General features: G+C 42.0%; 1 protein-coding gene across 1 annotated transcript; it reads right to left on the bottom strand.

The window, feature by feature from the left end:
• Positions 1-5247: 5247 nt before the first annotated feature.
• LOC118965275 (protein phosphatase 1 regulatory subunit 1C-like) lies at positions 5248-42065 on the bottom strand. The gene is made up of 6 exons (XM_036983104.1): positions 41881-42065; positions 41042-41102; positions 15160-15200; positions 12839-12905; positions 6181-6408; positions 5248-5824 (listed from the first exon to the last, which is right to left on the bottom strand). The coding sequence occupies exons 1-6, from the start codon at positions 41959-41961 to the stop codon at positions 5769-5771; spliced, it is 534 nt and encodes a 177-aa protein (XP_036838999.1). The 5' UTR covers positions 41962-42065; the 3' UTR covers positions 5248-5768.
• Between the last annotated feature and the right edge of the window lie 18883 nt (positions 42066-60948).

Below are 60948 nucleotides of genomic sequence, written 5' to 3'. Positions count from 1 at the left end.
GCAAAGAGAGGTTGTGTCAAAGAAAGGAGCATGGACGAGACCAGTCGAGCACAGTCACAGAGGGGTCAAAGGTTTCACTGACACAGACAGCTATGGAGAGGAGTGATGATATAGACCAAACAGAAGATACAGAGGGTCTAAATGAACTGGATGATACCCATAATGCCCTACCACAGGACTGCTGGCCCTCCTCTGTAGACAAAGGGGTGGACGCACCCCAGAAACACCCATCTCGAGTTTGACCACAAGGACACAGACAGACAAATGCCATGTGCACTTGCGAACACACACACACGCACGCACACACACACAGACACACAGACACAGACACACACACACACACACACACACACACACACACACACACACACACACACACACACACACACACACACACTGTGTGCACAGGTGTGTTGAGTGTATATCTTTTTAACAAGAAGATCACAGTACATTAGGATTCCAACCTTTTGCTTCATTTGGATTCAGCTGGATTTTTACATCCATAGTATTCTAATGCAGACAAATGTTGAAATGATATTGTACATCCTTCCCCTAAGACAAATGGCATGTTACCTTGGTGACAGGCGTGTGTAAAGGACGTTATTGTGACTGGTGTGTGATATGTCTTCACAGGAGAGAGTACAGTAATAAATGAAGAGGAAGAGGAGCCCCAGAGCCCTTGATCTAAGTTTGCAAATGTGTCTCTCATGTTCAGTATCAGTACTATTATTTTTTGTAAATGCATTATTTTCAGCTATTTATTAAAGGTAGGGTACTTACTGCAGCACAATGTTTTATTTTCAACAATCAGTTCTGCATAGGCCACATTGTTATGCTGTATTGGCACCATATGGATTATGGAATTTAATAATGAATCATCTAGCACTGTGCTCTGTAACATGCAAGGATAAACATGTACAAGGACAAATGTGTTTATTTTCTCCAAAAATATCCAAACAAGAAATAGTGCCAAAGCATATGGTTAACATAAAGGTTTGTGCCTTGAACATAATGTTAGGCCTGTAGTACATGTTGGCTACAAAATAATAGACAAGAAGAGTCAGACAGATGGAGAATTGGCAGGTTTCCCTCTGGAAATATGGACCCATCATGGATGTGTCAGCTGAAACCTAACGCTCTAGTCTTGTCTAATGAAGAGGAGCACAGCACTCAGTTTGATTCAATTTCCTTTTGATGGCCATTAGGGGCCATGCTAAAAGCATTCGCTTAAAGGTATGGGGGGTTCTGGCTTGGGTAGTTATGGCTTGGACAGATGCATTATTTGATATAGCCTTTGCAGCAAACAAATTCCACCATATATACTGAACAAAAATATAAACGCAACATATTCATTTTTGGTCCCATGTTTCATGAGCTGAACTAAAAGATCCCAGAAACGTTCCATATGCCCCAAAAATGCTTATTTCTCTCACATGTTGTGCACAAATTTGTTAATTTAAGATAAAATAATCCATCCACCTGAAAAGGTGTGGCATATCAAGAAGCTCATTAACCTTCCTGTTGTGTTGGTTTCATGTTAATTTATCACAGACTACTTTGTGTCAAAGTTTAACAAGGATTCTCTCCTCCTCACCAGTGTCATGATCAAAGATATGATCAAGAGCCTCGCATAAAGTATATCGTTTGGCCATTGTGCTGCCACAGAATCAATTGTGAGTAAGGCCTCAAAAAAGCTTTATATACCAGAGCCACAAGAAAATATCTATATATTGTTGAAACAATGTTGCAATTGTTTGTGAGAATGCTAATAGTTGTGGTTCCCATGGGGGAAAGATTCTATTGGGGAAAGGTTCCCGTGGGGGTTGACATAGAAGCCAAGAAGGGGAGTGAGGTGTGTGTGTGTGTGTGCTCAAACACACATGCATGTGGGGGTCTGGGAGAGGAAGTGTGTCCATCTTATGAATGGGCATGTGCTCAATTTTATACACTAATTGTAGTCTCACTCATTCATTTCTAATGACCGGTCATTTTTGACCAGTGTCATGCCCTGATCTGTTTCACCTGTCCTTTGTGCTTGTCTCCACCCCCTCCAGGTGTCGCCCATCTTCCACATTATCCCCTGTGTATTTATACCTGTGTTTTCTGTCTGTCTGTTGCTAGTTCGTCTTGTTTGTTTAAGCCTACCAGCGTTTTGTCGCAGCTCCTGTTTGTCCCTAGTCTCTCTTTTTCTCTTCCTCCTGTTTTAAAATTATTATTTTTTATCTTTGCCTGTCCTGACCCTGTACACACCTGCCTGACCACTGCCTGTCTCTGACCCTGAGTCTGCCTGCCGTCCTGTACCTTTACTCCATCTTTGGATTACCGACCTCTGCCTGACCTGACCCTGAGCCTGCCTGCCATCCTGTACCTTGGCCTCTGCTCTGGATTATCAACCCCTGCCTGCCTTGACCTGTCAATTACCTGCCTCTGTGGTTACAATAAACATTGTTACTCCACACAGTCTGCACTTGGGTCTTACCTTGATTCCTGATAACCGGGAACACCACAAGTGTACAAAAGTTTAACAAAACACCCCATATTTTATGAAAATCATCAAAATGTATTTTGTTTATTCAGATGCCCTGTGTGGACAATGTCATGGAACCTTATGACAATCAGATTAAATTAACTACAAAACCACAGATCACAGTTTTTCTTACGCTTTTTTGGGTAGTCAGTGGGAAAAGTTGTAAAATCCTGAACTTCCCCTTTAACGTGCATACACTGTTTATAAACCAACATACAGTACCAATCAAAGGATTGGACACACCTACTCATTCAACGGTTTTTCTTATTTTTACTATTGTCTACATTGTAGAATAGTAGTGAAGACAAAACTATAGATAAACACATATGTTGTAACCCAAAAAGTGTTAAATAAATCAAAATCTATTTTATATTTGAGATTCTTCAAAGTAGCCACCCTTTGCCTTGATGACAGCTTTGCACACTCTTGGCGTTCTCCCAACCAGCTTAATGAGTGAGTCCCCTGGAATGCATTTCAATTAACAGATGTGCCTTGTTAAAAGTTAATTTGTGGAATTTCTTTCCATCTTATCCATTTGAACCAATCAGTTGTTTTGTGACAAGGTAGGGGTGGTATACAGAAGATATAACTATTTTTCTTAAAGTTCATATTATGGCAAGAACAGCTCAAATATGCAAAGAGAAACGACAGTCCATCATTACATGAAGACATGAAGGTCAGTCAATACGGAACATTTTAAGGACTTGCTCTCATGAGGACCGCCACAGAAATGAAAGACCCAGAGTTACCCCTGCTGCAGATGTAAGTTCATTAGAGTTACCAGCCTCCGAAATTGTAGCCAAAATAAATGCTTCACAGAGTTCAAGTAACAGACACATCTCAAGAACAACTGTTCAGGGTCGACTGCGTGAATCAGGCCTTCATTGTCGATTTACTGCAAAGAAACCAATACTAACGGACACCAATAATAAGAAGAGACTTGCTTGGGCCAAGAAACACGAGCAGTGGACATTAGACTGGTGGAAATCTGTCCTTTGGTCTGGAGTCCAATTTGGAGATTTTTGGTTCCAACCGCCGTGTCTTTGTGAGACGCGGTGTGAGTGAACGGATGATCTCCGCATGTGTGGTTTCCACCGTGAAGCATGGAGGAGGAGGTGTGATGGTGTGGGGGTGCTTTGCTGGTAACACTGTTGGTGATTTATTTAGAATTCAAGGCACACTTAACCAACATGGATACGACAACATCCTGCAGCGATACGCATTCCAATCTGGTTTGCGCTTAGCGGGACTATAATTTGTTTTTCAACAGGACAATGACTCAAAACACACCTCCAGGCTGTGTAAGGGCTATTTTACCAATGAGAGTGAATATGCTGCATCAAATGACCTGGCCTCCATAATCACCTGTCCTCAACCCAGTTGAGATGGTTTGGGATGAATTGGACTGCAGAGTGAAGGAAAAACAGCCAACAAGTGCTTAGCATATGTGGGAACTCCTTCAAGACAGTTGGAAATGCATTCCTCATGAAGCTGGTTGAGAGAATGCAGAGAGTGTGCAAAGCTGTCATCAGGATTTTGGTTAATACATGATTCCATATGTGTTATTTCATAGTTTTGATGTCTTCACTATTATTCTACAACGTAGGAAATAGTAAAAATAAATAAAAACCCTTGAAAAAGTAGGTGTCCAAAGTTTTGACTGGCACTGTATATACGACAGATACCGCATACTATTCAGTCAGATCCAATGTTATGGCAGTGTCGGAGGTGGAACTGCATTAGTTCTGTCAAATACTGAAGCAGCTCCTGGCATTATACTTAAAGTGGACATTGCTATTAACTGCACAGAGTCACATTAAGAGAAATACCACACAACCATGTTTACAAGGGAAAACACTGGAATTTCAGATGTAATCTAGACCTCAAATAGGCTAATAGAAATTCTCATTATTTCTATATATTCTACACTTTCTTGTTCTGAACTTCTAACACAAGTGGGATGGGTGTGGCTTTGTGACAACGACCATGAGCAGCTGCTCTCATATTTGACAGCTCCAACGCAGTTACACCTCCGACAGCAAAACATCAGCTATGCGGGTGTCGGCTATCGCTGGTTAATGCTTGATCTGATTGAATCAAGGCCTAAGACGGACAGAAGCATACTTATAATAACCCTCCTGTTGGGAATCATCTAATTGTTCCATGAGGTCACCCACCACCCTTCTGGAGTACTTATGGTTTACACTGCCCTCTTTAGAGAAACCTAAACCCCTGTTCTCTACTTAGTGTCAGAGCTGACGTAGTGCTCTCAAAGAACTGAGCCATTATTGGCCCAATAAGGAGAAGAATGTGTCTATCCCTACTGCTCTGAGATCAGAGGTCAGGATTTTTGCCTTCCCACAGTGTCCCAACTGGTAAGGGTCAGAGGTGCGTAAAAGTATGTCCTTAACATGGTCCCATCAGTAAGTAAGTCGGTCAGTCGGTCGGTTGGTCAGTCAGTCAGTCAGTCAGTCAGTCTCTGTCTCTGTCTCTCTGTCTCTGTCTCGCTCCTCTAATTGGAATCTATATGACATGTTTTATGCTTGTGTCAGGTGCTAGAAGTTTTGTTTGTGCTTTTACAGCTATGGGAATGCTGACTCATGCGCACCAAAGCCAGACATCGGTATTTTCATGGTGTTGCTGTGCTAGTCGGGCCCCTATCCGTTTACTGTACTGTGAATCCTTGTGTTATTTCAATGTACCAGAGAATTATGTGGCATTTCATAAAATACATTTTATTTGAACAAGTTCCATTCATTTTTGCAAGATAAATCTTAAGAACAGTACATACCAACATATTAATACCAAGAGACCAACTACAGTATAAATTGACTAAAAACTAACAAACAAACCAGAAAGAGTTCTGAACAAAAATGTCATTTGAATGATGTCTTAGACCTCACTAATTACATAAATGATGTAACATCCAGTTGGATAAGCAATGAAAATAATCAAATCATACACTTCTGAGACACTTCGTACATCAGGAGAGCTGGAGCTGTATAGTTTATGGAAACATAACTTCCAGGGATAACAACCATTGTATAATTAGAAGAGGAAACAGAGGACCAGGGTTTTGTTCAGTAGGCACAAAACAGAGTAAAACTTTTGAAGCTTAAAGAGATGTAGAGGTACTATGTCAACTTGTCGTTTGCCATTGCAAAACGTTTCACTATGTTTTATGCCCTAATGAACACAACCCAGGAACAAGCAATAGACAGAAAGACAAAACAGAGTGACGTTATCGAGAGATAGACGTGGGACTGGAGAGATTGCCCTGCTGACTTGTAGAAGTCTCTAATAATAACACAAAAATGATAATGACAATAATAATGGTATAAAATGAAAACAAAAGAGGGGGAGAAAGAGAAAAGAGATATATTAGTAACATGTTGTAGAATTCACCCCCCCCCCCCAAATCTGAAGAGGAATAGAGAGTACAGCACAAACTTTACATCTTCCATCTTGATCCTTATTATATTTTCATTATGTGTTTATGATATTTTGTATAAAGAAGATTAAAACTGCTGTTTTGTGGATGATGGTGCAGGTGATAAGCAACTTAGTGTCCTTTGTGAAAACATGGAGATTTCAAATAGTTTCCTCGTTTTTAAGGTGAGGTGGGACAGCGGCAAACACTGAGCCACACTTACCCCCAGTACAGTTGCTGTCTGCGACTGGGAGGCCCCCATTGGCTAGCAGGCGGTGATTGGCATACAGCTCATTGCCATTTGGCTCATCAGACCCGTTATGATTAGCCTGTTGGGCAGTATTGCCATAGTGCTGGGCTGTGATTGGGCTGAGCTGGTCAGTGTTTTCACAGAGGCCCTCTTCTAGATGTTCCGGTTTCTGAAAGTTTTGGTCCATCACCATCTGTAGCTCTGAACTCGACAGGGGAACACAGAAGCATCGCCTATGGTGGGAAGCTGACAGCTGAGCTAATACATTTTAAACATTCATTAATAATAATGTGCTAATGTGGATGTTTGAGGGGTCTTTGAAACTGAACCAAGGAGATAAACTATAGTTTGGTTGAAAATAAGAGGGGAAATAATGTCGTAAATAAAAGCATAATTAATAGTGTGATGGCAACAGAGAAGTATCAGAGGAATGAGCCATATGAGAAACGCACACACCATTACATGTTACTTTCCAGATCTATGCCCAACCGTTCAAACTTCTAATTGAAATAATGAATCTCTCCAGAAATAAGTCGCTCACTGTTGCAGCCTGTTATAAACGCCACTCTGCTCCCAGCTCTTCCCTGGACACCATATGTGAATTGATTTCCCCCCATCTATATTCAGAGTTCGTTCTGCTAGGTGACCTAAACTGGGATATGCTTAACACCCCGGCAGTCCAACAATCTAAACTAGATGCCCTCAATCTCACACAAAATGTCAAGGAACCCACCAGGTACAACCCTAAATCCGTAAACACGGGCACCCTCATAGATATTATCCTGACCAACTTGCCCTCCAAACACACCTCTGCTGTTTTCAATCAGGATCTCAGCGATCACTTCCTCATTGCCCGCATCCTTTATGGGTCCGCGGTCAAACGACACCCCTCATCACTGTCAAACGCTCCCTAAAACACTTCTGCGAACAGTCCTTTCTAATCAACTTGACCCGGGTATCCTGGAAGGATATTGACCTTATTCCGTCAGTAGAGGATGCCCGGTTGTTCTTTAAAGTAATTTCCTCACCATCTTAAATAAGCATGCCCCTTTCAAAAAATGTAGAACTAAAAACAGATATAGCCCTTGGTTCACTCCAAACCTGACTTCCCTCGACCAGCACAAAAACATTCTGTGTAGAACTGCACTAGCATCGAATAGTCCCCGAGATATACAACTTTTCAGGGAAGTCAGGAACCAATACACACAGTCAGTTAGGAAAGCAAAGGCTTTTTCAAACAGTAATTTGCATCCTGTAGCTCTAACTCCAAAACGTTTTTGGACACTGTAAAGTCCATGGACAGTAAGAGCACCTCCTCAGCTGCCCACTTCACTGAGGCTAGAAAACACTGTCACCACCGATAAATCCACGATAATCGAGAATTTCAATAAGCATTTCTCTACAGCTGGCCATGCTTTCCTCCTGGCTACCCCAACCCCGGCCAACAGCTCCGCACCCCCCGCAGCTTCTTGCCCAAGCCTCCACAGCTTCTCCTTCACCCAAATCCAGATAGCAGATGTTCTGAAAGAGCTACAAAACCTGGACCCATACAAATCAGCTGGGCTAGACATTCTGGACCCTCTCTTTCTAAAATTATTGGCAGCCATTGTTGCAACCCCTATTACTAGTCTGTTCAAACTCGCTTTCGTATCGTCCAAGATTCCTAAAGATTGGAAAGCTGCCGCGGTCATCCCCCTCTTCAAAGGGGGAGACACTGTAGACCCAAACTGTTACAGACCTATATCCATCCTGCCCTGCCTTTCGAAAGCCAAGTTAACAAACAGATCACTGGCCATTTCGAATCCCACCGTACCTTCTCCGTTCTGCAATCCGGATTCCGAGCTGGTCACGGGTGCACACCAGCCACGCTCAAGGTACTAAACGATATCATAACTGCCATCAATAAAAGACAGTACTGTGCAGCCCTCTTCATCGACTGGGCCTAGGCTTTTGACTCTGTCAACCACCGTATTCTTATCGGCTGACTCAACAGCCTTGGTTTCTCAAATGACTGCCTCACTTGGTTCACCAACTACTTCTCAGTATGTCAAATTGGAGGGTCTGTTTTCCGGATCTCTGGCAGTCTCTATAGGGGTTCCACAGGGTTCAATTCTCAGGCTGACTCTTTTCTCTGTACACATCAATGACGTCGCTCTTGCTGCGGGTGCGGGCGGGCGGGTGATTCCTTGATCCACCTCTACACAGACGACACCATTCTGTATACATCTGGCCCTTCTTTGTACACTGTGTTAACAAACTTCTAAATGAGCTTCATTCCCATACAACACTCCTTCCGTGGCCTCCAACTGCTCTTAAATGCTAGTAAAACTAAATGCATGCTCTTCAAACGATCGCTTCCCGCACCCGCCCACCCGACTAGCATCACTACTCTGGACAGTTCTGACTATGTGGACAACTACAAATACCTAGGTGTCTGGCTAGACTGTAAACTCTCCTTCCAGACTCATATTAAGTATCTCCAATCCAAAATTAAATATAGAATCGGCTTCCTATTTCGCAACAAAGCCTCCTTCACTCATGATGCCAAACATACCCTTGTAAAACTGACTATCCTACCGATCCTCGGCTTCGGCAATGTCATTTACAAAATAGCCTTCAACACTCTACTTAGAATACTGGATGCAGTCCATCACAGTGCCATACGTTTTGTCACCAAAGCCCCATATACCACCCAGCACTGCGACCTGTATGCTCTCGTCAGCTGGCCCTCGCTACATATTCGTTGCCAGACCCACTCGCTCCAGGTCATCTATAAGTCTTTGCTAGGTAAAGCTCTACCTTATTTCAGCTTACTGGTCACCATAACAACACCCACCCATAGCACGTGCTCTAGCAGGTACAGTGCCTTGCGAAAGTATTCGGCCCCCTTGAACTTTGCAACCTTTTGCCACATTTCAGGCTTCAAACATAAAGATATAAAACTGTATTTTTTTGTGAAGAATCAACAACAAGTGGGACACAATCATGAAGTGGAAGGACATTTATTGGATATTTCAAACTTTTTTAACAAATCAAAAACTGAAAAATTGGGCGTGCAAAATTATTCAGCCCCTTTACTTTCAGTGCAGCAAACTCTCTCCAGAAGTTCAGTGAGGATCTCTGAATGATCCAATGTTGACCTAAATGACTAATGATGATAAATACAATCCACCTGTGTGTAATCAAGTCTCCGTATAAATGCACCTACACTGTGATAGTCTCAGAGGTCCGTTAAAAGCGCAGAGAGCATCATGAAGAACAAGGAACACACCAGGCAGGTCCGAGATGCTGTTGTGAAGAAGTTTAAAGCCGGATTTGGATACAAAAAGATTTCCCAAGCTTTGAACATCCCAAGGTGCACTGTGCAAGCGATAATATTGAAATGGAAGGAGTATCAGACCACTGCAAATCTACCAAGACCTGGCAGTCCCTCTAAACTTTCAGCTCATACAAGGAGAAGACTGATCAGAGATGCAGCAAAGAGGCCCATGGTCACTCTGGATGAACTGCAGAGATCTACAGCTGAGGTGGGAGACTCTGTCCATAGGACAACAATCAGTCGTATATTGCACAAATCTGGCCTTTATGGAAGTGGCAAGAAGAAAGCCATTTCTTAAAGATATCCATAAAAAGTGTCGGTTAAAGTTTGCCACAAGCCACCTGGGAGACACACCAAACATGTGGAAGAAGGTGCTCTGGTCAGATGAAACCAAAATTGAACTTTTTGGCAACAATGCAAAACGTTATGTTTGGCGTAAAAGCAACACACCATCCCCACTGTCAAACATGGTGGTGGCAGCATCATGGTTTGGGCCTGCTTTTCTTCAGCAGGGACAGGGAAGATGGTTAAAATTGATGGGAAGATGGATGGAGCCAAATACAGGACCATTCTGGAAGAAAACCTGATGGAGTCTGCAAAAGACCTGAGACTGGGACGGAGATTTGTCTTCCAACAAGACAATGATCCAAAACATAAAGCAAAATCTACAATGGAATGGTTCAAAAATAAACATATCCAGGTGTTAGAATGGCCAAGTCAAAGTCCAGACCTGAATCCAATCGAGAATCTGTGGAAAGAACTGAAAACTGCTGTTCACAAATGCTCTCCATCCAACCTCACTGAGCTCGAGCTGTTTTGCAAGGAGGAATGGGAAAAAATGTCAGTCTCTCGATGTGCAAAACTGATAGAGACATACCCCAAGCGACTTACAGCTGTAATCACAGCAAAAGGTGGCGCTACAAAGTATTAACTTAAGGGGGCTGAATAATTTTGCATGCCCAATTTTTCAGTTTTTGATTTGTTAAAAAAGTTTGAAATATCCAATAAATGTCATTCCACTTCATGATTGTGTCCCACTTGTTGTTGATTCTTCACAAAAAAATACAGTTTTATATCTTTATGTTTGAAGCCTGAAATGTGGCAAAAGGTCGCAAAGTTCAAGGGGGCCGAATACTTTCGCAAGGCACTGTATATCTCACTGGTCATCCCCAAAGCCAACACCTCTTTGGCCGCCTTTTCTTCCAGTTCTCTGCTGCCAATGACCTGAACTAATTGCAAAAATTGCTGAAGTTGGAGACTTATATCTCCCTCACTAACTTTAAGCATCAGATATCTGAGCAGCTCACCGATCACTGCATCTGTACATAGCTCATCTGTAAACATCCCATCCAACGACCTACCTCAATCCACATATTGTTTTTATTTACTTTATTTTGCTCTTTTGCACACCATCATCTGCACATCTATCACTCCAGTAGTAATTTGCTAAATAGTAATTACTTCGCTACTATGGCCTATTTATTGCCTTACCTCCTTACTCCATTTGCACACACTATATATAGCTTTTTCGATTGTTATTGACTGTACTATTGTTTATCTCATGTGAAACTCTGTGTTGTTGTTTTTTGTCGCACTGCTTTGCTTCATCCTGGCCAGGTCGCAGTTGTAAATGAGAACTTGTTCTCAACTGGCCTACCTGCTTAAATAAAGGTGAAATAATAAAAATACAACATATTAACCTATTCCACTATTTGGTTCAACTAACTAATCACCCAAGACACCACATTCCCTGACACATTGCTACAATACTCATCATGAACCATTTAAAACTGTGTGCATTGCATTGCACAGAAAAGTATTTGTAATTAACTGATGCTCAAACACTTGATATGCCCGCAGTAGCAGAGCAACTGGAAGTCCATTACAGCTCTGTTACAGAGTGGCTCAAGGTAGCTAGCTAAGTGCCTGCACACAACTCAGCCTTGGGCGTGCACCACCAGTCCATTTGCAGCCATTTACTGCATGCCCACTCTGGCTGGATCAATAACAGAGATAAAGACGCATTTAGCGTTAAGCAGCAGAACTATTCCAGGAATGAGCTGCTCTGTTAAAGTGAGTCAGCATGGAGATCCTAGCGCTCACCCCCTACCTCTTCGGAAAAAACACCCACATTTCTCTTTGCTTCCCAGCTGAGGTAATGGCTCTGCAGAAGATGGTTCATTTGAGTCCAATGGTATTTCTGTCCAGTTTATATGAATTGTGTTATTTCACACACTGCCTCCGCATTTGTGGGACTTGCAAGAGACTATGGTCCAATCCATGTAGTTTAAGTTCATCAGTTCTAGAGTATAGAGCATGGTTTATTATAAAGATGATTCATTGTATTCTATTACAGTTATGTAAAATGTAAAGGGTAATCAGCCTGACCTCCAACATCAAGTAAATTTTAGGTATTGCATGTGTGTGTGTAACATACTAGTAATAGTAATAATATATTCAGTACCAGTCAAAAGTTTGGACACACCTACTCATTCAAGTATTTTTCTTTATTTTTTACTATTTTTATTTCCAACATCAGACTAATAGTGAAGACATCAAAACTATGAAATAACACTTATGGAATCATGTAGTAACCAAAAAAGTGTTAAAAAATCTAAACATATTTTATATTTGAGATTCTTCAAAGTAGCCACCCTTTGCCACGATGACAGCTTTGTACACTCTTTGCATTCTCTCAATGCATTTCAATTAACAGGTGGGCCTTGTTAAAAGTTCATTTGTTTTAATTTCTTTCCTTCTTAATACATTTGAGCCAATCAGTTGTGTTGTGACAAGGTAGGGGTGGTATACAGATGATTGCCCTATTTGGTAAAATACTAAGTCCATATTATGGCAAGAACAGCTCAAATAAGCAAAGAGAAATTACAGTCTATCATTACTTAAAGACATGAAGGTCAGTCAATACGACTGAAAGCAGTCGCAAAACCCATCAAGCGCTATGATGAAACTGGCTCTCATGAGGACCGCCACTTGAAGGGAAGACCCAGAGTTACCTCTGCTGCAGAGGATGAGTTCATTAGTGTTAACTGCACCTCAGATTGCAGCACAAATCAATGCATCACAGAGTTCAAGTAAAATACACATCTCAACATTAATTGAACAGAGGAGACTGCGTGAATAAGGCCTTCATGGTCGAATTGCTGCAATTGCCCTCCCCCTAAAAAAAAGGCAAATCATATGAAAATATATTGCATTGTTAGAATGAATACCCTCTATGCCTGTTATGGTGTGTATCTAGTAGAAACTATTAGAGTACTCATGAAATGGCTGAGGTGGGCATTATGGTGGTACCTTTCACAGTTGGCGGAATGAAGGCGCTCTGCTTCCTCTGTGCTGGGGACAAATCTGCACCCTGGAGCTGATGGGAAGAGAGGAGTAAACCAAATAAAAAACATCTAGTTTCACTCCAGCTATTTCAAGATGACAAGAATCAAAGGTACCGGGTGAGACGTGCTTCCAAAAAATAACCTCTCAAGAAACCATGTGCCTCCATAAAAGAACCTCCCAGAGGACTACTGAAATGATGTCTAGGAGAAGGAAGTCTATCAGACTCTAGTATTTCACAACATAAACAACAACACAATGGTCAACAATGATTGTTCATGAATCAGAAGGTTTCTCATGGCAATATTCCACAGCATGTCACATTGGTAAAAACCTGCAAAAAGGGAGCCCTGGCGCCTGACGATAGCCTCTAATCCCAATCTAACCCATAGGCCTTACCCCTCTGCGTTGCATGTAGATCTAGAAGGATTGAATCGGTCTAAGCAATATGGTAATTGTTAAACTTTGCTGTCATGATAGTCTTGAAATTTTGGCCATGTTTATGTTTACACCTCTCCAATCCTGAAAGATATAAACAAGTACCTAGGGGGTTAGGGGCTAGTTGTTAGAAATCAGTTTGGGATTGGGTGTGAATGTCATAGATGATGGTAAAAGTCAGAGTCCTCCCACTACATTCAGACAATAGTCCAGGGTGAAGTTTCCCAAGGTACATAAACTCAGTAAAAAAATAAACTTCCATTTTTCAGGACCCTGTCTTTCAAAGATAATTAGTAAAATCCATATAACTTCGCAGATCTTCATTGTAAAGGGTTTAAACACTGTTTCCCATGCTTGTTCAATAAACCATAAACAGTTAATGAACATGCACCTGTGGAACGGTTGATAAGACACCAACAGCTTACAGAAGGTAGGCAATTAAGGTCACAGTTATGAAAAATTAGGACACTAAAGAGGCCTTTCTACTGACTCTGAAAAACACCAAAAGAAAGATGCCCAGAGTCCCTGCTCATCTGCATGAATGTGCCTTAGGCATGCTGCAAGGAGGCATGAGGACTGCAGATGTGTCCAGGGGAATAAACTGCAACGTCTGTACTGTGAGATGCCTAAGACAGCACTACAGGGAGACAGGACGGACAGCTGATCATCCTCGCAGTGGCAGACCACATGTAACAACACCTGCACAGGATCGGTACATCCGAACATCACACCTGTGGGACAGGTACAGGATGGCAACAACAACTGCCCAAGGTACACCAGGAAACCACAATCCCTCCATCAGTGCTCAGACTCTCCGCAATAGGCTGAGAGAGGCTGGACTGAGGGCTGGTAGGCCTGTTGTAAGGCAGGTCCTCACCAGACATCACCGGCAACAACGTCGCCTATGGGCACAAACCCACTGTAGCTGGACCAGACAGGACTGGCAAAATGTGCTCTTCACTGACGAGTCGCTCACCAGGGGTGATGGTCAGATTCGTGTTCATGGTCGAAGGAATGATGTGTTACACCGAGGCCTGTACTCTGGAGCAGGAACGATTTGGAGGTGGAGGGTCCGTCACGGTGTGTCACAGCATCATCGGACTGAGCTTGTTGTCATTGCAGGAAATCTCAACGTTGTGCGTTATAGGGAAAACATCCTCCTCCCTCATGTGGTACCTTTCCTGCATGCTCATCCTGACACGACCCTCCAGCATGACAATGCCACCAGCCATTCTGCTCGTTCTGTGCATGATTTCCTGCAAGACAGGGATGTCAGTGTTCTGCCATGGCCAGCGAAGAGCCCGGATCTCAATCCCATTGAGCATGTCTGGGACCTGTTGGATTGGAGGGTGAGGGCTAGTAGAGCCATTCCCCCCAGAAATGTCCGGGAACTTGCAGGTGCCTTGGTGGAAGAGTGGAGTAACATCTCACAGCAAGAACTGGCAAATCTGGTGCAGTCCGTGAGGAGGAGATGCACTGCAGTACTTAATGCAGCAAGTGGCCACACCAGATACTGACTGTTACTTTTGATTTTGACCCCCCCTTTGTTCAGGGACCCATTATTCCATTTCTGTTAGTCACATGTCTGTGGAACTTGTTCAGTTTATGTCTCAGTTGTTGAATCTTGTTATGTTCATACAAATATTTACACATGTTAAGTTTGCTGAAAATAAACGCAGTTGACAGTAAGAGGACATTTCTTTTTTTGCTGAGTTTATCTAGGATCAGCTTCCCCTCTCCGAATCCTAACCTTAACCACCAGTGGCAAAAACGAAGAACTGACCAAAGATCAGTGTCTAGGGGCAACTTCATCCTACACCAAATAGAGTTGTACACATATCTTTACTTACATCTTCCATACTGCTGCTTGTTGTCCGCTTCTCTTCTGCTTCTAGAAGAAAAAGGGAAACAAGCACACTGATTTGGAAAAGGAGGTGGGCATACAGTTTTCAATTACATATATGTGAAAAGGGAATCTTCCAGCCCAGAGGTCACAAATAGATTCCATTTCATTCTAAACATGCATGAAGCATAACTGACTTCTAGAAATGTCTACAGCATTGAGAATAACATTTTTGCACATCCAGTCACCTACAAAATTATTTAAACCCTTGATCAAGAAGTATACAATATAACATCATATAATATACACAGTGCATTCGGAAAGTATTCAGATCTCTTGACTTGTTCCACATTTTGTTAAGTTACAGCCTCATTCAAAAAAAAAATGCTCATCTATCTACACACAATACCCCATAATGACAAAGCGAAAACAGGATTTCAGAATGTTTGCAAATGTATTAAAAATAAAAAACAGAAATATCTTATTTACATAAGTATTTAAACCCTTTGCTATGAGACTCGAAATTGAGCTCAGGTGCATCCTGTTTCCATTGATCCTGCTTGAGATAATCCTACAACTTGAGTGGAGTCCACCTGTGTTAAATTAAATTGACCGGACAGGGAAGGCACACACCTGTCTATACAAGGTCCCAAAGCTGAAAGTGCATGTCAGAGCAAAAACCAAACCATGAGGTCGAAGGATTTGTCCATGGAGCTCAGAGACAGGATTGTGTCGAGGCACAGATCTGAGGAAGGATACCAATTTTTTTTTGCAGCATTGAAGGTCCCAAACATCACAGTTCTTCATTCTGAAATGGAAGAAGTGTAGAACCACCAAGACTCTTTCTAGAGCTGGCTGCCCGGCCAAAATTAGCATTAAGGGGAGATGTGCCTTGGTCAGGGAGCTGACCAAGAACCCGATGGTCACTCTAACAGAGCTCAAGAATTCCTCTGTGAAGATGGGAGAACCTTTCAGAAGATCAACCATCACTGCAGCACTCCACCAATCAGGCCTTTATGGTAGAGTGGCCAGACAGAAGCCACTCCTCAGTAAAAGGCACATAAAAGGCACACATACAGGCACCTAAAGGACAAGATTCCCTGGTCTGATGAAACCAAGACTGAACTCTTTGACTGGAATGCTAAGCGTCACGTCTGGAGAAAACCTGGCACCATCCCTACGGTGAAGCATGGTGGTGGCAGCATCATGCTGAGGGGAAGTTTTTCAGCGGCAGGAACTGAGAGAGTAGTCAGGATCGAGGGAGAAATGAAAACCTGCACCGGAGCGCTCAGGACCTCAGACTGGGGCGAAGGTTCATCTTCCAACAGGACAACAACCCTAAGCACACAGCCAAGACAACGCAGGAGTGGCTTCTGGACAAGTCCCTGAATATCCTTAAGTGGCCCAGCCAGAGCCCAGACTTGAACCCGATATAACATGTCTGGAGAAACCTGAAAATAGCTGTGCAGCAACGTGCCCTATCCAACCTGACAGAGCTTGAGAGGATCAGCAGAGATACTCCCCAAACACAGGTGTGCCAAGCTTGTAGCGTCATAACCAAGAAGAACCGAGGCTGTTATCGCTGCCAAGGTGCTTCAACAAAGTACTGAGTAAAGGCATATATATTGGCATATACAGTGGGGAGAACAAGTATTTGATACACTGCCGATTTTGCAGGTTTTCCTACTTAGAGGTCTGCATGCAAATGAATTACTTAAAAATCATACAATGTGATTTTCTGGATTTTTGTTTTAGATTCCGTCTCTCACAGTTAAAGTGTACCTATGATAGAAATTACAGACCTCTACATGCTTTGTAAGTAGGAAAACTGCAAAATCGGCAGTGTATCAAATACTTGTTCTCCCCGCTGTATGTTACTCTTACTGAATTTTCACTTGGGCGAGGATATTGGAAATGTAATCAAAGCCTACTAGATGATAAATTGTTTAGATCTAGGACAGAACAATTTATAACAGACTTTTTCAGACATACCATAGGTACAGCAGATCCCCTTATTGTATGGGACACTTTTAAGTATGTCTTTAGAGGTCATGCAATTCAGTACTCATCAATAAAACAAAAGCAATTTAGATCAAAAGAGTCCATATCAACAAAGGAAATTGAAGGACTGACAGTATAGTTAGATAGCAATAAAAACGGTACTATAGAGGCACGGAATAAGTTAGAGGAAAAACAAAAAGAAATGGAGGAACTTTTTCAAGAAAGATCCAGTGTAATAGATTATTAAAAAAAAGCGAACTGGATGGAATATGGGGAAAAATGCACCAAGTTCTTTTTCAATCTTCAATATAGAAATGCTACCAAAAAAAATGTATTAAAACTTGTTACAAATGATGGAGTCACGCATGATTCACCAAATTATATTTTGAAAGAAGAAGTAAAGTACTTTAAGAATATGTTTTCATTTCAGGCTCCTCTCCACTAACTGAAACTAATTGTATGGATTTATTTTCCTAATAATATTGTAAAATTAACATCTGTACAGAAAGACTCATGTGAAGGCCAAATTACAGAGGAGGAACTGCTTGATGCAATTGGGGCCTTAAGGATGGGTAAACTCCAGGGCTGGATGGCATACCAGTGGAAGTATACAAAACTTTTGTTGATATACTCAAAGGACCATTGTTAGCATGTTTTAACCACTCCTATATAAATGGTAGATTAACAGACACGCAACAATAAGGTCTGATATCATTATTACTGAAACAGGAACCAAGTGTCACAAATCACGCCGAAGATGGTGCCTCTTCCTGTTCGGGCGGCGCTCGGCGTCGCCGGCCTATTAGCTGCCATCGATTCCCTTTCCGTTTGTTTCTGTTTATTGGGTTTAATTGGGTACACCTGTTTTGAGTTAGTGTTTGTTTGTAGGCTATTTAAGGGCACTAGGCCCGCTGGGTATTTGTGCGGGCTTGTTTTCTGTATTCTAGTGTATGAGTGTTATCAGTATTTTTCCTGACAGTTTTAGTCCGTTGTATTTTGGGACGGGTTGTTTCATGCACCCTGGTGTTTTGCATGTCGTGGTTCCACAGTCTATGGAATAAAATATCCACGTACTGAATTACCTGCTCTCTGCGCTTGACTCCTCCACTCACCATTGTTAGAAGTTGTAACAGAAGCCCGCACCACCGAAATGGAGTCAGCAGGAGCAGCGACCACCCCTCTCCCAACTATTGAGGAGCGCGTCCATCACCATACAGCTGTCCTCCATCGGATCGGTACAGCGATGGACCAGATGTTGGAGAGGATGGAGCGATGGGAGAGGAGTGGTCTACCGACGTCTACCCCAGCTCCCCCACCTACTCCACCTACATCGTCCTCTGGGTCCAGCACATTGCGTCTATCCCCCCCGAGGGAGTACGATGGAGCGGTGGCTGGGTGCCAGGGATTTTTGCTCCAGCTCGAGCTCTACCTGGCTACCGTGCGTCCGGCTCCCTCCCTCCTCGTCTCCAGTTTAACGGGTAGGGCCCTGGACTGGGCCAACGCTGTCTGGAACAGCCAGACTCGGCTCGGGACAACTACCTGGAGTTCACCCGCTGTTTTCGAGCTGTGTTCGACCACCCACCAGAGGGCAAAGCGGCGGGTGAGCGACTGTTCCACCTCAGACAGGAGACGAGGAGTGCGCAGGACTTCGCGTTGGAGTTCAGGACCCTAGCTGCTGGTGCTGGGTGGAATGACAGGGCCCTGATGGACCATTACCGGTGCAGTCTCCGGGAGGACGTTAGGGTCAGGGCTGGTCAGGGAGGCCACGATCCCGCTGGACATGGTAAGAAGATCAGTTTCTACCTTATTGATTCACCTGGGTTCCCAGTGGTGTTGGGGGTTCCCTGGCTGGCTATTCACAATCCCCTCATTTCCTAGAAACACGGGGTTCTTCAGGGGTGGTCAGACGAGTGTTCGGGTAGGTGTATAGGAGTTTCCATCGGTGCCACGACGGTGGAGAGTCCAGACCAGGTTTCCACCGTGCGCATTCCCCCAGAATATGACAATTTGGCTATCGCTTTTAGTAAGAAAAAAGCGACCAAATTACCACCCCATCGACGGTGGGATTGCGTGATAAACCTCCAGGAGAACGCTGCACTTCCCCGGAGTCACGTGTACCCACTGTCACAGGAGGAGACATTGGCTATGGAGACATATGTCACGGAAGCTCTGAGACAGGGGAACATTCGGCCCTCCATGTCACCTGTCTCCTCGAGTTTATTTTTTGTGAGGAAAAGGTCTGTGTCCGTGCATTGATTATCGAGGTCTCAATTCGATCACAGTGGGTTTTAGTTATCCGCTACCTCTCATCGCTACGGCAGTGGAATCATTCCACGGAGCGCGTTTCTTCACAAAACTGGACCTCAGGAGCGCGTATAATCTGGTGCGTATTCGTGGAGGAGACGAGTGGAAAACAGCGTTTAGTACCACATTAGGGCACTATGAGTACCTCGTCATGCCGTATCGGTTGAAAAATGCTCCAGCCGTCTTCCAATCCTTTGTAGATGAGATTTTCAGGGACTTGCACGGGCAGGGTGTGGTAGTCTATATTGATGACATCTTGATTTATCCTGCCACACGCGCCGTGCATGTCTCCCTGGTGCGCAAGGTTCTTGGGCGACTGCTGGAGCATGACCTATACGTCAAGGCTGAGAAATGTGTGTTATTGCATTTCCAGCTCGGGGGTGGTGATGGAGTGTGACCGCGTTAACGCCGTGCGTAATTGGCCGACTCCGACCACGGTAAAGGAGGTGCAGCGGTTTTTAGGGTTTGCCAATTACTACCGTAGGTTTATCCGGGGTTTTGGCCAAGTGGCGGCGCCCATTACCTCACTGCTGAAGGGGGGGCCGGTGCGTCTGCGGTGGTCGGCAGAGGCTGATGGAGCCTTCAACCAGTTGAAGGCGCTGTTCACTGAAGCTCCCGTGTTGGCGCATCCGGACCCTTCGTTAGCCTTCATAGTGGAGGTGGATGCGTCCGAGGCTGGGGTTGGAGCCGTGCTGTCTCAGCGCTCGGGCACGCCACCGAAGCTCTGTCACGTGGAGCGGAACTATGATGTGGGGGACCGGGAGTTACTAGCTATGGATAAGGCCCTGAAGGTGTGGAGACACTGGCTAGAGGGGGCTAAACACCCTTTCCTCATCTGGACTGACCACCGCAATCTGGAGTATATTCGAGCAGCGAGGAGACTGAATCCGCGTCAGGCTAGGTGGGCCATGTTCTTTGCACGCTTTTGATTTACGATCTCTTATAGACCAGGTTCCCTTAACACTAAGGCCGACGCGCTGTCCCGTCTCTATGACACCGAGGACCGGTCCATCGAACCCACTCCCATCCTTCCAGCCTCTCGGCAGGTGGCCCCGGTGGTATGGGAGGTGGACGCGGACATCGAGCGGGCGTTGAGGGTTGAACCTGCGCCTACACAGTGTCCGACCGGTCGTAGGTACGTTCCGCTTGGTGTCCGTGATAAATTGATTCGGTGGGCTCACACACTACCGTCTTCGGGTCAGCCGGGGATTGATAGGACAGTGCGGGGTCTTAGGGGGAAATGCTGGTGGCCCACCTTAGCTAAGGATGTGAAGCTCTATGTGTCTTCCTGTTCGGTATGCGCTCAGAGTAATGCTCCTAGGCATCTGCCTAGAGGGGAGTTACAACCCCTCCCGGTTCCACAACGGCCATGGTCCCATCTCTCGGTAGATTTCCTTACTGATCTTCCCCCATCTCAGGGGAACACTACCGTTCTGGTCATTGTGGATCGGTTCTCTAAGTCCTGCCGTCTCCTCCCATTGTCTGGTCTCCCTACGGCCCTACAGGCTGCAGAGGCTCTATTTACCCACGTCTTCCGGCACTATGGGGTTCCAGAGAACATCGTATCTGATCGGGGTCCCCAGTTCACGTCCCGGGTTTGGAAGGCGTTTATGGAGCATCTGGGGATCTCGGTCTGCCTTACCTCTGGTTATCACCCCGAAAGTAATGGGCAGGTGGAGAGAGTAAACCAGGAAGTGGGTAGGTTTCTGAGGTCATATTGCCTGGACCGGCCAGGAGAATGGGTGAGGTACGTCCCGTGGGCAGAGTTGGCCCAGAACTCACTTCGCCATTCATCCACGAATATGTCGCCATTCGAATGCGTACTGGGCTACCAGCCGGTCCTGGCTCCGTGGCATCAGAGTCAGACCGAAGCTCCTGCGGTGGAGGAGTGGGTACAGCGCTCTAGAGAGACCTGGCGGGCAGTCCAGGATTCTCTCAGGCAGGCCAGTGAACGGCAGAAGAGAGACGCTGACCGCCACCGCAGTGAGGCCCCGGTGTTCGCACCAGGGGACAGGGTCTGGCTCTCGACCCGAAACCTGCCCCTCCGCCTGCCCTGCCGGAAGCTGGGGCCGCAGTGTGTGGGGCCATTTAAAGTCCCGAGGAGGATAAACGAGGTGTGTTATAGATTGCAACTTCCCTCTTACTATCGCATTAACCCCTCGTTTCATGTGTCTCTCCTCAGGCCGATGGTAGCTGGTCCCCTACAAGACGGTGAGGTACCGGAGGTCCCTACACCCCCTCTGGACATCGAGGGGTCGCCGGCGTACACAGTACGAGCGATTCTCGACTCGAGACGCCGGGTGAGGGGCCTGCAGTACCTCGTGGACTGGGAGGGGTACGGTCCGGAGGAGAGGTGCTGGGTACCGGGGAGGGACATTTTAGATCCTTCCCTATTGAGGGATTTCCACCGCCTCCACCCGGATCGCCCCGCGCCTCGTCCTCCGGGTCGTCCTCGAGGCCGGGGTCGGCGCACTGCGGGAGCAGCAGTATTTTGGGACGGGTTGTTTTATGCGCCCTGTTTTTTTCATGTCGTGGTTCCACAGTCTATGGAATAAAATATCCACGTACTGAATTACCTGCTCTCTGCGCTTGACTCCTCCACTCACCATTGTTAGAAGTTGTAACACCAAGTGGTATTTTTAAAGATCCAGTCCATTTAAAAAATTGGAGACCTCTTACACTTCAATGTTGTGATGCAAAAATCCTAGCAAAATGCTTGGCGCATAGAATTAAAAAAGTATTGTCAGATATTATTCATCCTAATCAGACAGGTTTTTTTACATGGACGATAAATTGGAGATAATATAAGACAAGTACTGGAAACAATAGAATACTATGAAATATCGGGGACACCAGGCCTGGTTTTCATTGCTGATTTTGAAAAGGCTTTTGATAAAGTACGACTGGAGTTTATATATAAATGCCTAGAATATTTCAATTTTGGGGAATCTCTTATAACATGGGTTAAAGTTATGTACAGTAACCCTAGGTGTAAAATAGTAAATAATGGCTGCATCTCAGAAAGTTTAAAACTCTCTAGAGGAGTAAAACAAGGTTGTCCACTAAAGGCATATCTATTTATTATTGCCATCGAAATGTTAGCTGTTAAGATTAGATCAAACAATAATATTAAGGGATTAGAAATCCGTTGTTTAAAAACTAAGGTGTCATTGTACGCAGATGATTCATGTTTTCTTTTAAAACCACAATTAGAGTCTCTCCACGGCCTCATAGGTGATCTAGATACTTTTGCTATTCTCTCTGGATTAAAACCAAATTATGATAATGTATTGGATCACAAAAAAATGCAAATTTTACATTAACATGTAGTTTACCAATAAAATGGTCTGATGGAGATGTGGACATACTCGGTATACAAATTCCAAAAGAAAGAAATGATCTCACTCCAATAAATATTTATGTGAAGTTATCAAAAATAGATAAGATCTTGCTACCATGGAAAGGAAAATACCGGTCTATTTGTGGAAAAATCACCCTGATTAACTCTTTAGTCATATCACAGTTTACCTATTTGCTTATGGTTTTGCCTACACCTAGTGACCTGCTTTTTAAATTATATGAACATAAAATATTCAATTTGATTTGGAATGGCAAGCCAGATAAAATTAAAAGGGCCTATTTATATAACGAATATGAATTCGGAGGGCAGAAATGATTAAATATTAAAGCAGGAGACCTCTCACTAAAGGCATCAGTTATACAAAAGTTCAACTTAAATCCAAACTGGTTCTCTAGTAAATTGGTATGAATGTCTCATCCTATGTTCAAGAAGGGCCCTTTTCCCTTTATTCAGATTACACCGGCCGACTTTCGATTGTTTGAAAAGGAAATAATCTCCAAAATATCTTTATTTTTTAAATAAGCCTTAGAAAGTTGGTTGCAATTTCAGTTTAATCCACCTGAAAAGACAGAAGGAATAATACAACAAATATTGTGATTAAATTCAAATATACTAATTGAAAAGAAAAAACTGTTTTTTTTTCAAATACATTTTTAAAAAACTGTATAATTTTTGTGAATTATATCATACATAGGACTGGTGGAGTTATGTCACACATGCAGCTAACACAGACATATGGAAATGTCTGCTCTACCCAAAATTACAACCAATTAATTGCAGCATTACCACAAAAATGGAAGAGGCAAGTAGAAAGGGAAAAAGTAAGGAACTTGTATGTCGGCCCTGTATTAAAGAACATAAATGGTTAAAGAAAAGTATGATAAATAAAAACATATACCAATTTCATTTAAGGACCAAAAAACTGACAGCTGTGCCATATAAATTGCAAAATAGTTGGGAAGAGATTTTCGATGTACCCATTCCATGGCACATGGTTTATTAATTGATACGCAAAACAACGCTGGATGCAAAACTTCTAATTTTTTAATTTAAATTACTATACAAAATTCTTGCAACTAATAGAATGTTATATATATGGGGGATACAATCTTCCCAGCTCTGTAGATAATGTACGATCTGAAGAAGCTATGAGAATAGAAAGGTTCAATTCGTTTGTGAAGCATCACAGCACAGTTGAAAAATATATGGCAAATAGAAATCCAAAATGGATGATAGATGGGAGAGGTTGAATGGAGCTGAAGGGTGGAAAACATACGGGGTCTGTAAAATGTATGTATGTTCAGAACTTTTGTGAAATAGCACAGTTCCAAATAGAAATCAAACTAGATGGACATCAGAAATAGATGGAGGACTAAAAAACAAAAAATAACTATTGTAAAATAGACTGTGTATGTAAAATGTGTATAAGATGTATAAAAAGGTAAAAGCCGAAGTGTTTATTAGTTTTGTCCATTTGGGGGATCGGTGGTAGGGTTTGAGGGGGAATAATAATAAAGGTATATTCTTTAAAAAAGTATGTATGTCTATATAGGTATGTGTATGTATATATGTGTATATGTATGCATGTGTGTATGGATATATATATTTACCCCCAAAATATATGGGGGATTGAAAATGATGCAGACAATTACATTGATGGAACCAATATTCTTTTCGCAATATTAAGCTGATCCACCCCTTAATTTCTTTTTTTTTTTAAGTACTGAGTAAAGGGACTGAATACTTACTTAAGTGTGATATTTCTGTTTTTTTTGTTTTAATACATTTGCAAACATTTCTAAAAACCTGTTTTTGCTTTGTCATTATGGGGTATTGTGAGGGGGAAAAACGATTTAATCCATGTTAGAATAAGGCTGTAATGTAACTAAATGTGGAAATGTCAAGGGGTCTGAATACCTTCCGGATGTGATGTATATACAGTACCAGTCAAAAGTTTGGACACACCTACTCATTCAAGGGTTTTTCTTGATTTGTATTACACTGTATAATAATAGTGAAGACATCAAAACTATAAAATAACACATGGAATCATGTAGCAACCAAAAAACTTAAATACATCAAAATACAAAGGAGATTCTTCAAAGTAGCCACCCTTTGCCTTGATGACAGCTTTGCACACTCTTGGCATTCTCTCAACCAGCTTCATGAGGAATGCTTTTCGGCGTCCTCCACTGGGAACACACTGGTTGAATAAACGTTGTTTCCACTTCATTTCAACTAAATTATGTTGAACCAACTTGGAATAGACATTGAATTGACGTCTGTTTGCAGTGGGCTGGAATCCATGGCTTCTGTTTGGAGTATGTACGTACAGTCACTGTAGGGATGACGTTGTCAATGCACATATTAATGAAGCCGGTGACTCTACAGCAGCACCAAAATGAAATGGAAAAAATTCATGCAAGATTGAAATGGCTATGAAATCATATAAACAAATTCATGTTTGTTTGCTAGTTGCGGCACAATGATCTTTACCATCTCGAAAGGGATACAGGTCTACTACTGTAAGTCCAGGAAACACATGACGGTTAAGAATCGACCCTGGTATTTCTGGAATTAACAGTGACATGTCATCTGGCAGGAGAGAATCAGCAACCTGACAAAGAGCTACTCTATTTGAAAACAGCTTTGGATAAGATGGGCGGCAGGGTAGCCTAGTGGTTACAGCGTTGGGCTAGTAACCGGAAAGTTGCAAATTCAAACCCCCGAGCTGATAAGGTCGTTCTGTCGTTCTGCCCCTGAACAGGCAGTTAACCCACTGTTCCTAGGCCGTCATTGAAAATAAGAATTTGTTCTTAACTGACTTGCCTAGTTAAATGGTAAAATAAAAAAGACCAGAGGTTGGAACCAGTTCAGGGAACAGAACTAAAAAAGAAACTAGAGTAACAGAACTGGGAAAATGTGGCAGAAATTAATTCTGGCACATGTGAATTTTCATGTGCCTTTTAATAACTTGCATGCCATCTGTAACATTTCTAAATTACGTGCCTAGTTGGTTTAGCCAAGTGAAAAGACAGGAACCTTCCCGCTAGCCATGATTGACTGAGATAATGAAAGCTGATACCTTTTTCACAGTAAGGTGTTGTATTCGGCGCACGTGACAAATAAACATTTGATTTGATTTAATGGATCAATGCCGAGAGGTGAGTTCTGCCGTAGCACGCTTCTGTCAATAACATGAGGTGTTCAGTATGTGTAGGTCCTTTCTAACATCCTTTCTAACATGTCTTTTTTTTTAAATAAATCATGTATTAGAACTGCAAAAGTGTTGTTCTTCACTTTCTGGCGTACTGAGTTTTGAAATCAGTGGAATGCCGGAATTAGAGTAGGATAGCTAAGGAGATGGAGATAATTCTGGCGTTTGATTGCAAATATGCAGACGGAGTCGAAAAGAGAACATGCAAAAGGCTATTGCCTAAAACACCTGCCTCCGGATTACATCTTCAAACTAAGGGCAACCAGGCATCTGTGACAGAGAGAAAGAAGCGTTCATCCATGTATACGGCTACATTTTCAAATATTATACATTTCTAATTTTGTCAGAAAGTCATTTTCATTTCAAGTTAAAGCGTACTGTTAGCTAACTAGCTAACTTTACTTGTATGATCTGTATAGTAATATTATTTGTATCTCAGAGCCATTTGCATTGCTAGTTATAACCTAATCTTAGCTAACTAACTAACATTGAACCTGGTTGGTTAGCTACCTGCAGATTCATGCAAAGTAGTAACGTTATGAGTTGGGATTATGGTTAATTGTTTAGCTACCTAGCTAGCTACATGCCTAAACAAAATACTTGTCTTTGCAAATATAGATTTCACTACACCTTCTGTATCTTGTGCATGTGACAAATACACTTTGATATTATTTGTTATAATATGTGTTTACCAGAGACGGTAATGTGAAGAACATTATCTGCACCAAAGTGAAATTAGGATATAACATTGGGCCAATGAGAAAGTGTCCACGTTCTAAAATTCTCCGGTAGAATGCCATGTTTTTATTTTGTCAGACTCACAACCATAAGATAATTTCTGTAATTGGCTCGCCATTAACTTTCAAATAATGATCTTGATGTGAGTTCATTTTCCTTTAATAATGAAGACAAATGAGCTAAAGTGAAGATAATATGATATGGTCATTATTTGAACTGACTAGCCAGCTAAATGCAAGAGAAAGCCCAAAATGTATTATTCTAGCCCAGGTGCAATTTAGATGTTGGCCACTAGATGGCACCATAACCATTGCATTTCTGGTCAAATTTTTTAATCAAGACTGCCATGTGCATAATTTCTTTGTTAATAACTTTTCATGTTAAAAATTGTGCACTCTCCTCAAACAATAGCCAAAATCAAACAATAGTCAAAATCAGATATGTCTATGTACTGGGAAATTGTCTTGTTACTTACAGCCTCATGCTAATCGCATTAGCCTACGTTAGCTCAACCATCCCGTAGAAAGGACATCAATCCCGAATAAGTTTTAAGGCTTTTGGCATAGTTATTATTTATTTGGACATCACACATTATAGTCTTACTCTTATACAGACATCGTACACACACTTACACATCCAATATCATACACATCAACCTACTCAGATTTACTAAACACATAATATCTTGTCTCAATTTGCTAACATCTGTGGCATTGGCTCACAGGCAAACAGGCAAGGGAATAAAACAATTATTGCTAGAACCTATTTCTTGAATTCTAAATATCAGACATTTGAAAGCTCTAGTTTTGACCGTCATAATACCTCTGATGGAAGTAACTTTACAAACACTAAATATGGACAATTTAGACTGAGTATAGTATCTAGTTATGTTAAGGGATTAAATAAGTATAGCCAGTTATAATCGTAACTGTTTAGCAGATTACAAAACATAATATCAGTCTTTACATGGCTAAAAGAAAAGGAATATAACATATACAGTTTACAGGAAACTCACTCCACATCCTTAGATGAAGTTGCATGGAAAAAGAAAGGGGGTAGTGAAATAATTTTCTGTCACGGACAAAGGAACTCAAAAGGTGTGATGATATTAATTAACAAAAATTTTGATCTGAATGTGCAAATAGTCGGGAATAATTCGCAAGGAAGATGGATCCTTTTGAATATTAAAATGGACGAAAAAGAGATTTGGCTCATTAATCTATATGGTCAAAATCAGGATGATCCATGCTTCTTCGAAAACATTTATTCCAATTTATTGAACTTACAGGCAACAAATGATCATTACTATACTATAACACAGCGTTAAGTACCTCAACGGACCGTAAAGGTATTCACTCTACAAACTATCATCACCTTGCCCTTAAGGAAATCACAAATATTATGGACACATTAAAAATAGTGGAAATTTGGAAACTAAAAAACCCTGACCTAGTGAGATACACATGGAGGAGACTTCAGCAAATCCCCTAATTGTTTGGGATACCTTTAAATGTACCTTCAGGGGTCATTAAATTCAATATTCATCAATAGTTTCTGGTAAAAAGACAAGACTAACAAGGGAAATCCATGAACAAATAGTACAGTTAGATAGCAATAAAAACTATACCACAGAGATACAAAATAAGTTAGTAAAAACAAAAAGAACTTGAGGAACTTATTCAAGAACAATCTAATGTAACATATTACAAAAATAAAGCAAACTGAATGGAATATTTTTAGAAAAATGCATAAAATTCTCCAATACAGGAACGCTAACAAAAATAATTTGCAGAAACTTGTTACTGAAGACGGAGACATCTATGATTCTCCGAATTATATTTTAAGAGGAAGCTAATCATTTTAGCAGTTGTTCTCTTTTCCGTCTCTTTTCCTCTCCCACTGAATGAAGATTACGGTAAGGAATTCTTTCCAATATAATATAAAAAATGGAAAATTAGCAAATGTACAGAAAGATCAGTGCGAAGGCCAAATTACAGAGGAATAACTTTTTCAGGCTATTAAATCCTTTCAATCTGGAAAAATCCCAGGGCTTGATGGCATAGAGGTATATCAAGCCTTTTTTGATATATTAAAAGCTCCTTTGTTACACGGAACCCAAACTGGCTGCGTGCGTGGGCCATCGTGCATAAATGTATTTTGTCCCCCCACACCAAACGCGATCACGACACGCAGTTTAAAATATCAAAACAAACTCTGAACCAATTACATTATTTTGGGGACAGGTCAAAAAGCATTAACTTCACTAGGGTAGGGGGCAGCATTTAGAATTTTGGATGAAAAGCATGCTCAAATTAAACTGCCTGCTACTCAGGCCCAGAAGATAGGATATGCATATAATTAGTAGATTTGGATAAAAACACTCTAAAGTTTCCAAAACTGTTAACATAATGTCTGTGAGTATTTCTCAAGTAACTTGAGGAAAATCCAACCAGGAAGTACTATTATTTTGAATGGCTGTTTTTCCATTGAAAGCCTATCCACCATACAAAGACTTAGGACCCAGTTCATGGTCTATATTGCTTCCTCTACATGTGGCCAGTCTTTAGGCATTGTTTCAGGCTTTTACCCTGAAAAATGAGGGAGATAAAGCACTTTCAATTAGTGGCCAGTGGAAATTTCCATTCATCAGCCATGCGCCTGATCGCCTTTCTTGTTTCTCCTCTTTCCTATTGACGAAGCTTTTATCCAGTTGAAATATGATTGATTATTTATGACACAAACAACCGGAGGATTGATTTTAAACATCATTTGGCATGTTTTTACTAACTTTTATTGTACTTTTTAAAACTTTTCTTCTGGACTTGGTGCATGCGCCTTAAGCATTTGCTAAAATTAGGTATTTGGTCATAAAGAGGGACATTATCGAACAAAACAAACTTTTATTTTCTAACATGGAAACCTGGGAGTGCCACCAGATGAAGATCAAAGGTAAGTGATTAATTTTAATGCTATTTCTGACTTTTGTGACACTCTCCTTGGCTGGAAAATGGCTGTATGTGTTTCTGTGGCTAGGTGCAGACCTAACATAAGTGTGCTTTCTCCGTAAAGCCTTTTTGAAATCTGACACAGCGGTTGCATTAAGGAGAAGTTTATCTTTTTTCGTATGTTTAACACTTGTATCGTTTATCAATGTTTATGATGAGTATTTCTGTAATTTGATGTGGCTCTCTGCACTTTCACCGGATGTTTGTTTGAGACAATGGATTTCTGACCTTAACGCGTCAATGTAAACTGAGATTTTTGGATATAAATATGAACTTTATCGAACAAAACATACATGTATTGTGTAACATGAAGTCCTATGAGTGACATCTGATGAAGATCATCAAAGGTTAGTGATTAATTGTATCTCTATTTCTGCTTTTTGTGACTCCTCTCTTTGGCTGGAAAAATGGCTGTATGGTTTTCTGTGACTAGGTGCTGACCTAACATAATCACGTGTCATAATCGCATGGTGTGCTTTCGAAGTAAAGCCCTTTTGAAATCGGATATTGTGGTTGGATTTACAAGAAGTTTATCTTTAAAATTGTGGATAATACTTGTATTTTGGAGGAGTTTTAGTTATGGGATTTCTGTTGTTTTGAATTTGGCGCCCTGCAATATCACTGGCTGTTGTCGAATATAATTTGTCCTATTTTTGTATTTTTTATTTATCATTCATTTTACCGGGTAAGTTGACTGAGAACACATTCTCATTTACAGCAACGACCTGGGGAATAGTTACAGGGGAGAGGAGGGGGATGAATGAGCCAATTGTAAAACTGGGGATTATTAGGTGACCGTGATGGTTTGAGGGCCAGATTGGGAGTTTAGCCAGGACACCTGGGTTAACACCCCTACTCTTACAATAAGTGCCGTGGGATCTTTAATGACCTCAGAGAGTCAGGACACCCGTTTAACGTCCCATCCGAAAGACAGCAGCCTACACAGGGCAGTGTCTCCAATCACTGTCCTGGGGCATTGGGATATTTTTTAAACCAGAGGAGAGAGTGCCTCATATTGGCCCTCCAACACCACTTCCAGCAGCAGCTGGTCTCTCATCCAGGGACTGACCAGGACTAACCCTGCTTAGCTTCAGAAGCAACCCAGCAGTGGTATGCAGGGTGGTATGCTGCTGGCACCTTGCTGTTGCTAGCTAATTTGTCCTGGGATATAAACATTGAGTTGTTATTTTACCTGAAATGCACAAGGTCCTCTACTCTGATAATTAATCCACACAAATAACGGTCTCCTCCTTCGAGGAATTTTCTTCTCTTGACTTTATATTGCGATTGGAACTTTCATAAATTAGGTGGATTACTGCCACTGACCTCGTTCGACTTTCAGTCACCCACGTGGGTATAACCAATGAGGAGATGGCGCATTTGTACCTGCTTCTATAAACCAATGAGGAGATGGGAGAGGCAGGACTTTGTCAGAAATAGAACTGACTTGTATTTTAGTCCTTGGCATCGCAGACACTCGTTGGCACACGCGAGCAGTGTAGGTGCAATAATTAAATAACATAGATTTCAAAATGTATTTTGCAACACTCGCAACACTTGCGAGCAGTGTAGTCAGCCTGTTAGATTGTTTTAACCACTACTATAGAAATTATAGTCTGTCAGGTACTCAGCAGGAATTTCTGATTTCTCTATTATTAATTAATAAAACAAGACCCAGATGGCAAATATAAAGAGCCATTCTATCTATAAAGAACTGGTGGCCCCTTACACTTCAATGTTGTGAAGCAAAAAATACTAGCGAAATGCATAGCACTCAGAATTAAAAGGGTTTTACCAGGTATTGTTCATTCTGATGAGACAGGTTTTTTACATGGACGATACATTGGAGATAATATACGACAACTACTAGAAATAATAGAACATCATGAAACATCTAAGAAGCCAGGCCTGGTATTCATAGTGGATTTTGAAAAGGCATTTGATAAAGTAAGACTGGATTTTATTTATAAATGCCTGGATTTTTCAATTTCTGTAATTCTATTGTAAAATGGGTAAAAAATAATGTATATGTAACGGTATTCTTGGTGAGAAGGAGAGTCGGACCAAAATGCAGCGTGTAGATTGCGATCCATGTTTTAATAACCAAACGTAAAACACGAATCAATACAAACACTACAAAATAAAGAACGTAATGACCGTAACGAAAACCTAAACAGCCCTATCTGGTGAAAACACATAGACAGGAACAATCACCCACAAACACACAGTGAAAACCAGGCTACCTAAATATGGTTCCCAATCAGAGACAATGACGAACACCTGCCTCTGATTGAGAACCATATCAGGCCGAACATAGAACTGGACAAACTAGACATGTAACATAGAATGCCCACTCAGATCACACCCTGACCAACCAAAACATAGAAACATACAAAGCAAACTATGGTCAGGGTGTGACAGTATAGCAACCCCAGGTGTAAAATATTAAAAAACGGCTACTTCTCAGAGAGTTTTGAACTGTCAAGAGGAGTTAAACAAGAGTATCCGATGTCGCCATATCTATTCATTATGGCCATCGAAATTCTAGCTATTTAAATCAGATCCAATAACATTAGAGGATTAGAAATCCAAGGCTTGAAAACAAAGGTTGTACACATGTATACCGATGACTCAAGTTTTATATTAAGTCGGCAAGCTAGATCCCAGCAACGTCTCATTGAATATCTAGATAACTTTTCTGTACTCTCTGGACTAAAAGCGGCCGGAGTCCGCACCTTTGGGGGGGGGGGGGGGGGGGGGGGGGGGTACTGTCACGTCCTGACCTTAGTTCCTTTGTTATGTTTCTTGTTTAGGTTGGTCAGGGCGTGAGTTGGGGTGGGCATTCTATGTGTTGTTCTAGTTTTGGTTTTCTATGTGTTTGGCCTGGTATGGTTCTCAATCAGAGGCAGCTGTCAATCGTTGTCTCTGATTGAGAACCATACTTAGGTAGCCTGTTTTTCCCACTTGATTTGTGGGTAGTTGTTTTCTGTTTTGTGTGTTTGCAGCTTACAGGACTGTTTCGTTCACGCGCTTTGTTGTTTTGTTATTCAGTTGATTTATTAAATATTAACATGGAAACATACATGGACACATACACATACAGACTACTCTTCCTTAGATGACGAGGAGAACCGCTACATGGGTAAAGATTTTTGATGTACCGATTCCATGGTGCAGGGTGTATGTGTTGATATATAAAATTACGCAAGTTTCAAGACTTTGTGCTTTTCAGCTAAAATTATTATATAGAATTTGTGCCACCTGTCACGACTTCTGCTCGAAGTCGTTGCCTCTCCTTGTTTGGGCGGTGCTCGGCGGTCGACGTCACCGGTCTTCTAGCCATCATTGATCCATTTTTCATTTTCCATTGGTTTTGTCTTGTCTTCCCACACACCTGGTTTCAATCCCATTCATTACCTGTTGTGTATTTAACAATCCATTTCCCTTCATGTCTTTGTCAGAGATTGTTTTATGTCAGTATTGTTTTATTGGTTGTATAGGTGCGCGACGGGTCCTCGTACCCATGTTTATTTATGTATGTACATATTAGTGTTTGGAGCATGTTAAGTGGGCATTTATTAAAAGACTCCATTTACACTCCGTTTGACTCTCCTGCGCCTGACTTCCTGCCACCTATGCACACGACTCTGACACCACCAACAAAAGTTTCAATATTTTCGGCATAAAATCATCGAAGCTCTGCAGATTTGGTTGTGAGGATGCAGAATCACTAGACTATTTATTTTGGTATTGCCCTCATGTAGCCTGTTTTTGTTCTCAGGTTCAAGATTGGCTGAAAATGCATAGCATTGATCTAAAATTGACCCTAGAAATAGTACTGTTAGGAGATCTGGAGAGACCGGGTCAGTCAATTACTAATATGCTAATAGTAACAGTATTTATCTTCAACTCACAATCTGTGGATTCCATTCAATTATATAGATTGAAATGGTACGTTAAACAGCACAGCATAGTTGAAAGATATGTGTTGCGTAGACACCCAACGTGGGTGGCCAGCAGAGATAGATGGGATGGGCTGAGGGGAGCTGAGGGTTGGGATGTGGAATTGGAGACAAGTGGGAGTGTAGTTGCTGTGCGGGAGATCAAATGATGGTCAGATAAAAGTTTTAAAAAACTAATTTAAAATAAAACATAAAATGGTATGGTTTGAATGACACTGATGGGCAGTGTTTTTAAAACTAATGCTGCTTTGCCTGAGGCTGATGCAGTGCAGGTGTTTGTACACATGCATATACACACACTCTCATTCAAATAAACGCATACAAGAACACACACATACATGTAATAGTGCCAGACACGCACACAAACATATACAGTTGGCATTGTTGTTATGATTTTAGTTGTCCTTTGTTTTAAATGTATTATTGTGTATATACAGTGCCTTGCGAAAGTATTCGGCCCCCTTGAACTTTGCGACCTTTTGCCACATTTCAGGCTTCAAACATAAAGATATAAAACTGTATTTTTTTGTGAAGAATCAACAACAAGTGGGACACAATCATGAAGTGGAACAACATTTATTGGATATTTCAAACTTTTTTAACAAATAAAAAACTGAACAATTGGGCGTGCAAAATTATTCAGCCCCCTTAAGTTAATACTTTGTAGCGCCACCTTTTGCTGCGATTACAGCTGTAGGTCGCTTGGGTTATGTCTCTATCAGTTTTGCACATCGAGAGACTGAAATTTTTTCCCATTCCTCCTTGCAAAACAGCTCGAGCTCAGTGAGGTTGGATGGAGAGCATTTGTGAACAGCAGTTTTCAGTTCTTTCCACAGATTCTCGATTGGATTCAGGTCTGGACTTTGACTTGGCCATTCTAACACCTGGATATGTTAATTTTTGAACCCTTCCATTGTAGATTTTGCTTTATGTTTTGGATCATTGTCTTGTTGGAAGACAAATCTCCGTCCCAGTCTCAGGTCTTTTGCAGACTCCATCAGGTTTTCTTCCAGAATGGTCCTGTATTTGGCTCCATCCATCTTCCCATCAATTTTAACCATCTTCCCTGTCCCTGCTGAAGAAAAGCAGGCCCAAACCATGATGCTGCCACCACCATGTTTGACAGTGGGGATGGTGTGTTCAGCTGTGTTGCTTTTACGCCAAACATCACGTTTTGCATTGTTGCCAAAAAGTTCAATTTTGGTTTCATCTGACCAGAGCACCTTCTTCCACATGTTTGGTGTGTCTCCCAGGTGGCTTGTGGCAAACTTTAAACAACACTTTTTATGGATATCTTTAAGAAATGTCTTTCTTCTTGCCACTCTTCCATAAAGGCCAGATTTGTGCAATATACGACTGATTGTTGTCCTATGGACAGAGTCTCCCACCTCAGCTGTAGATCTCTGCAGTTCATCCAGAGTGATCACGGGCCTCTTGGCTGCATCTCTGATCAGTCTTCTCCTTGTATGAGCTGAAAGTTTAGAGGGACGGCCAGGTCTTGGTAGATTTGCAGTGGTCTGATACTCCTTCCATTTCAATATTATCGCTTGCACAGTGCTCCTTGGGATGTTTAAAGCTTGGGAAATCTTTTTGTATCCAAATCCGGCTTTAAACTTCTTCACAACAGTATCTCGGAACTGCCTGGTGTGTTCCTTGTTCTTCATGATGCTCTCTGCGCTTTTAACGGACCTCTGAGACTATCACAGTGCAGGTGCATTTATACGGAGACTTTATTACACACAGGTGGATTGTATTTATCATCATTAGTCATTTAGGTCAACATTGGATCAATCAGAGATCCTCACTGAAGTTCTGGAGAGAGTTTGCTGCACTGAAAGTAAAGGGGCTGAATAATTTTGCACGCCCAATTTTTCAGTTTTTGATTTGTTAAAAAAGTTTGAAATATCCAATAAATGTCGTTCCACTTCATGATTGTGTCCCACTTGTTGTTGATTCTTCACAAAAAAATACAGTTTTATATCTTTATGTTTGAAGCCTGAAATGTGGCAAAAGGTCGCAAAGTTCAAGGGGGCCGAATACTTTCGCAAGGCACTGTATATTTTTCCATTGTTTGCTGTTTTCTTCTGTCTTTTCCATTTTTCTCTTTTGTTCATTGTCTTGGTTTGTGGTGCATTGGGGTGTTCTTGGGAGTGGGGAATGGAATGAATTGTATTTTTTTCCACATTTTTCTTCTTGGAGGGGGGGGGGGGGGGGTGAGAGGGGTTGAGGGACAGCTATTGGGGAACTGTGGGGGGATCTTGCTGGGTTCGGGTTCACGTTTTTTGGCCTGGTGGGAGATCTGTCAACGTACCCTTGAGCAAGGCATTGACCATGGATGCTTCTGCGTATCGCTCTTAATGGGAGTCTGTTGGATGACTGGTATGATGTAGTTATTGAGCGGCTTCACTGCAATTATATTGTATGTTTCGGATATTCAATAAAAATAACAAAAAATATGTTTTAAAAAGTAAGGCTTAGCCACCAGACTTACAAACCAAAACACTCACTATGTTTCGGAGTGTCCCCCTACCACCAACTTTCTAAGCATAATTCTATCCTCCTGATTTCTGCTTTCATAATAAAATTAAAGCAGGGAAACTAGTGACTCGGTCAATAAAAAAGTGGTCAGAGGAAGCAGATGCTAAGCTACAGGACAGTTTTGTTCGCACAGACTGAAATATGTTCCCGGATTCTTCCGATGGCACTGAGGAGTACACCACATCAATCACTGGCTTCATCAATAAGTGCATCGATGACGTTGTCCCCAAATTGACTGTACGTACCAGAAGTCATGGAAGTCATGGATTACAGACAACCAGAAGTCATGGATTACAGACAACATTCATATTGAGCTGAACGGTAGACCTGCCGCTTTCAAGGAGCGGGACTCTAACCAAGAAGCTTATAAGAAATCCTGTTATGCCCTCCGACGAACAATCAAACAAAGCATCAATACAGGACTAAGATCGAATCGTACTACACCAACTCCGACATTTGTCGGATGTGGCAGGGCTTGCAAAATATTATAGACTACAAAGGAAAGCACAGCCGAGAGCTGCCCAGTGACACGAGCCTACCAGACGAGCTAAATTACTTCCCTGCTCGTTTCAAGGCAAGTAACACTGAAACATGCATGAGAGCATCGGCTGTTCTGGATGACTGTGTGATCACACTCTCTGCAGCCGATGTGTTTAAGACCTTTAAACAGGTCAACATTCACAAGGCCGCAGGGCCAGACGGATTACCAGGACGTGTACTCCGAGCATGCGCTGCCCAACTGGCAAGTCTCTTCACTGACATTTTCAACCTTTCCCTGTATAAGTCTGTAATACCAACATGTTTCAAGCAGACCACCATAGTCCCTGTGCCCCAGAACACTAAGGTAACCTGTCTAAATGACTACCGACCCGTAGCACTCACGTCTGTAGACATGAAGTGCTTTGGAATGCTGGTTATGCTCACATCAACACCACTATCCCAGAAACCCTATACCCACTCCAATTTGCATACCGCCCCAACAGATCCAAAGATGACTCCACACGGCCCTTTCACACCTGGACAAGGGAACACCTATGTGAGAATGCTATTCATTGACTACAGCTCAGCGTTCAACACCATGGTGCCCTAAAAGCTCTTCACTAAGCTAAGGACCCTGGGAATAAAAACTTCCCTCTGCAACTGGATCCTGGACTTCCTGACGGGCCGCACCCAGGTGGTAAGGGTCGGTAACAACACATCTGCCACGCTGATCCTCAACGCGGGGGCCCCTCAGGGGTACTCCCTGTTCACTCATGACTGCAAGGCCAGGCACGACATCATTAAGTTTGCCGATGACACAACAGTGGTAGGCCTGATCACCAACAACGACGAGACAGTCTATAGGGAGGAGGTCAGAGACCTGGCCGTGTGGTACCAGGACAACAACCTCTCCCTCAACATAATCAAGACAAAGGAGATGATTGTGGACTACAGGAAAAGGATGACTGAACACGCCCCCATTGTCATTGACGGGGCTGTAGTGGAGCAGGTTGAGAGCTTCAAGTTCCTTGGTGTCCACATCAACAACAAACTAGAATGGTCCGAACACACCAAGACAGTCGTGAAGAGGGCACGACAAAGCTTATTCCCCCTCAGGAGACTGAAAACATTTGGCATGGGTCTGAGGACCTGATATCCTCAAAAGGTTTTACAACTGCACCATCGAGAGCATGGAGAGCACTGGTTGCATCACTTCCTGGTATGGCAACAGCTTGGCCTCCGACTGCAAGGCACTACAGAGGGTAGTGCATACGGCCCAGTACATCACTGGGGCCAAGTTTCCTGCCATCCAGGAACTCTATACCAGGCGGTGTCAGAGAAAGGCCCTAAAAATGGTAAAAAACACCAGCCACCCTAGTCCTAGACATTTCTCTCTGCTACCGCACGGCAAGCGGTACCGGAGCGTCAAGTCTAGGTTAAATAAGGTTCTAAACAGCTTCTACCCCCAATCCATATGACTCCTGAACATCTAATCAAATGATTACCCAGACTATGCCACCTCTTTTACACTGCTGCAACTCTCTATATTATCTATGCATTGTCACTTTAATAACTCTATCTACATGTACATATTACCTCAATTACCTCGACTAACCGGTGCCCATGCACATTGACTCTGTACCAGTACCGTCTGTATATAGCCTCGCTATTGTTATTTTACTGCGGCTCATTAATTATTTGTTGCTTTAATTTCTTTCTTTTTTTAGCTATTTAAACTGTATTGTTGGTTAAGGACTTTTAAGTTAGCATTTCAATGTAATGTCTACACCTATTGTATTATGGTGCATATGACAAATACCTGTACATTTAATTTGATTTAATACACAGCCTACAAGCAAAGACACTAAAGAATGGAACTGGAACCTCTGGACATAGAATATACTGTACACTGATACAGATTCTAGACTACAACAGTCACATCCTGATCTGTTTCACCTGTCTTTGTGATTGTCTCCACCCCCCTCCAGGTGTCGCCCAGCTTCCCCATTATCCCCTGTGAATTTATACCTGTGTTTTCTGTCTGTCTGTTGCCAGTTCGTCTTGTTTGTTCAAGCCTACCAGCGGTTTGTCTCAGCCCCTGCTTTTCCCCAGTCCCTCTTTTACTCGCTCTCCTGGTTTTGACCTTTGCCTGTCCTGTCTCTGAGCCCGCTTGCCTGACCACACTACCTGAGCCTGCCTGCCGTCCTGTTCCTTTGCCCTACCACTGTATTACCGACCTCTGCCTGACCTGACCCTGAGCCTGTCTGCCGTCATGTACCTCTCCCCCACTTCTCTGGACTATTGACCCCTGCCTGCCTTGACCTGTCTATTTGCCTGTCCCTTTGGGATTATTAACTTATTCAGTCTAGGGTCTATTTTTCTCAATTTCCGCCTGACTGAGGTTCGCAAAGCAAACTGCCTGTTGCTCAGGCCCTGAAGCCAGGATATGAATATATGTGATACCATTGGAAAGAAAACACTCTGAAGTTTGTAGAAATGTTAAAATAATGTAGGAGACTATAACACAATAGACATGGTAGGATAAAATCCAAAGAAATCAATATTTTTTTTGAGAGCCCATAATCTTCCAATGATACATATGGGGATTTTTTTTTATCTAGCTCCCAGGATGCAATTCCTATGGCTTCCACTGGGTGTCAGTAGTCTTTGTTCAATGTTTCAGGCTCGTTTCTTCCAAAATGAGGAAGAATAATGAGTTTTGATACAGGGACACAGACTTGGACATTTTTGCATGCGCAACGAGGAAAACACGCACCTGCTGATGTTGTTTTTCTACTGAACATACTTCTTTCCGTATTAAATATTATAGTTTAATTACATTTTAGGGTATCTGAGGATTATATAGAACCGTATTTTGACTTGTTTTAACAAAGTCTAGCGGTACCTTCTTGGATTCCTTTCTCTGCAAGTTGAACAAGGGGATTACTCAAATTGATGGCTCCAACTAAACTGACTTTTTGGGATTTAAAGAAGGATTTTATCTAACAAAATGACACTACACATTTAGGCTGGGACCCTTTGGATGTCAAATCAAAGGAAGATTTTCAAAAAGTATGTGAATATTTAATCGCTATTTGTTAATATATGACACCTGTGCCAGTGGAAAAATAGTTTGATGTGGGGCGCCGTCCTCAAACAATTGTATGGCATGCTTTCGCTGTAAAGCCTATTGTACATCGGACAATGCAGTTAGATTAACAAGAATTTAAGCATTGAACTTGTATATACCTAAATGTTTAATATCCATTATTTGTATGATTATTTATTTGAATTGTGTGCACTCCAGTTTCACCAGAAGTTGTCCCTCTAAGAAGTGTACAACCACATGATATCCAGCACAACATAGTCCAATGTCAAAATAGAGAAATTTTACTTGGCTCCTGCTTCTTGCCTCTTTTTAGTGGCCTTTAAAGGAATAGTTTACTTTTTGGAGATAATATTTTTTACTATCCCTGTTAAAACACTACTTAAGATGTTAATTGTATATAATATCTTTTCATGAGATAAATCCCACTAGGCACAGACAACAATCAAAGTCTATTCAACATTGGTTCAATGACATGGAGACGACATTGATTCAACTAGTGTATGCCCAGTGGGATGTTTGTCGTTTTACTGGATGACACAGTATGCTTGACAATGTATGTTTCTGCAGATGTGGCCCTTCCAGTAGGAGTCAACCCAATCAATGCCTAAACAATCTTATTGTTATACTGTATAATATGTATAGTATGTATACGCACACTGTATATGTACAGTATATGTAAACTGTGTACTGCTCTGTGCTACGCTATATACAGACGCCTTTGTATTTGGGCCAGTGCTGAAAGGTTCTTACATTATTATGACTAACATTCAGCTGGAATTCCTGTACAAACTATCAGCTGACTCCTTTTATTTGACGTTTATTTATCCATCTTGTCCCATTAAGATAAAAATACATTTTTCAAGAGAGTCCTGATCAAGATAGCAGAAGAGTTAATTGGCTCTCAATAGTATATGAGCGAGCATAAGTGAATGTCCTGACTTCTATAAAGTCACAGTAAATGTTATGCTGATAAAGTATATAGTCTCTAGTGTGAGAGTGTATGTATAACCTTATTTAACTAGGCAATTAAGAACAAGATGTGTGGTGTGCCACTCCATTGTAACCTTAGTTGCAGTACACACAAGGAGAGATGCGCGCGCGCACACACACACACACACACACACACACACACACACACACACACACTGATGGGATAGAGTTTCCCCTGTCTTACCTGCCCCAGATGGCTCTTGGTAGATGACCAGCGTCGCAGGGGTGGGTCTTCTCCTACGAATCTGTGATGGGGGAGGAAGGGGTGAGGGATAGCCTATGATACAGCTCTGGGGTGAAGTTTGCTCTAGGTAAAGATTTACGATCAGCTTCCCCTTTCCCAATCCCAACCATAACCATTAGTGGGGAAAATCAAAACTGACCCATGATCATAGTCTAGGGGTAACCACCCTACAGTATACTGCACAGAAACATCTAATCCTCAACTGCATCTAATCCTCTAATTATGTGTGTTCCAGCCATTACTAGCCAAAAGAGTTGCATCAGGCTGATATTGGTTGTAGTAATGGATTTAGGGGCATGAAGAAGGTTTTGCTTCAACCATTAAAGTAACATGATATTGTTCATCCAATGCTGACTGTGTAAATGCAATCAACTTCAAGCATGGTGTTTGTGTATCATCTTTAGAATAATTGTTAGATAGTTTAACGCACAAATATTGAAATCAGCTATAAAGATGACCATGAATAAAACCAAAAGCTATTTCATAAAGACCAGGGCAATTATGTATCAAGTGTTTCAGAGCAGGAGTGCTGATCTAGGATCAGCTCCCCCTGTCCATGTAATGTTATTTTTTGTGATGTAAATGGTTAAACTGATCCTAAATCAGCACTGTTGCGCTGAGACACTTGATACGTCCCCAGCTTGTCAATTAGCAACAAACCCAACTAGCCATCTACTCTCTAGTGAAGTCCAAATTATCAAATATCCCTGTCACCCATGTACATTACCTGCCACACACCCACCCCCCCACAAGCCAATGGTGCAGTGGGATGAACTCACATGTTCAGCTGCCTGAGGGTCCAACTGGCTCTGAAAGGGAGGCACAGCAAACTGGATCTTCTTAGGACTGTTGGGCTCCATACTGCTAACACACCAGACAGACAGAGAGAGCACAAGGGAGATGGAGAGGGAGAAAGAGAGGAGGGGATTGCTGACAGAGTGAGAGAGGGAGGGGGGCTGTGTAGACAGGCACACAGCAGCAGTCACTCTCCTCCTCCTCCCAATCCCTCCAACTACCCCGGAGTGAATAGCCCTCCCTCCTCTTCTCCAGTCAAATAGTTAAGGTTGCATCACACGGGAGAAGGGGAGAGATTGAAAGGGAACCGCTGTGCTGTGATCAGTATTTTATATCTGTGGGTAATGTAGCTGTCTAATGTAGCTGAGCTCCTTTGTACACGTGCGTCCTATGTACATGATGCAGTATGCCTCCGATATTTTAGGACTGCTTATAAGCCATGGTAGTGGTTAATAACACCCCCGGCTTTACACACATGTACAATTCCCCGCATGAGACTGGGATTCAATACCTGATGCCACCTCTCACACTTTGATTCCTCTTAACCTGCCACCTCTGTTTCTGACATTTCTGTAAAAAAAAACATGCAAACAGAGAGAATCTCCACCCTCCTTTAAAAAATATGGCCTCCAAATCTCTTTAGGGCTGCATCTGAGCCACCCTACAGAATATGTGTGGGTGGCCCAGTTCACAGGGCTCTGAGTATGACCGGCAGCCTTATATTGAATTATATTTAACCCTTATTTTACCAGGTAACTTGACTGAGAACACATTCTCATTTACAGCAACGACCTGGGGAATAATTACAGGGGAGAGGAGAGAGGATGAATGAGCCAATAAAATAAAATATAATTTTATTTGTCACTTGTGCTGAATACAACAGGTGTAGACATTACTGTGAAATGCTTACTTTACAAGACTTAACCAACAAAGCAGTTTTAAGAAAATTGAGTTAAGAAAATATTTACAAATAAGCTAAAGTTTTTTAAAAAAAGGTAACAATAAAATAACAATAATGAGGCTGGCTATAGTAGGTACCGGTACCAAGTCAATGTGCCGAGGAACAGATTAGTCAAGGTAATTTGTACATGTACAGCTAAAGTCGGAAGTTAAGGTTGGTTGGAGTCATTAAAACTTGTTTTTCAACCACTCCACACAATTCTTGTTAACAAAATATAGTTTTGGCAAGTCGGTTAGGAAATCTACTTTGTGCATGACACAAGTCATTTTTCCAACAATTGTTTACAGACAGATTATTTCACTTATCAATCACTGTATCACAATTCCAGTGGGTCAAAAGTTGACATACACTAAGTTGACTGTGCCTTTAAACAGTTTGGAAAACTCCAGAAAATGGTGTCATAGCTTAAAAAGCTTCTGATAAGCTAATTGACATAATTTGAGACAATTGGAGGTGAACCTGTGGATGTACAGTGCCTTGCAAAAGTATTCGGCCCCCTTGAACTTTGCGACCTTTTGCCACATTTCAGGCTTCAAACATAAAGATATAAAACTGTATTTTTTTGTGAAGAATCAACAACAAGTGGGACACAATAATGAAGTGGAACGACATTTATTGGATATTTCAAACTTTTTTAACAAATCAAAAAATGAAAAATTGGGCGTGCAAAATTATTCAGCCCCTTTAAGTTAATACTTTGTAGCGCCACCTTTTGCTGCGATTACAGCTGTAAGTCGCTTGGGGTATGTCTCTATCAGTTTTGCACATCGAGAGACTGACATTTTTTCCCATTCCTCCTTGCAAAACAGCTCGAGCTCAGTGAGGTTGGATGGAGAGCATTTGTGAACAGCAGGTTTCAGTTCTTTCCACAGATTCTCGATTGGATTCAGGTCTGGACTTTGACTTGGCCATTCTAACACCTGGATATGTTTATTTTTGAACCATTCCATTGTAGATTTTGCTTTATGTTTTGGATCATTGTCTTGTTGGAAGACAAATCTCCGTCCCAGTCTCAGGTCTTTTGCAGACTCCATCAGGTTTTCTTCCAGAATGGTCCTGTATTTGGCTCCATCCATCTTCCCATCAATTTTAACCATCTTCCCTGTCCCTGCTGAAGAAAAGCAGGCTCAAACCATGATGCTGCCACCACCATGTTTGACAGTGTGGATGGTGTGTTCAGCTGTGTTGCTTTTACGCCAAACATAACGTTTTGCATTGTTGCCAAAAAGTTCAATTTTGGTTTCATCTGACCAGAGCACCTTCTTCCACATGTTTGGTGTGTCTCCCAGGTGGCTTGTGGCAAACTTTAAACAACACTTTTTATGGATATCTCAAATGGCTTTCTTCTTGCCACTCTTCCATAAAGGACAGATTTGTGCAATAAACGACTGATTGTTGTCCTATGGACAGAGTCTCCCACCTCAGCTGTAGATCTCTGCAGTTCATCCAGAGTGATCACGGGCCTCTTGGCTGCATCTCTGATCAGTCTTCTCCTTGTATGAGCTGAAAGTTTAGAGGGACGGCCAGGTCTTGGTAGATTTGCAGTGGTCTGATACTCCTTCCATTTCAATATTATCGCTTGCACAGTGCTCCTTGGGATGTTTAAAGCTTGGGAAATCTTTTTGTATCCAAATCCGGCTTTAAACTTCTTCACAACAGTATCTCGGAACTGCCTGGTGTGTTCCTTGTTCTTCATGATGCTCTCTGCGCTTTTAACGGACCTCTGAGACTATCACAGTGCAGGTGCATTTATACAGAGACTTGATTACACACAGGTGGATTGTATTTATCATCATTAGTCATTTAGGTCAACATTGGATCATTCAGAGATCCTCACTGAACTTCTGGAGAGAGTTTGCTGCACTGAAAGTAAAGGGGCTGAATAATTTTGCACGCCCAATTTTTCAGTTTTTGATTGGTTAAAAAAGTTTGAAATATCCAATAAATGTCGTTCCACTTCATGATTGTGTCCCACTTGTTGTTGATTCTTCACAAAAAAATACAGTTTTATATCTTTATGTTTGAAGCCTGATTTGTGGCAAAAGGTCGCAAAGTTCAAGGGGGCCGAATACTTTCGCAAGGCACTGTATTTTTTGCTGGAGGATTGTTTGTCCTCAGGGTTTCGCCTGCCATATCAGTTCTCTTATACGCACAGACATTATTTTAACAGTTTTAGAAACTTTAGTGTTAGAGTGTTTTCTATCCAAATCTTCCAATTATATGCATATCCTAACTTCTGGGTTTACTTTGGGCACGCTTTTCATCCGGGCGTGAAAATAATGCCCCCTACCCAAGACAGGTTAAAAGAATCATCCGCTTCCAGATGCAATAGTGATTTACAACATTAGCAATGTCTACACTGTATTTCTGAGCAAATTTATATTATTTAACTGGACAAGAAATGTGCATTTCTTTCAAAAACAAGGACATTTCTTAGTATCCCCAAACTTTTGAACGGTAGTGTATGTTTCCCTTACGGATACCCTATAACACATCCAATAGTCAGGAGCTGTTCTTCACCAGTGTTAACCCTTTGGAGCTGTGAATGACCCAGGGTAGCATTGTGTGAGTGTTCAGAGAGTGCCGACCTGCTCCCCATCACTGAATGCACACAAAATGCACTCCACTCTAGATAGCACTAGTGGAAATAACTGCCTGTAATGATTCAATAGAGCACTTCCAGCTCCCTCTCCTGCCAGGTACTAATTACATTAGCAGCTCTCACAGAGATGAGTGCAAATGGCTATATTCACACACACACACGAGCGCACACGGACGGACGCACGCACACACACGGACGCACACATACACACGGAAGCACACACACACACATACACGACAAGCCTGTTAGTTCTCTTTACTGCACCTTACGTTTAAATGCCAAATTCTTCGACCGACCATTAGTGGAATTAAAAATGGAAGGTTTCTGAATGTTGTTTGGCTTTTTCATATTTGTCTGAGGGTCATCTGGTAGATGTTTCAGGATAATGGAATGAGGCACACAAATATCTCCCATCTCTATACCGTAGGCTTTTGTGTGTCTTTACGTAGGTCATAAGTTTTGTTAATATTCTTGTTTTTTTGCACATTAAATACAGCTCAGACTATCAAACTACTTGTAAAAATAGAACAGTACCACTTTATTTAAACCCTGCGTAGCACATTGTTTATAGGCTGTCATAATGCATTGTAAGACTTATCATACGTGTGTATGACCCCCTTGCAATGTGCTATTACCAATGCTTAATAACCCTTACTAAATAAAAGCCATTTTGAGTCTGTTGAAAATATCTATATTATGAAGGTTCACAGTTAGTAAAGTGTTACCGAAATAGCACATTGGATTTGGAGGGAGAAACAGTAAGATAGATCTGGAGAGGGGAGCTACAGACTAAAACATGTGGATTCCTCAAGGGTTCTTTGGGAATGGTGCTGGTTCTATGTGGAACCATACTTACCCAAATAACCCTTTGAGCCCTTCAATGGTTCTTTGCAGTTCAAAAAAAGGGTTCTTTCCTCTTTTAGTTATAATTAAAATGTAGGGGCAGTGGATCATTAGAATATGTTGGGGCGTAGTTTATGCACAGCTCTTTTTGTTTAACCGTGAGTGAGTGTCATTCCAGTTTATTCAACTTTTGTGTTTTCATTTACATATTAAATACAGTATTACCATAGTTGTTAATGGTGTCTTGTGAAAGACTTACTAAGTTAGTAGTTCTCAATTCTCTCCTCTGTGATCCCCAGCTGTTCCAGAGCTAGCACAACTGATTTAACTTGTTAATAACACATTAATAAACTTCTTAGGGATGGGCCCCTTTTTTCTCCATTTCCACCTGAATGACGTGCCCAAAGTAAACTGCCTGTAGCTCAGGCCCTGAAGCCAGGATATGCATATAATTGGTACCATTGGAAAGACAACACTTTGAAGTTTGTACAAATGTTAAAATAATGTAGGAGAATATAACACAATAGATATGGTAGGAGAATATACAAAGAAAACCAACCTGAATTATTTTTTGAGAGACCATGCTCTTATAAATGCAAGAGAAAGGTCATATTGTAAAATAGCTCCCTGGATGCAATTCCTATGGCTCCACAGGGTTTCAGCAGTCTATGTTCAAAGTTTCAGCCTTGTAACTTCAAAAAAGAATAAGAAATAACAGTTTGTATAAGGACACAGTATTGGAAATCTGTGTCTTGGAAATCGGTTTCCTATTGAACATACTAATTTCTGAAATAAATATTATAGTTTGATTGAATTTTAGGGTACCTGAGGAGTAAATAGAAATATATTTTGACTTGTTGAAACAAAGTTTAGGGGTAGATTTTCAGATTCCTTTCTCTGCAAGTTGAAAGAGTGGAATTCTCAAATCAATGGCTGGCGCCAACTAAACAGGCTTTTGGGGATATAAAGAAGGATTTTATGTAACAAAATGACACTACATGTTATAACTGGGACCGTTTGGATGACAAATCAGAGGAAGATTTTCAAAAAGTAAGTGAAGATTTTCAAAAAGTAAGTGAATATTTAATCGCTATTTGGGAATGTATGAAACCTGTGCCGCTTGAAAAATGTTTTGATGTGGGGCGACGTCCTCAAACAATCGCATGGCATGTTTTCGCTGTAATAGTTTTTCTTTAAGAAGCCCTCCTGTTCTCCACTCATTACCTGTATTAACTGCACCTGTTTGAACTCGTTACCTGTATAAAAGACACCTGCTCACCCACTCAATCAAACAGACTCCAACCTCTCAACAATGGCCAAGAGCAGAGAGCTGTGTAAGGACATCAGGGTTAAATTGTGAACCTGTACAAGGCTGGGATGGGCTACAGGACAATAGGCAAGCGGCTTGGTGAGAAGGCTACAACTGTTGGCGCAATTATTAGAAAATGGAAAAAGTTGAAGATGACGGTCAATCACCCTCGGTCTGGGGCTCCATGCAATCCACTCCATGCAGGTGGATTGTATTTATCATCATTAGTCATTTAGGTCAACATTGGATCATTCAGAGATCCTCACTGAACTTCTGGAGAGAGTTTGCTGCACTGAAAGTAAAGGGGCTGAATAATTTTGCACGCCCAATTTTTCAGTTTTTGATTGGTTAAAAAAGTTTGAAATATCCAATAAATGTCGTTCCACTTCATGATTGTGTCCCACTTGTTGTTGATTCTTCACAAAAAATACAGTTTTATATCTTTATGTTTGAAGCCTGATTTGTGGCAAAAGGTCGCAAAGTTCAAGGGGGCCGAATACTTTCGCAAGGCACTGTATTTTTTGCTGGAGGATTGTTTGTCCTCAGGGTTTCGCCTGCCATATCAGTTCTCTTATACGCACAGACATTATTTTAACAGTTTTAGAAACTTTAGTGTTAGAGTGTTTTCTATCCAAATCTTCCAATTATATGCATATCCTAACTTCTGGTCTCACCTCGTGGGGCATCAATGATCATGAGGAAGTTGAGGGATCAGCCCAGAACTATACGGCAGGACCTGGTCAATGACCTGAAGAGAGCTGGGACCACAGTCTCAAAGAAAGCCATTATTAACACACTACGCCGTCATGGATTAAAGTCCTGCAGCACACGCAAGGTCCCCCTGCTCAAGCCAGCGCATGTCCAGGCCCGTCTGAAGTTTGTCAATGACCATCTGGATGATCCAGAGGAGGAATGGGAGATGGTCATGTGGTCTGATGAGACAAAAATAGAGCTTTTTGGTCTAAACTCCACTCGCCGTGTTTGGAGGAAGAAGAAGGATGAGTACAACCCCAATAACACCATCCCAACCGTGAAGCATGGAAGTGGAAACATCATTCTTTGGGGATGCTTTTCTGCAAAGGGGACAGGACAACTGCATCGTATTGAGGGTAGGATGGATGGGGCCATGTATCGTGAGATCTTGGCCAACAATCTCCTTCCCTCAGTAAGAGCATTGCAGATGGGTCGTGGCTGGGTCTTCCAGCATGACAACGACCCGAAACACACAGCCAGGGCAACTAAGGAGTGTCTCCGTAAGAAGCATCTCAAGGTCCTGGAGTGGCCTAGCCAGTCTCCAGACCTGAACCCAATAGAAAATCTTTGGAGGGAGCTGAAAGTCCGTATTGCCCAGCGACAACCCCGAAACCTGAAGGATCTGGAGAAGGTCTGTATGGAGGAGTGGGCCAAAATCCCTGCTGGTGTATGCACACCTGGTCAAGAACTACAGGAAACATATGATCTCTGTAATTGCAAACGAAGGTTTCTGTACCAAATATTAAGTTCTGCTTTTCTGATGTATCAAATACTTATGTCATGCAATAAAATGCAAATGAATTACTTAAAAATCATACAATGTGATTTTCTGGATTTTTGTTTTAGATTCCATCTCTCACAGTTGAAGAGTACCTATGATAAAAAATTACAGACATCTACGTGCTTTGTAAGTAGGAAAACCTGCAAAATCGGCAGTGTATCAAATACTTCTTCTCCCCACAGTATATTCCTACATTTTTAAAATCCATAATATCGATTAGAACTTATTTGAATTACGCGCCCTCAAGTTCCACCGGAAGTTGTCCTGCTCGCGGGACCCCGATCCTTATTAATAAAACCTAAGGAATTTTAACTATAAAATATGGCTTATCCAGAATATAAAAAACTGCATTCTTTTACAAATAACCTTTGAGATTGAGAAAGGTTAGTTATTATAGAACCATTCTCCAAAAAGGTTCTTTAAAGAACTAGAAAAAAGATTGTAACCATAGCGGTACCCTTTTTTGGTGCTGTATAGAACCTTTTTTTTAATGGTTATTTATAGAACCTTAGGAAAGCGTTCTTTATCGCACCATACAGTATTTAGTTTATTTGTATTATTTCTTACATTGTTAGCCCAGAAAACCTTGTTTTATTACATACAGCCGGGAAGAAATATTGGATATCAGCGCGACATCATCTTACCAGCACTACGACCAGGAATACGACTTTCCCGAAGTGGATCCTTTGTCCACACCACCCAGGGCATTTGAACTGATTCCAGAGGCTGACCCAAAATAACGCTGCCAGAGAAGAGGGAGATGGAGCTGTCTTCGGAGGCACGCACACCCAACACTTCTGAGTATATTACTTGCTAATGTCCAGTCCATAGATAACAAGGTCAATGAAATCAGGGCGTGGGTTGTTTCCAGAGACACATCAGGGATTGTCACATAGTACGTTTTGTAGAAACATGGCTCTCTTGGGTATGTTGTCGGAGTCGGTACAGCCACCTGGAATCTCAGTGCGTCGCGCCGACAGGAATAAACATCTCTCTGGGAAGAAGAAGGGCGGGGATGTATGTTTCATGATTAACGACTCATGGTGTAATTGTAACAACATATAGGAACTCAAGTCCTTTTGTTCATCTGACCTAGGATTCCGCACAATCAAATGCTGACCATATTATCTCCCAAGATAATTCTCTACAAGAGCTGTGTAAGGCCGTTAGCAAAAAATAAAACGGTCATCCAGAAGTGGCGCTCCTAGTGGCCGGGACATTTATGCAGATAATTTTCCTTTCTCATGATGCCATCTATTTTGTGAAGTGCACCAGTTCCTCCTGCAGCAAAGCACCCCCACAACATGATGCTGCCATCCCCATGGAATGATGTTCTTTGGCTTGCAAGCCTCCCCATTTTCCCTCCGAACATAACGATGGTCATTATTGCCAAACAGTTCTATTTTGTTTCATCAGAATAGAGGATATTTTCTCCAAAAAGTACGATCTTTGTCCCCATGTGCAGTTGCAAACCATAGTCTGGCTTTTTTATGGCAGTTTTGGAGCAGTGGCTTCTTCCTTGCTGAGTGGCCTTTCAGGTTATGTCAATATAGGACTTGTTTTTCTGTGGACCTTTGTACCTGGTTTCCTCCAGCATCTTCACAGGGTCCTTTGCTGTTGTTCTGGGATTGATTTGCACTTTCGCACCAAAGTACGTTCATTTCTAGGAGAGAGAATGCGTCTCCTTCCTGAGCGGTATGACGGCTGCGTGGTCCCATGGTGTTTATACTTGCGTACTATTGTTTGTACAGATGAACGTGGTACCTTCTGGCATTTGGAAATTCCTTCCAAGGATGAACCAGACTAGGTGGCGGTCTACAATTTATTTTCTGAGGGCTTGGCTGATTTCTTTAGATTTTCCGATGATGTCAAGCAAAGAGACACTGAGTTTGAAGGTAGGCCTTGAAATACAGTGCCTTGCGAAAGTATTCGACCCCCTTGAACTTTGCAACCTTTTGCCACAAATCAGGCTTCAAACATAAAGATATAAAACTGTATTTTTTTGTGAAGAATCAACAACAAGTGGGACACAATCATGAAGTGGAACGACATTTATTGGATATTTCAAACTTTTTTAACCAATCAAAAACTGAAAAATTGGGCGTGCAAAATTATTCAGCCCCTTTACTTTCAGTGCAGCAAACTCTCTCCAGAAGTTCAGTGAGGATCTCTGAATGATCCAATGTTGACCTAAATGACTAATGATGATAAATACAATCCACCTGTGTGTAATCAAGTCTCTGTATAAATGCACCTGCACTGTGATAGTCTCAGAGGTCCGTTAAAAGCGCAGAGAGCATCATGAAGAACAAGGAACACACCAGGCAGGTCCGAGATACTGTTGTGAAGAAGTTTAAAGCCGGATTTGGATACAAAAAGATTTCCCAAGCTTTAAACATCACAAGGAGCACTGTGCAAGCGATAATATTGAAATGGAAGGAGTATCAGACCACTGCAAATCTACCAAGACCTGACCGTCCCTCTAAACTTTCAGCTCATACAAGGAGAAGACTGATCAGAGATGCAGCCAAGAGGCCCATGATCACTCTGGATGAACTGCAGAGATCTACAGCTGAGGTGGGAGACTCTGTCCATAGGACAACAATCAGTCGTATATTGCACAAATCTGGCCTTTATGGAAGAGTGGCAAGAAGAATGCCATTTCTTAAAGATATCCATAAAAAGTGTTGTTTAAGGTTTGCCACAAGCCACCTGGGAGACACACCAAACATGTGGAAGAAGGTGCTCTGGTCAGATGAAACCAAAATTGAACTTTTTGGCAACAATGCAAAACGTTATGTTTGGCGTAAAAGCAACACAGCTCATCACACTGAACACACCATCCACACTGTCAGACATGGTGGTGGCAGCATCATGGTTTGGGCCTGCTTTTCTTCAGCAGGGACAGGGAAGATGGTTAAAATTGATGGGAAGATGGATGGAGCCAAATACAGGACCATTCTGGAAGAAAACCTGATGGAGTCTGCAAAAGACCTGAGACTGGGACGGAGATTTGTCTTCCAACAAGACAATGATCCAAAACATAAAGCAAAATCTACAATGGAATGGTTCAAAAATAAACATATCCAGGTGTTAGAATGGCCAAGTCAAAGTCTAGACCTGAATCCAATCGAGAATCTGTGGAAAGAACTGAAAACTGCTGTTCACAAATGCTCTCCATCCAACCTCACTGAGCTCGAGCTGTTTTGCAAGGAGGAATGGGAAAAAATGTCAGTCTCTCGATGTGCAAAACTGATAGAGACATACCCCAAGCGACTTACAGCTGTAATCGCAGCAAAAGGTGGCGCTACAAAGTATTAACTTAAGGGGGCTGAATAATTTTGCACGCCCAATTTTTCAGTTTTTGATTTGTTAAAAAAGTTTGATATATCCAATAAATCTCGTTCCACTTCATGATTGTGTCCCACTTGTTGATTCTTCACAAAAAAATACAGTTTTATATCTTTATGTTTGAAGCCTGAAATGTGGCAAAAGGTCGCAAAGTTCAAGGGGGCCGAATACTTTCGCAAGGCACTGTATTTCAGCCAACCACTGTTTTCAATGGCTGTCACTTTTATTATAAGGCGATGTCATGTTCTGACCTTAGTTCCTTTATTATGTCTTTGTGTTAGTTTGGTCAGGGCGTGAGTTGGGGTGGGTAGTCTATTTTCCTTTTTCTATGTTGTATTTCTGTGTTTGGCCTGGTATGGTTCTCAATAAGAGGTAGCTGTCAATCATTGTCTCTGATTGAGAATCATACTTAGGTAGCCTGTTTTCCCCATTTTGGTTGTGGGTGATTATTTTCCGTGTCAGTGTTTGCTCCATACGGGACCTTGTCGGTTTTCATTTATTCCCTTATTCTTTTGTTTTCTGTGTTCAGTTATATTTCATTAAAATATATTATGGACACTTACCACGCTGCGCATTGGTCCGATCCTTCCTTCTCCTCCTCAGAAGAGGAGGACGAAAACCGTTACAGGCGAAGTCCTCCCAGATTGCAGTTCCTAGGGCTTCCATTAGATGTCAACAGTCTTTAGAAAGAGTTTCAAGCTGGTTTCTGGAAAAATTACTCAGCAATTGTAGTTTTTCTAGGTGGCTCCCATTTTGGCTGTATTTTTTCCAAGCTAGTGAATGAGAGCGCATTCTTTGGTATTTTTCTCCGGTAAAGACAATAACGATTCTCCGTCTTAAATTGTATCATTTATTTACATATTAGGGTACCTAAGGTTTGATTATAAACATTGTTTGACTTGTTTTGAAAAGTTTATTAGTAACGTTTGGGATTCATTTTGTATGCATTTTGATGGAGCGAAATTGGGTGGATTATTGACTGAAGCGTGCCAGCTAAACTGAGTTTTATGGATATAAAGAAGGACATTATTGAACAAAAGGACCATTTGTGATGTAACTGGGACCCTTTGGAGTGCCAACAGAAGAAGATCAAAGGTAAGGCATTTCTTATATCGCTATTTCTGACTTTCGTGTCACACCTGCTTGGTTGAAATATGTTTTTCATGGTTTTGTATGCTGGGTGCTGTCCTCAGATAAACACCTGGTGTGCTTTCTCCGTAAAGCCTTTTTGAAGTGACACAACGGCTGGATTAACAAGAAGTTAAACTTTATTTTGATGTATTACATTGTGAATTTATGAAAGTTAAATATTTATAATTCTGTAGTTTGAATTTCACGCTCTGCAATTTCACCGGATGTTGGCCAGGTGGGACGCTACCGTCCCACCTGCCCATAACAAATGAATGGAATATCTGCATAGGCGTACAGAGGCCAATTATCAGTAACCATCACTCCTGTGTCACAATGGCATGTAGTTTTAGCTAATCCAAGTTTATCATTTTAAAATTGATCATTAGAAAACCCTTTTGCAATTATGTTACCACAGACATTTACTCCTGAGGTACTGCCCTGTTGCACCCGCTACAACTACTGTAATTATTATTTGACCCTGCTGGTCATCAATGAACATTTAAACATCTTGAAGAACAATCTGTCCTTAATGGTCATGTACACTTATAATCTCCACCTGGTACAGCCAAAAGAGGACTGTCCATCCCCTCAGAGCCTGGTTTCTTGCTAGGTTCCTGACTTTCAAGGGAGTTTTTCCTAGCCACTGTGCTTCTACATCTGCAATGCTTGCTGTTTGGGGTTTTAGGCTGGGTTTCTGTAAAGCACTTTGTGACATCTGCTGATGTAAAATAACTTTAGAAATGCATTTGATTGATTGATTGTCCCCATATGGGAACCCTTTTAGGTGCTACAGTGGGGAGAACAAGTATTTGATACACTGCCGATTTTGCAGGTTTTCCTACTTACAAAGCATGTAGAGGTCTGCAATTTTTATCATAGGTACACTGCAACTGTGAGACAGAATCTAAAACAAAAATCCAGAAAATCACATCGTATGATTTTTAAATAATTAATTTGCATTTTATTGCATGACGTAAGTATTTGATACATCAGAAAAGCAGAACTTAATATTTGGTACAGAAACCTTTGTTTGCAATTACAGAGATCATACGTTTCCTGTAGTTCTTGACCAGGTTTGCACACACTGCAGCAAGGATTTTGGCCCGCTCCTCCCTACAGACCTTCTCCAGATCCTTCAGGTTTCAGGGCTATCGCTGGGTAATACGGACTTTCAGCTCCCTCCAAAGATTTTCTATTGTGTTCAGGTCTGGAGACTGGCTAGGCCACTCCAGGACCTTGAGATGCTTCTTACAGAGACACTCCTTAGTTGCACTGGCTGTGTGTTTCGGGTCGTTGTCATGCTGGAAGACCCAACCACGACCCATCTTCAATGGGGGAAGGAGGTTGTTGGCCAAGATCTCGCGATACATGGCCCCATCCATCCTCCCCTAAATACGGTGCAGTCATTCTGTCCCCTTTGCAGAAAAGCATCCCCAAAGAATGATGTTTCCACTTCCATGCTTCACGGTTGGGATGGTGTCATTGGGGTTGTACTCATCCTTCTTCTTCCTCCAAACACGGCGAGTGGAATTTAGACCAAAAAACTCTATTTTTGTCTCATCAGACCACATGACCATCTCCCATTCCTCCTTTGGATCATCCAGATGGTCATTGGCAAACTTCAGACGGGCCTGGACATGCGCTGGCTTGAGCAGGGGGACCTTGTATGCGCTGCAGGATTTTAATCCATGACGGCATAGTATGTTACTAAAGATTTTCTTTGAGACTGTGGTCCCAGCTCTCTTCAGGTCATTGACCAGGTCCTGCCGTATAGTTCTGGGCTGATCCCTCACCTTCCTCATGATCATTGATGCCCCACGAGGTGAGATCTTGGATGGAGCCCCAGACCGAGGGTGATTGACCGTCATCTTGAACTTCTTCCATTTTCTAATAATTGCGCCAACAGTTGCTGCCTTCTCACCAAGCTGCTTGCCTATTGTCCTGTAGCCCATCCCAGCCTTGTGCAGGTCTACAATTTTATCTCTGATGTCCTTACACAGCCCTTTGGTCTTGGCCATTGTGGAGAGGTTGGAGTCTGTTTGATTAAGTGTGTGGACAGGTGTCTTTTATACAGGTAACGAGTTCAAACAAGTGCAGTTAATACAGGTAATGAGTGGAGAACAAGAGGGCTTCTTAAAGAAAAACTAACAGGTCTGTGAGAGCCATTCTTACTGGTTGGTAGGTGATCAAATACTTATGTCATGCAATAAAATGCAAATTAATTAAAAATCATACAATGTGATATTCTGGATTTTTGTTTTAGATTCCGTCTCTCACAGTTGAAGTGTACCTATGCTAAAAAATTACAGACCTCTACATGCTTTGTAAGTAGGAAAACTTGCAAAATCGGCAGTGTATCAAATACTTGTTCTCCCCACTGTATGTAGGGTTCTTTATCGAACCCCCTGTATATGGTTCTACCTACAACCCTCTATGAAGGGTCCTACCAAGAACCAGTTAATAATTTAAAGGTTCTTCCTATAAACCTCTATGAACGGTTCCACCAGCCTCATCAGCCTTTAAAATGTAATAATTTATGACAATACATTACACATGCAGTATCGTGAGGCCTTTCTTTGGCCCTAGTTCTACTCTAACACAGTAGTGTTAGGAAAATCCTGGTTTACAGGTCACATCAGGCCTGCAAGTCATATTATGCTGGCTTGATAAGTGATGCGCAGTGGTGTAAAGTACTTAAGTAAAAATACTTTAACCTTGAGATTACAGATTTTCGGGATGTCTCAATGTCTGACACATCTGTAGCTCAGCCATCTTTCACTGCAGATGCGGAATTCCGCCATAAACGCTATAGGTAGATATCTGAAACTCTCTATAAACTGATGGATTTTGATGGGGATTTTTTTATTATGTTACTTAGATTGACGCATCAGTACAACTATTGACTCTAGGGGGTCTTAATGTTGATCTTGTCAGATTTGTATTTGTATTTATTAAGGATTCACATTAGTTGCTGCCAAGGCACCAACTACTCTTCCTGAGGTCCAGCCAAATTAAGGCAGTTGATGTATCAATTCGTTCTTTGCAATTTAGATAAAATTCTTTCTGCAAAAAGAATGTTCAGTATATGGGATATTCAACAGTCAGCATAGTGCAGACTCTGCCATGTGGAAATAGAATCAATAGAACATTTATTTGGTTGCTGTCCATCAGTGGCCTGTTTTTGGAGTCAGGTCTAGGAATGGTTGTTATGCGGTTGGACCTGCAAACTGTATTGCTCTGGGATTTGAAGGACCACAGTCAGTCAATAGGAAATATCATTGTGCACTTGGGTAAAATAGTTATTCTAGGGCAATTTTGGCACTAGTCCCTAGTCCCTAGTGAGACACCATCGGAGAATGGAGGGATGAATTGCGAGAGGAAATTGTATAATGATGATTTTTTGGGGAACGATGGGTTGATTTGTGACTGTCTGAAGGGTGGAATTTATGAGTTTTGGAATAATTATATACACAAATGTACAGTATAAATGTTTGAGGTCCTCCAATCAGAGCTGAGGGCGGGGATGAAATAATTGTGTATTTTGCATTTAGCTATTTATGTTCTGTGGTTTGGCTTCATGCTGTGAGCATTGTGTGTGCTGGTCCTAGTAGTTATGGGTGCGCTCGACTCCATGCCCACCCGGGCGTCAGGCAGGGCTTGGTTCTTCCCGCCCTTGGAAAATCCCCTTGGGCCAGGGGCGGGGCCTTGTCGGCACCTCGGGCAGGAGGGGCGAGCGCACCCACTGACCAGAGCACCCACTGATGGGAGAGGCTATTTGTATTGTCTGTGTATTGTATTGTATTGTTGTTTTAAAGAAAAACTAACAATTATTAAGACAGTTATATAGAACTTACAATAAATGTAACAGATTTCACAACACATTAAGTGTGTCCTCGGGCCACTAGTCTACTACCACATATCTACAACACAAAATATATGTGTACGTGTGTGTATAGTACATATGTTATCATGTATGTGTGTATGCATGTCTGTTCCTGTGGGTGTGTCTTTTCACAGTCCCCGCTGTTCCATAAGGTGTATTTTTATCTGTTTTTTTTCCTGATTCTACTGCTTGCATGAGTTACTTGATGTGGAATAGAGTTCCATGTAGTCATGGCTCTATGTAATACTGTGCACCTCCCATAGTCTGTTCTGGACTTGGAGACTGTGAAGAGACCTCTGGTGGCATGTCTTTTGTGGTATTCATGGGTGCCTGAGTTATGCTCTAGTAGTTTAAACAGACAGCTTAGTGCATTCAACATGTCAATACTTCTCACAAAAACAAGTACTGATGAAATCAATCTCTCCTCTACTTTGAGCCAGGAGAGATTGACATGCATATGATTAATGTTAGTGCTTCGGGTACATTCAAGGGCCAGATGTGCTGCCCTGTTCTGGGCCAATTGTAACTTTCCTAAGTCCCACTTTGTGGCACTAGACCAACACAACTGGACAGTAGTCCAGGTGCGACAAAACTAGGGCCTGTAGGACCTGCCTTGTTAATAACGTTAAGAAAGCAAAGCAGCACTTTATTAAGGACAGACCTCACCCCATTTTAGCTACAGTTTCATAAATATGTTTTGACCATTACCATCCTCAAATTGCCGAATCACACACTGGCCCACTCCACCGTAGCCAACTCCATTTTATTGGCAACGATACTCTTTTACTGGCTGTGAGTGTGACATCATTAAAAGCAGCACAAAACACACATCAATTTGGAGAGGGAAATGATCAGTGCTAGAGCGATGGATGTGATGAGAGTGGACAATGCGAGTTGAGCTCCAGTTGGCGGTAGCTCTGGAAATGTGGCGTCCCCATGCAGACAGAACGAGTCCATCTGGGGATAATTACATCAGGATTGTTGAGGGGAGCTGCGCTTGGCTCCACTCTTAAAGTCCTAGAGCGGACAGGGAGATCGTTCAAGATTGAGGTCGAAATTGGACGTCTATCCATGTCCTGAGGACATTGGGAAATGCTTTCAGAACTGACCACTAGGGACAAAAGTGAGCACTATTACAATCAAGGATGCTTGGGTTTTGCTAAAGCATTGTGGATGGATGTAAACCCATGGCTCTGGATAAGAAGGTTTTGTGTTCGATCCCATTCGAAGACACTGGTTTTATTTATTTGTTGTTACCCTATCCCAAACCTTAACTCTTACCTTAACCATTCAGAATGAGTGCCTCAAATTTAACCCTCAACTTCAATGTTTGTAGAATGTGGATGAACATCTAATTCTGCCGTCAGACAGAGCTTGTTGTACAGAAAAACCTATAGTCAATAAAGAAAAGAAAACATTCAATTTTCACACTGTTATACAAATTATATTAATATGTACAGCATAGAATATGTACATTACAACAAGCAGAGCTGATATAAATATAAGTCAAGCAGTGGAAGCTCAGAGGAGGAAGGCGAGGAGCATCCTCAGTGAATTTCATAAAAAATACTAATTGTGAAACATTAAAAAGTTATCCTTTTTAGATAAAACAATGCTAAATATATTTACTTCACCAAATCATTGATTAAAACACTATTTTGCAATGAAGATCTACAGTAGCCCCATCAGTTCTCTCTGGGGTAGCACCATGGTGTAGCTAGAGGACAGCTAGTTTCTGTCCTCCTCTGGGCACATTGACTTATGAGGCTCATGGTTCTCACCCCCTTCCAGACTTACACAATAATTATGGCAACTTCCGGAGGACGTCCTCCAACCTACCAGAGCTCTTGTAGGATGAACTGACATGTTGTCCACCCAATCAAACACACTGGACTCAGACTAGACATAACATAGTAAACATAAATCCAACACTCAAAAAAAAGAACTTGAATTTAGTGTGGTTACATAAGACAGATGGTCACATGTGGCTCGGCTTGCAACACCAGGGTTGTGGGTTCGATTCTCATGGGGGACCAGTATGAGAAGAAAAAAGTATGCTCTGGATAGGAGTTTATTCCCACGGGTGCCTGCCGACATAACTGCTTGTTGTACACAACACTACATGATTGTAGCGAGTTTACTAACAAGTGTTAGTTCTAGTAGCTATGTTGACTATGAGGTTAGCTAATATGGCAACAATGATGTAGGCTGTGTGGAGCGATTAGCAGTTATGGTATAACGGTTTGGCTTCTGGTTACAGAATAGCGTGTAGATGCGAGAAGGAATTATACAGCGAGCAAAGAGATCACGCTGTTTGTATGTGGCAGCCATAAAGTGAACTGTGTTTTGGGGTGATCAGGGCTGTATTCATTCCACCAATTCTGTAAAAATATTTCTTTAACGGACGCAAACGGAATCAAGTGGGGATAAACAGACTGTCACGTTCTGACCATCGTTCGTATGTGTTTTCCTTGTTGGTCAGGACGTGAGCTGGGTGGGCATTCTATGTTGTGTGTCTGGTTTGTCTATTTCTATGTTTGGCCTGATATGGTTCTCAATCAGAGGCAGGTGTTAGTCATTGTCTCTGATTGAGAACCATATTTAGGTAGCCTGTTTTGTGTAGGTTTGTGTTTTGTGTAGGACTGTTTAGGTTTCCGCACATTTATTGTTTTGTTAGTTATTTCATGTATAGTTCCTTTATTAAAGAACATGAATAGCCACCACGCTGCATTTTGGTCCGCCTCTCCTTCACCACAGGAAAACCCTTACAGAATCACCCACCACAACAGGACCAAGCGGCGTGGCAAACAGCAGCTGCAGCAAAAGCAGCAGCAGGAGAAGGAACAGAGGCAGCAGCAGCAGGAACAGCAACAGCGAGGTCAGGATTTCGGGACATGGGAGCAGAATCTGGACTACACAACTTGGGAGGAGATAGACAGGTGGGCGGTCGACCCAGGGAGAGTGCCGGAGCCCACCTGGGATTCGATGGAACAGTGCGCGGAAGGTTACAGGAGAATGAGGTTGGCGAAGCAAGCGCGGACGGAAGCCCGAGAGTCAGCCCCAAAAAACTTATTGGGGGGGCACAGGGGGAGTGTGGCAGAGTCAGGAGTCAGACCTGAGCCAACTCCCCCCGTTTTATCGTGAGGAGCCAAGGAGCAGCTCAGAACCAGAGCTGGTGTTGGAGGTGAGCGAAGCAGAGACTGTGAAGCAGTTAATGGGGAAATTGGAGGAGAGAGATATGAGGGAGTTGCTGTGTTGGTGCATGAGACACGGAATTCGCCCGACGGAGCGTGTCGGGGATTTGATGACACCTGGGTCAGCTCTCCTTACTCCTCCTGAGGTGCGTGCTAGTCGGCTGGTGAAGATGGTGCCAGCCTCACGCACCAGGCCTCCTGTGCACCTCCCTAGCCTTGCACGTCCTGTGCCAGCCCTGCTCAA

Source organism: Oncorhynchus mykiss, chromosome 7 (assembly GCF_013265735.2).
Source record: "Oncorhynchus mykiss isolate Arlee chromosome 7, USDA_OmykA_1.1, whole genome shotgun sequence".
Lineage (NCBI taxonomy): Eukaryota > Metazoa > Chordata > Actinopteri > Salmoniformes > Salmonidae > Oncorhynchus > Oncorhynchus mykiss.
Note: the sequence above shows the minus strand (reverse complement) of the source record. Positions and strands in the feature narration are given on the sequence as shown.

Excerpts from the sequence above, each read along its gene's own strand:
- LOC118965275 (XM_036983104.1), bottom strand. The coding sequence starts at position 41,961 with ATGGAGCCCAACAGTCCTAAGAAGATCCAGTTTGCTGTGCCTCCCTTT. Across the intron at positions 15,201-41,041 it reads CCAAGAGCCATCTGGGGCAG|AAGCAGAAGAGAAGCGGACA; the intron begins GTAAGACAGGGG and ends TTTTTCTTCTAG. Across the intron at positions 5,825-6,180 it reads AGACAGCAACTGTACTGGGG|AGACTTCTACAAGTCAGCAG; the intron begins GTAAGTGTGGCT and ends TGTTATTATTAG.